This window comes from Euprymna scolopes, chromosome 20 (genome assembly GCF_053919585.1).
Source record: "Euprymna scolopes isolate OS-2025 chromosome 20, ASM5391958v1, whole genome shotgun sequence".
Lineage (NCBI taxonomy): Eukaryota > Metazoa > Mollusca > Cephalopoda > Sepiida > Sepiolidae > Euprymna > Euprymna scolopes.
In genome coordinates, this window is record NC_136501.1 from 9403272 (window position 1) to 9475360 (window position 72089).

The window sequence follows — 72089 nt, forward strand, 5'->3', positions numbered from 1 at the left end:
TGTTTATAGCCAGCAATAGAAAGGGAGATTAATTCTGGCGCCTAAGGCCACCGAAGTTCTACACTTGAATAAAAGGAGACATTTGTCTCCCTTTATTCTAGTTCTGAAACACCTGATTATTGCGGTATTTTTGAATCCTTACTTAAAGAAGTATTTTATTTAAAAAGGACATCTATATATATAAAAGCGAAAATGTGTGTATGTATGTATGTTCGCTTTTTGGGTATGTCTGTAAACGGCTTTTTTCACTGGACTTTTCGGTCGGCTCATTCCTTCTTAAAACTTTTTATATCACGTCTAAATGATAATAACTGAGTTATGAACGGGGATCGCCTGTCTATTTAATTTAATTTCCAGATTTTTAGAGCGTCCAGTTTATCTTTCGCTTTTCAGTATAAAACAAGCGAAAACTGGCTTGCAGCCGCGTCATGTTTCAAGGTCAAACATCACGCAACTTAAGGTTCTCGCACCTGTTAATTTCATTTTATAAATATTAAATTAAGAGGTTTTATTACTCTTCTCTCGTGGCCGAGATGGCTAGGTCACAGGGTTTTTGTCCATTGCGTTTCCATCTCCTGGCCAACGTTTTTTTTTTCAAAACAGGGTTTTTTTTGGGGGGGGAGGGGTTACACGGTGTTCACCACTTATCAAGGCCCAGAAGCCACTCAGGGATAAGGGTTATTGCAAGTACAGTACGTTAGTGTGGAGATTTGATGAAGTGTTTACTTAAGGGGGCGGTTCATTAGGAATTTGTTAACGTTGGGTTATTTTGATTACCCCCCCTCCCCAACACACACACTACAAACACCCGGGTCACCCCGCTAGTGGAATATAATATATAAATATATATAGCATATTTTGCTCTTAAACCTGTTATTATTTTAAAATTTGGTTTTTGCTCCTTTTATTGAAAAAAAAATTAGGGTTTGAATTATATTTTTCAAGAATTCCGCTTTCGTAAATAAGCGTTGTTGCCTGAAGAGGTCCCTAGTTACTAAATGCTAGAAGACCGAAACATGCTCATGACTGTGTGTTACAGAGAGAGAGAGAGAGAGAGGTGAGTAAACGCGGAGTGTAGACACGTTTACCAGAACCGAAGGTCAGCTGACCAGATTACGTATGTGTGACGTGGTCAGGTTGGCTGGATCTGTGAGATTTGATTTGGGCTTTGAAGAAGACGGACAGTTTTTCCGTTGTCTCCCCCTCTTAACTGGGGAGGGGGGAGACGAACGCTGACGTGTGTAGAAGAAGAACCCACACAAGCCGATTTCACTTCCACCTTATGCAGGACCTCTGGGGAAAGTGAAATAAAAACTATAAAACCCATTCATCGTCTTGGAGTGATAAATCTTCGTCAAACAGGTATCAAGTCTCCCTCCAGGATGAGAAATTCCCAGATGGTCCAGCATCAAAGAAGCAGAGGTAGGTTCTGAAAATACATGTAACACACACAATTCCCTTTATGATAATCAAACACACAACCATTTATATTAGAGACAATCATACGCACACGGAATCCTTTTTTATGTTATACACCAAACGTAAATGGCGTTCCTCAATGATAACCCTAGTGAGAACTCGATGATTAACCCTATATAACATGTGTAGCAACAAATTACTGCTTATGTAAAGACAAATTGAATATATATATATATATATATATATATATATATATATATATATATATATTATTGCAGATTAATATAATTCAGAGATAAAACATCCAATGACTTTAATGAGGTTTTTATACGAGAATGCTCAATATCAATGCAGAGCAAATATAATTTTAATGATTTTTATTTATGCAAGAATAAATAAAAAGTTCATATACATATTATAAGTATTTATTACATATAATATCTATACTAGCTATATATATCTATATATATCTATCTGTATATGTATATATATATATCATGTTATAAACGTATTAAATATAGTATATATATGTATGTATATATATATATATATATATATATATATATATATATATATATATGAGTTTGTTTTAGACTAACACATATGCAAAAAAAAAAAAAAAAAAAATCCAAGCGTCTGTAATTTCATATCAATTGGACTGTTGTTTTCTTGTCGAGTCGTACATTCAGTTATTTGGAAAATTATGTGTGAATTTGTCATCATCATCATAATAATCAACATGTATTGCATATGTGTTAGTCTAAAACAAACTCATTTAAAAAAAAAAAACCCAAGCGTCTGTAATTTCATATCAATTGGACTGTTGTTTTCTCGTCTAGTCGTACATTCAGTTATTTGGAAAATTATGTGTGAATTTGTCATCATCATCATCAAAATAATCAACATGTATTGCATATGTGTTAGTCTAAAACAACACTTATTTAAAAAAAAAAAAAAAAAAATCGAAGCGTCTGTAATTTCATATCAATTGGACTGTTGTTTTACGTATGACTTTTGGAATGTTCCTTCATGTGTATTTTACATGTGTTTGTGTGTGTACGTATGTATAGGCATATGTATGTGTGTGCGTATATATGTGCCTCTACATGATTATGGTTGCATATGTGTGCACATGCATACATATATTGGCATACATCTGTATGTATGCATGTGTTTATTGTCATGTGTATGTGGGGTGGAGAGGGCTCCCGTAGGCTGTGGTGAAGGCGACCCCTCTAGGAGAAGCAAATCTTAGATTTAAAAAAAAAAAAAAAAAAAAAAAAAGTAACATAAAGCGGGAGATCAGTACCCGCATTAAGCTGGTCTGCAGTTTGACTTGTTGCTGGCTATCTTGCTCTTGCTTGTTGCTAGATGTCAACATTTTGAACCGAGAGAGAGATTTAGCTGTCGTACAAAGCTAAAACTCTATAACATCATCTGTGTATAGATACTCCCTCAGCCATGGAAAAGTTGTGACGCGTGTAAGCCTGAAATGCTGGAAGCATGTAATAATTGATCTGCCATCATTACATGTATATATGTATGTATAGGTATATGTATGTTCATGTACAGGTGTATGTATATGTGTGTATATCTATGTGTATATCTATGTATATGTGTATATGTATGTATATATGTATGTGTGTGTATGTATTTATGGATATATATTTTTTGTATGTATCTGTATATATGCATGTGTGTGTATGTATATGTATGCATGTATATGTGTATGTATGTATGTGCATGTTTGTGTATGTGTGCATATTTATGCATGTGTATGCATATATATATGTGCATATGTGTACATGTGTATATATGTATATATATGTGTGTATTTATATGTATGTACATGTGTGTGTATGTATATGTATGTATGCGTGTTATGCATTGTGTATGTATATGTGTGTGTATGTTTACAGATAGGTATGTGTGTATGTGTATATATGTATATTTTCATTTATATATGTATATGTATGTATGCCATTGACTTGTCTTGTGTATGTTGATGTATGTGTACTATGTATTGTGTATATATGTATGCATATATGTGTGTTATATGTATGTGTATGGTATGTTTGTATGTATACTAGTGACCGTCTTCAGTGCCATGTCTGAGCGTGTGAATTTTGCCGCAGGACTAAAGTCATTTTCGACTCATGGACTTTCAGTGCCTGAGGGAGTGGCACTCGTCTGATAAGATAAGACGTTGCAATCATCATCAACATATATATATATATATATATATATTAAATGTAGTATGCCTTATATATATAAATTATATACATTATACGTATAGTATATTATATATCATATTATATACAGAGAGAGAGAGAGAGAGAGAGAGAGAGAGAGAGAAAGAAAGAAAGAAAGAAAGAAATCCGAAAATTACGAAACTTCGGCGAATAAAACGACTTCAATCACTGCGAAACGAAGTCTTCCTTTTTCATCTTGTTTAAAATTGTCAAGTGTTTTCTTCCTCGCATGGTCAGGCGACTTGCACTTCGATTTTTCTACTTTGAATTTTAGTTTATCAAACAATTCGCTTAACAGAACATGTCGCGATCAGCTGCAGACGTGAGTTAAAATTAATTAGACGTTTTCATTTTTTTTATTTTTTTTTTTACTTTAAACCTTTTGTTCGGTTGAAACATTTATTCTTTCTTGTGAAACACTGAAACGAAACAGTGATTGATTTTTATCGGATTTCCAGAAAAACCCAGATGTTTCTAGAAAGAAAAGCATGACTGAAATTCACGATTGAATATTAAAATAATTTTCAATCGTTTTTATTCTGTTATTTTTTTTAAATACTTTTTTTCTCTCGCACAAAAATAATTTCGTATAATTTAAAACATTAATTCAGAAGAGTTCAATTTTCGTTCATCGTTTTCAAGTATTTTTATTTACTCATTTAGTTTCATTGTCTATTAAATTCGTGGGTTTGTATTACTGTACACATAGATTCGAAAAAGTTGTCAAAAAACAAATATATAACAAATAAATGTTATCAAAGGCAAGATAAGTTACTTTTCTACCAAACTGGATATATTTTTCGTGTTTTTAATGTAACATGTTTATTCAGCTCGAAAAGCAGGTATTATTATACAAACACCGTGACAGCGTTAGGGTTAGGGGTTAGGGTTAGGGTTAATTCGCTGTCACGGTGTTTGTATAAATTTACCGAAAAGCATACAGTGTTTGTGTTTACCGATGTATTAGAAAATTCAAAATGGCGCCCGACTCTCTCTTTAACACGGTAAGTTTGGGAAAAGGTGTTATAAATATTAAACTAGACAAAATACTGTTAGAAATTCGCTCAATATATGTTACCGTGACATAAGTTGACATATGTTCGGTGTTTTTTTAATAGTATTTTGTCTAGTTTATTATTTATTTTCCAATACATCGGGAAACACTGCATGTTTTTCGAGCTGAATAAATATGTTACATTGAATAAAAACACAAAAAATATATCCAGTTTGGTAGAAAAGTAACTTATCTTGCCTTTGATAACATCTGTTATATTGTTTTTTGACAACTTTTTTGAATCTGTGTGTACAGTAATACAAACCCCAAATTGGTTTGACATTGAATTTAAATGTTTTTATTTATTTATTTTTGATTTGATGCATCGGAAAATGCATCAAATCAAAATCTGTATTTTGTAATTTTTCACTTTCACTGAAAAACATTAAATTCTCGGAAATCTAAATTCTCTCTGTAACAAAAACTAAGTAAAGTTTACTTAATCTTTGTTTGAAAAACTAAATTTTACTAATCATAATTTTTATTTCTTATTTCATTATTGGTTAATTTTCTAGTGTGTGTGTGTGTGTATATATATATATATATATATATATATATATATATATTATGAAGATTATTAGTAAAATTTAGTTTTTCAAACAAAGATTAAGTAAACTTAGTTTTTGTTAGAGAGAGAATTTAGATTTCCGAGAATTTCAGTGAAAGTGAAAAATTACAAAATACAGATTTTTTTGATTTGATGTGTGTGTATAGATGTTTTTATTTGTTTTTGTTAGCGACTCTTTGAACGAATTCAATTATTTATACGAAAGTGCATTTTTACAGTGTTATGCATATTTTTAATTTTTAACTCCTTTTCTCAAACTTACCGTGTCAAAAAGAGTCGGGCGCCATTTAAAAGTTTCCAATACATCGATAAACACTGTATCGAGCTCAATAAACATGTTACATTAAATAAAAACACTAAAAACATCCAGTTAGGTAGAAAAATAACTTGCCTTGCCTTTGATAACATTTATTTGTTTTTTTTTTTCTTTTTTGTTTTTTTTTGTTTTTTTTTGATAACTTTTTCGAATCTGTGGACAGTAATACAAATCCAGACCTTCTTAACATAAGGAGAGTGTTTTGTAACTATTTTGGGTGATCGTGCGCGGATCAAGCACTACTGCAAGTGCTAGGTGTATCAGAATTTTTGTAGGAATTTTTGACACCCCTAACATGAAACTGCGAATAAAATATAAAAAAAACTCGTAATTTCTCTTAAAAGTGGGTTGTTTATTTTCTTTATGGATTATACTTCCAAAATAAACTATTAAAGTTGCTTTAAAAGTAATAGAAATATTTTTTTTATTTTTTAAAAAACAGTAATGAATTTTACGAACTCAATATTTTTCAATTTTTTAAACTTTAAAAATCAAAGTTTTTCTATTGATTCTATTTTTACGATATTTTCAGGGTCAATGTGAAATTTTATGCTCTTTCCAATAAACCGAATATAATATTCTAGACAAACGTTTTTTTTTAATTCACGTCCCCCCCCCATTTTCAAGTGTCTATTAAAAAGTAAATAATTAATTTACTCACCAAAGTTTTATATATCACAAATTGAAGAGAAAAGGTCAATAAATAATATATTCAAATTCAAAACAAAAAAAGTAGTGTTTTTTAGAAATTTACCTGTAAAGTCCGAAGTTTAAAACCTTTAAAAAAAAAAACAACTTTTTTTTTTTTTAATGAAACTTTGGTCCTTGCTCCTTTTAATCGAAAAAAAAAATTAGGGTTTGAATTACATTTTTCGAGTAGTTATAAGCTTGGAAAGATGGGGTGGAATTATTCACTATTTTTCCCGAAATTTCTGACACACCTGCACTCACTGCACTGCCACTGCCAGTGCACTTGTAGGTGTATCAGAATTTTTGTAGGAATTTTTGACACCTCTAACACGAAACTGCGAATAAAATATAAAAATCTCGTAATTTCTCTGTTAATACCCACTATTATTGTTTATTTTCTTTCTCGGCGCCACTTTAATATTTTTGAAAAAAAAAGTATTAATCTATCTCTCAAACTACAGGTTAAATAGTACGCCTGGTCTTTTAGGTAGGAACAAAGTGTAGTAGGTGTTCTGATAGTATGATTCATCTTTCATGTCTTAGATCAGTAAAAGTAATCCTCCTCGACCGAGACAATTTAAATTTGTTCCAATCAAAAATAACCCTTTTTGGGGAACTAGAACTGGACTCCCCTCCCACATTAAAAGTGACCTTGCACCTGTTTATCCTCGAGGGGATAAAGTCATTAGGGACTATACTTTCAGACTGTGTCTAGAAAAGGATATCTCACAAAATAACATCAGTCTTTATGCTTATTTCGACATTGTGTCCAGTTATCAATGGACTTGAGCAATGTCAACCATAATTGTGCATTGCATTGCACTTGATCCGCGCTATTTTTTAAATCGTATTTCCAAGTTTAATTAAGTTTTGTTTTTATTTAATTGTAATGTTAAAGTATAGAATAGGTAAAAAACACCCTCCCCATGTTATGAATGGCTTTTAAAATAATAACGTTATTTCAGCACGGATCAATAAGTGCACTAGTACCCTATTCTGTACTTTCACCTAAAAATTTAATTAATATATCGTAAAACGTGAATGTAATTTGAAAATACTAATTAAAAAAAAAATAGCACTGTAACATAAATGCATAAACACCGAGATTTTTTTTTTTCTCTATTCTATTAACTGCTGATATAAATTAACACGAAAGAAAACCTTTTCTTGGAAACAAAATCATGTTCTTTTTATAAACTTCTTTCATTTTTGTTTGGTTTGTTTGACGATATTGTTCGCGCTCTGCCCCCCCCCCTTTCTATGTGCTCATTGTTGCATTAGCAGTGTCGGAAATCGCCATTAAAAATTCGTGGTAAACACTGGAATATTTAGAATTACTGTCTTTCGAAGCTTATAACTACTTGAAAAATTGAAATTCAAACCCTAATTTTTTTTTTTTTTTTTTTATTAAAGGAGCAAAGACCGAATTTAAAAAAATAACAGGTTTAATATCAAATTATGCAATATTATATATTTAAATTTTTTTTTTTAAATCAGTTTTCTTTAAAAAAGATTTAAAGAAAATCAGCGAAATTTTACTTCAATTATAAAAAAATATATATAAATTTCAAAAAATCACTTATCTATAAAAAAAATACTATTCAATGGGTACTTCCATTGTTCATTTGGTAAGAATTTATCCATATTTATACTTTTATTCCATGTCCTTTTTAAATAAAATATTTTTTTTAAACAAGGGTTACAAAAAACACGAACTCAGATGTTTTTCACTGTTCAAATAATGGGAGACAAATTTCTGATTTTCTTCGCGTTTATCTTCCGGTGGCTTCAAAGGGCCACAATTAATGTCTCTTTCTATTGAATATTGTAAACCAAAATTAGTATTTGGGAGCCTCCTTAGCTAAAAAATGAACACATTCACTAGGTGTATCAGAAGAGTACTTCCATTCTTCATTGTTAAGAATTTATCCATGTTTATATTTTATATTCCATGTCCTTTTTAAATAAAATACTTTTTTAAGTAAGTATTAAAAAAAAACGCGCAATTATATAAAGGGAGACAAATATCTGCTTGCTTTTTTTTTTTTTTTTTGCGTTGAATCTTCGGTGGCGCTAAGCGTCACAACTAATGTCCCTTTCTATTACGTGCTGTAAACCAAAACTAGTATTTTGGGGCCACCGTAGTTGGAAACTGAACACCTTCACCCTTGACTAGAGAAACAAACCTAGAAACAGATGATCAAGCCTTTATGTGCTTTAGACTAAACGTGCAACACAGTATTAGCTACTATTATTTTCTCTACCGCTCTCCCTCGACTCAGGACTGCTCCATAATAAACAAAGTATCTGACAGCATAGACACGGCATTGTCCCTCGACACTAGCGCACAAATACATGTGTTTGGTGACTTTAATGTCCACCACAAAAACTGGCTTGGATTCTCTACTCACACAGATGCAGCGGGCAGCATAACCCATAGCTTCGCTATATCTCACTCCCTATCACAAATTGTTACGTTTCCAACCCGTTTCCCTGACCAGGAAGAACAACACGCATCACTTCTAGATCTGTTTTTGACCACAGTTCCCGATGACTGCATAACGAAGGCCCACAGCCCACTCGGGAACGCTGACCATGCAGTGATAATGGTTGAAATCGCCCTAAACTCTAGACCCAAAACTGAAGAGCCAGTGCTCAAAATAATGAGATATTATAATAAGGCTGACTGGGAAGCCATCAGGGAACTAATTAGAGATGCTCCATGGAAAAATATTTTCTCTCTCCCTGCTGAACAATGTGCAAACGAGACCACTGACTTGTTCAAAACTGCAATCGAAGCGCATGTTCCCATGCGGAAATTTTATAGTAAGCCCCACTCTCCCCAATGGTTTACGTCGACTTGTGCAACTGCCATTACACAAAAGCAGCATGCATACCGTAGGTTTAACCGACATAAGTCCAGTTCAAACAGACTGAAGTATATAGAAGCTAGAAATAACGTTAAGAAAGAAATAGCGACAGCTAAGAGAGAATTTACGGAAACCACTAAAAAGCGCATCGAAGCACAAAAACTAGGAACTCGAGACTTCTGGAAAATCTACAACAGTGTAGTAAATAATGGGCAATCAACAATTCCCCCACTAACCAACAATCACGAGGTTGTCTCCTCAGCAACCGACAAGGCTAACATGCTTGCCAGTCGGTTTGCCTCAAACTCCACACTGGACCCTTCCAACCACCCCCTACCTGACTTTCCTATGCGGACAGACGCCACACTAGACGATCTGAAAACCACCCCTGCTCAGGTGCATGCTATCATAAAAAACCTTGACACCTCAAAAGCATGTGGACCCGATCTTATCCCAGCTGTGCTATTAAAAAAGTGCTCAGCCGAAGTAGCTCCAGTTCTCTCCAAACTCTACAACAAATGTCTTAATGAAGCTTGCTTTCCAGGCTGTTGGAAAACTGCTTCTGTTGTACCAGTATTCAAGAATTCTGGCAAAAGGACAGACCCATCAAATTATCGCCCCATTAGCCTCCTCCCACTTTTTGCCAAAATATTTGAGACCATAATTAACCATGCTCTAGTCCATCATCTTACAGATGCTAAACTACTGACTGACAAACAATATGGATTTAGACGAGCCCGTTCCACAGCAGACATCCTCACTGTGATCTCTGAACGTATATACCATTCACTGGACAAAGCGGGGGAAGGCAGAGCGGTAGCTCTAGATATATCTAAGGCTTTTGACAGGGTATGGCATGAGGGTCTCCTCAGTAAAATCAGATCATACGGTATCACTGGTAGAATACTTAACATAATTAAATCCTTCTTAGATAAGAGAAAAATCCAGGTAGTCCTCGACGGTCGCACATCTAAACAATATGATATAAATGCGGGGGTGCCCCAGGGTTCTATCCTTGGACCTCTATTGTTCCTGATATTCATAAATGACCTCCCCGACAACATTGCCTCTGAGATGGGTATATATGCTGATGACACTACACTCTATGGCAGACACGACAGGAAGACGAATGAACACATTTCTAAAGAAATGGCAGAAACACTAGAGGAAGACCTCCAATCTGTAGTGGAATGGGGACAAAAGTGGTTGGTCGCATTCAATGCTGCCAAGACTAAACTAGTTTCATTCAATAATTACAAGAAACCCTCTCTACCACCAATAGCAATGGCCAACGACTCTTTATCTGAGAGTCCATCTTTCAAACTCCTTGGCCTAACGTTCACAGGAAACATGAGTTGGAACAATTACATTGAAGGCATTGCCAGGGCCGCTGCAAGAAAGGTAGGCTCTCTCTACCGTGCTAGAAAACTACTAACACCCGAAAGTATCCTGTACCTCTATAAGGCCACCATTCGCCCATGTATGGAGTATTGCTGCCACATCTGGGCTGGTGCATCTGCTACTAGTCTCTCGCTCCTTGACAAGGTTCAAAAGAGAGTCGCAAATCTGATAGGCCCTGAACTGGCATCTAAGCTTCAGCCTCTGTCCCATCGACGAAATGTTGCATCCCTCTGCCTGTTCTACAAGTATTTTAGTGGTGAATGCTCTGATGAACTGCAATCACTTGTGCCCCCACGACGCGAGCACCCTCGACAAACCCGACAGGCTACTAGATCCCACCTCCACACTGTAGAGGTCCCTAGATGTAAAAGATCTTTTTACTCCAATAGTTTCTTCCCCAGAACCGCAAGACTCTGGAATTCCATTCCAGGTCCCTGCTTCCCCAACAGTACTGACGTGCAGAAGTTCAAGTGTAACGTGAACCGACACCTTGCTGCCCAAATCCCTATATAGTACCCCAGTAGTTGTTGCCCCTGATAGTAGCCCCCTACACCAAAGTGGCAATTTGCCTTGTTTGGGGTGAAAATGTAATAAAAAAAAAAAAAAAAAAAAAAAAAAACTCTATGGCAGACACGACAGGAAGACGAATGAACACATTTCTAAAGAAATGGCAGAAACACTAGAGGAAGACCTCCAATCTGTAGTGGAATGGGGACAAAAGTGGTTGGTCGCATTCAATGCTGCCAAGACTAAACTAGTTTCATTCAATAATTACAAGAAACCCTCTCTACCACCCATAGCAATGGCCAACGACTCTTTATCTGAGAGTCCATCTTTCAAACTCCTTGGCCTAACGTTCACAGGAAACATGAGTTGGAACAATTACATTGAAGGCATTGCCAGGGCCGCTGCAAGAAAGGTAGGCTCTCTCTACCGTGCTAGAAAACTACTAACACCCGAAAGTATCCTGTACCTCTATAAGGCCACCATTCGCCCATGTATGGAGTATTGCTGCCACATCTGGGCTGGTGCATCTGCTACTAGTCTCTCGCTCCTTGACAAGGTTCAAAAGAGAGTCGCAAACCTGATAGGCCCTGAACTGGCATCTAAGCTTCAGCCTCTGTCCCATCGACGAAATGTTGCATCCCTCTGCCTTTTCTACAAGTATTTTAGTGGTGAATGCTCTGACGAACTGCAATCACTTGTGCCCCCACAACGCGAGCACCCTCGACAAACCCGACAGGCTACTAGATCCCACCCCCACACTGTAGAGGTCCCTAGATGTAAAAGATCTTTTTACTCCAATAGTTTCTTCCCCAGAACCGCAAGACTCTGGAATTCCATTCCAGGTCCCTGCTTCCCCAACAGTACTGACGTGCAGAAGTTCAAGTGTAACGTGAACCGACACCTTGCTGCCCAAATCCCTACATAGTACCCCAGTAGTTGTTGCCCCTGATAGTAGCCCCCTACACCAAAGTGGCAATTTGCCTTGTTTGGGGTGAAAATGTAATAAAAAAAAAAATAAATAAAATAAAAAAAATAGTTTTTGCCATTTAAAAACAAACCCACTCTACCGATTTTTTTATTTTTTATTTTTTTCTCTTAATAAAATACATGAGTTTTTAAATATATTTTATTTATACTTATCGAGTGAATTTTGTTTTTAATATCTAAAAAAAAACATTGAATGAAATAGAAAAAATTGTCGTCAGCATCCGATATTTATTTGACTATGTAAGCATCACATGAGCTTTCACTTAAAAAATCAACATGGTTTTTAAAAAGGGTTTTACACTTTGGACTTTACAGGTAAATTTAAAAAAAACACTTTTTTGTGTTTTAAGTTAGAATATTTTATTTATTGATCTTTTCTCTTCAATTTGTGGTATATAAAACTAATTATCTTTTTGATAGACATTTCAAAATGGGGGGGGTGAATTAAAAAAAAAAACTTTTGTCTAAAATATTATATTCGGTTTATTGGAAAGAGCATAAAATTTCACATTGATTCTAAAAATATCAAAATTGAACCAATAGAAAAATTCTGATAGATTTTTAAAGTTCAAAAATTGAAAAAGAATTAACTTGTAAAATTCGATTGATTTCATTACATAAAAAAACATGGCTGCATGAACGCGCACAAGCACTTTGTAAACAGTTTTTAAAAAAATAATATTTCTATTATTTTTTAAACAACTTTAATAGTTTATTTTGGAAGTATATTCCATAAAGAAAATAAACAACCCACTTTTAAAAGAGAAATTACGAGTTTTGTATATTTTATTTGCAGTTTTGTGTTAGGGGTGTCAAAAATTCTGATGCACCTGTTGTTGCATTATTATTGACAACTTTGAAAATCCAGAACTTAACCTAATTAAAAGACAAAATTACAAGAAAAATCTTTAATGTACGTATTTGTCACGGAACAAAAATGTCATATTCCAAAATATCACAAATTGATAAAGTAATTAATTTCAATAAATCATTTTACAAAGCAAATAATGTTTGGATTATTTCGTGATGGAAAAGTTTAATAATCAATAAAAACATAAGTTGAGTGTTCACAATTTAATCTGACAGGCCTGTAGCAACCATCGGGGGAACTGTGCTTGAAGAAAGCCAGAACATCAAATTTGGTAAATTTTTACATTAGGTCCACCTCTACAATTTTCTTTTAAAATGACTTATACAGGTTTCTGACTATGCCGAATAAGAAAATTTCATTTAAATTTTGCAGGGACAAGTAGTTTTTGAGATATAAAGACCTGTATTATGCACTGTAATTCACTGGCGGCCATGTATGTATGCGCACGCTAAACGAATCTACTTCTCTGCAACCAAGAACTGACATCTAGCGGTTCTTCCGTATAGTGCTGATTTTGTGATCATCTTCGGTAGGCCCAACCACTTCGGGATGCAAATTGCTTCTTTGTTCTATTAGTACCTCCAACACGCTTTAGTTTTACCCCTCCCCCATATGTAACAAGATGTAACTGTAATTTAATTTAATATTATAACTTTTTTAACATTTAAAAGAAACTTAAAATAAACTAATATTTAAAAAAAATTTTACAGCATACAAAAATAATGAAAATGCGAGACTAAAATTGTGTTTACATTATTGACGCTTTAAAACGACGTTCCTATGTAATGGCGTTTTTGAAGCCCTAAACATACGCATGTTTTAAAAATCTAGCAAGAATCAAATAAGTCATTTTCCTGAAATTTTTGATATTACTAGCAAGACCCGTTAACCGGCGTTGCCTAGTGGAAACATGCCCCCCCCCTTGTAAAAGTTTAAGTATGGCTGTTGTTGGCATTGCTCAACCCCCAACCTCATGTTAAGAACGGCTTTTGGAATAGATACCCTCCAACATCCTCATAGTAAGAATGGCTTTGGGAATGAACACCCTAACACGCCCCTATTATGAACGGTTTTTGAAATGCTCAAATACTATGAAGCAACCTAAAAATTTTGAGTGTGCAGTGTCGGTCAGAAAGGAGTGTTTTGTAAGCAATCTGTGCTCCCACCTTAAAATTTAATAATCACATGATTACATGTTCAATAATGTGATTAAATTTTACCTCTATAAAGTTTTTCTAATATAGACATATTGTTCACGTCGAAATGTAGCAAAAACTTGTTTACATCAAGCGAGCTACCCGTGTTGACCTTAAAGATCCCCTTTTAGTTAGGTGTGCGTCAGCCTAGAAAAAAAAACATTAAAAAAAAAAAGGGAACGTCCCATCATAAAGTAAAATAAAAGCCAAAAAAGTAGCATCATCGGTAACTATCTTGCCTGAAAATTTTATTAAATATTAGTCTTTTTAAGATGCAAATTGGTCACAAATATACAAGTAAACCAAAATTATTTTTTTTAAATAATTTCACAACTGTAGTTTCTATAAAAGAATTTTGTGCTTATGCAACTTGATTTACCCAACGGTATTTTTTACAAAAATAGTAATAAAAAATTTTATTGCTTGATATTCGAAAAACTACTTATTTGTGGACAATTAAAATGTATTTTTTTTTTTTTTTTTTTTTTTTTTTAACGAAAATAGGTCGCAAATGTAGTTAAATAATAATTTTTTTTTTTTTTTTTTTTTTTAATTTTTCAACTGTATTTTCTATAAAATAATTGTGGGCTTATACACATAGATTACCCCCACGGTATTTTTTTTTTTTTTTTTTTTTAACAATAGTCATAAAAAAAAAATTATATTGCTTGATAATCGAAAAACTACAAACAATGTGTATTTAAAAGTAAAGAAAATGGTTTAAAATCTTTTTCAAAAAGTTGTTTCTCTCTTTCTCTATCTAGGTATCCGTCTATCTGCCTCTCTCCCTATCTTACTGTCTGTGTATCTGTTTACAAGCTCTGTCTTTCGCTTACTGTTATGGTAAACCTCGAATATTGTGCTTACGTTTTTGCAGAAAAAAAATAATTTTAATTAATAACAGAATTGTAGTAATATAGTTGGGAAAAGGAAAACAAAAAAACAATTGGTTTGTTTTAGTTAAAACTATTGTAACGCATGTACAGAGCGGCCATGTTTTTAAATATCTAGCATGTTCGTTTATTCAATAAGGTGTCTATTCTTGAATAGGCAAGTTGAGAGCTGGCAACCAATGAAAAGTGCTGGAACTGTAAGGGGGGAGGGGGGAACTATTTTGTGTAACGGGAAATGGAAAGTTAATGGTTTGTATAGGAGTTTATGATCCAGTTAAGAAGGGTGCCTGGAAAACGGTTATATATATATATATCTTCCGGGTGTTAACTGAAGAGTACTGTAGATAGAGGGGAAAAATAAGAACTACTTTGTAGATGATGGCGATCATGATGATGCCTCTCCTAGGATCTAATGAATAAATGTGTCTGTAAAAGCATTCTCAAGTTATATAAGATGGTGGAGTTTAGACATAATAAATTTGTATGTGGCATCTGTTCTTGCAAGCCTACGGGAATTTGGTCAAGAGGGGAACTTCTGCAATTAATGATAGAATTAAATAAACTTGCATAATAAAAGTAGGTTTTGTTAAATGTTATGTAATGGGTGGTATTAAGATGACGTTAGTCTTAGTGTGTTCATGTGTTATTGCTAGATATGATATATATTCATTGTGAGTGTTCATATAGAGACAGGTCTTATATATAACGAGACAGACAGGTAGGGTACAGATTACTACAGGAGCACCAAACCTGTAATTCAATGAGAGGAAATTTATGAATATCTTGATAGACTGAGAGTGCGTTTGGCATTTTTTTAATAACAGGTTTCCAATATTAAAAAAACAATATTTAGAATATATGACTCTTAAGAGAATAAAAATTGCAAATCCAAAATCGGCCTAACAAAATTTGTTTTGATTTGATTATTTAAATTGATAGTGAACTTTATTTTTTATTTTATTTTATTTTTTTTTATTTATTTATTTTTTTTTTTTTGCACCTTTTCCAAAAAAAGTATGGAGGTCTTTACACAACATTATCTTTAGATACATAAGTGTCAACAGAAGACATTAAAATAAATTTTATTTTATCTCATCTGTAGTTTGTTAATAAAAATCTGTTTTACAAAAGGTAAGTTTTTATCCATTTTTTTTTTTTTTTTTTTTTTTTTGTAAATTTTATTTATCCATAAATTTCTGCATAAAATATGTAGGACAAGTTTATCATTTAACGTATATTGCAGTCTTTTTTCTTGTATCTTGAAATCATTAACATGGACTAGTTGTTTTCGTAATATGAGAAATTACTTTCTTTTATTTTTATTTTTTTTTTTAGCATGAACTTAGGCTGAAATAATAACATTAGTATTTAGAAAGCAATTCTTAACATGAGGAGTGGTGGGAGTTTTGTAACTATTTTGTACTTTCACCTAACAATTTGATTAAAAAAAAATATGAAACTTTAATTTAACTTGAAAATTTGGTAATATAGATACATAAGCACTAGTTTTATCATCTGCGATCTGTTTGTAAAGTGAAAACAATACTTTTCAAATTAGGGATTTACCGATTATCAAATTGGCCGATTACCGATTAATCGGCTGATAGATTTTCTAATGCTGATTTATCAGCAAATTTTGTTGTCATAAATGAGACTAATATTAATTTTATTGGAATGGAAGACAAATTAACTTACCCATTTGCTTGCCAGCAAAAATTTATCGAAGGCATGCATTGCTAAACCATATCAAATGATGCTCTGTTAACATGTAGACTTTTGCAACTGCACTGAATTTGAGGCAAATAAATGTAAACATATGAAAAGTTCCCTTTCTTGTCCTGTCGAATTATCATTTTTTACTTTAAATCATTGTCAAAGAAAATTATTACTTTACTTTTCAGTTTTCATGTTGAGGAATTTTACAGTAAATTGCAACGATGTGTGAATTGAAAATAAAGCATTCTTCATCAGTCACACTTTTGTTCCTCATTTTCGGACTCTTGTTACCATTACATATTTTTATTTTTCTTGTTAAGATAATATTTTGAGATAAACATACTAATTTGATATCAGACATAAGTAATTTAAATATGTGAAAAATTAACTAAATATTAAAAACAACAACCTTCAACCATTATGGCAATCCCAAGAATAAGAATACAGCTGCTTGCAAATTATGTCAATCTATTACATCAAAAGGTGGCAAATCAGCAAAAACTTTTACAATGACTAATATGTTAAACCATCTTAGAAAGGTTCGTTCAAAAGTTGCAAATAAAAGGAAGCACAATGAATATTCAGGGGCAGACATTCTGGGAACAAGTGGCAGCAACTACGAGCTTTCAGTGAAACACCAAACTACTATAGAATCAATATTGGCCCAAAAGAAAATTTGGGATATTAATGATCACAGGTAACAAGAGATTCATAATCTGATAAGAGAAATGATTGCTGTTGATATTCAATCATGTTCTGTAACATCTGACATTGGATTTAATAGGCTTGTTGGAAAACTTTGTTCAAATTACAGCATTTTATCAAAAACGTACTCCACTACAAAATAATTTGATATATTTACAAAAGTAAAACAAAAATTCAACTGTTTCTTGCTAAAATTAGCAACATTTCATGAACTACAGACATTTGAACAGCCACAACAGATAATGCTCCTTTTCCGAGTTTGACAGGTCATTGGCTTTCAAATGACTTTAGACAGTGCAGAGCTAGCAGTGTCAGAAATTTCGTGAAAATAGTGAATAATTCCACCCCATCTTTCCAAGCTTATAACTCCTCGAAAAATGTAATTCAAGCCCTAATTTTTTTTTTCAATTAAAGGAGTAAGGACCAAGGTTTTATTTAAAAAAAAAAAAAAAAAAAAAAACAACAATGTGTTTTTTTTTTTTTAAAAAGGTTTTAAACTTCGGACTTTACAGGTAAATTTCTAAAAAACTGATTTTTTTTTTTTTGTTTTAAATTTGAATATATTATTTATTGACCTTTTCTCTTCAATTTGTGATATATAAAACTATTAAACATAAATTAATTATTTACTTTTTAATAGACATTTCAAAATGAGAGGCGTAAATTATTCGACCCCCTATCTTTCTAAGCTTATAACTCCTCGAAAAATGTAATTCAAGCCCTAATTTTTTTTTCAATTAAAGGAGCAAGGACCAAGGTTTCATTAAAAAAAAAAAAAAGACAAAAAGAAAAAATGTGTTCTTATAAAATAAGGTTTTAAACTTCGGACTTTACAGGTAAATTTCTAAAAAACTGATTTTTTTTTTTTGTTTTAAATTTGAATATATTATTTATTGACCTTTTCTCTTCAATTTGTGATATATAAAACTATTAAACATAAATTAATTATTTACTTTTTAAGAGAAAGTTGAAAATGGGGGGGGCGTGAAAATGGGGGGGCGTGAAAATGGGGGGCGTGAATTAAAAAAAAACGTTTGTCTAAAATATTATATTCGGTTTATTGGAAAGAACATAAAATTTCACATTGACCCTGAAAATATCGTAAAAATAGAATCAATAGAAAAATTTTGATAGATTTTTAAAATTTAAAAATATTGAGTTTAAAAATTGAAAAATATTGAGTTCGGAAAATTCATTACTGTTTTAAAAAAAAATAAAAATATTTTTATTACTTTTAAAACAACTGTAATAGTTTATTTTGGAAGTATAATCCATAAAGAAAATAAATAACCCACTTTTAACAGAGAAATTACGAGATTTTTATATTGTATTCGCAGTTTCGTGTTAGGGGTGTCAAAAATTCCTACAAAAATTCTGATACTGCTAGTGCAGAGCTGTGCTTAGATTTGTTCCATTCCCTGGTGCACACACAGGTGCAAGAATAAGTGAAGAATTGCACAATGTTCTGGATGAGTTTAAAATCTTCAATAAAGTTTTCTTAGTCTTGCGGAATTCAGGAACAAATATGGTTGCTGGTATCAGGAAATGTGATTTAGAATAACTATAATACATTGTAACTCAGGCTGTGAAGGCAATCATTGCATCTAACAGAAATACAGTCTCTCACTTTAATTGCTTTCTATTAGCAATTAGCAAATTAACTGAAATACAGGATCAGCTTAATTTATTAAAACAAACTCCTTCAAGATGTGATGACATGGTGGAATTCAACATATATGTTGAAAATAATTTAAGAACAACGAAAAGCTCTTGTAATGTGTGTTAAGAGTCTCAATAAGTCCTCATATCGATGGGAACTTGTTTGAAAAAAAATATCCAGTTACCGAGTCCATTTGAAGAAAGTTACAAAACATCAACCATATCAATGATAATACCTACAAATTAAGCTCTGATGTTATTTTTGTCAGAAGCTGTCCAATCTAATTCTAGTATTTCTGACTTTAGTGGAATCCTTACCATTGTTGAACAATTCAGTCGAAACAAGACTTTCATCCTATCTAAAAGATAAAAACTTGTGTATGTCTACTTTTCTAGACCCATGATTCAAATATTAATTTTAAGATTGGCAAAGAAAATATATTTAGAATTGGATTCTACATCCACTTTCCACTGATGATCAGCAGTATACACTACCCTGTTGAGGATGAAGAAGCACAGACATATGTAAATTACAAGATGACAACTTTGAAAGCAACTGACAAAAAAGTAACTAGTAAATTCTACACTGTCAATTTCAGAATCGAATGTCATAAAGATATACTAATTTCAAAATCAAATCACAAAAACTATTAAAAGATCTGGAATTTTGCATGCCTACTCAATACATATTGTAGAATGCTATATCCAAATGTCAGCTGTTTACACCATGTACTTCTAAAATAGTATCCTCAAGAAAATGTAATTTTATTTTTTTTATTTTTTTTTTAAATTCAAATATTGAACCAGTGTTATTTAAACCATTTTTCATGTAACGTTTTTTTTTTTTTTTTTTTTTTTTTAACTTCGCTTATCCACCCCTGACCACACACCCAAAAACACCCGGGTACCCACCGATTTTTTTTTTTTTTTTTTTTTTTTTTTTTTAAATATCGAAACAGGCTCATTTAAGCCATTTTCACATGCTTTTTTTTTTTTTTTTTAACGTTCGTTTTTCTGTTTTTTTTGTTTTTACGATTTTTACATTTAATATCGTTCGTTTGCCTTACGTTAGTTTTTTTTTTTTTCCGATGTTTTGATTACCCCCCTCCCCACTTAAGTTTTAACGTTCGTTTTTATGTTTTCTTTTTTTACTTTGCTTATAACAAACAAACCTGGTCATTGACCTCATTAAAAACAACTGCTGAATAGCTATTGCTTACGTCGTCGTAACGCGCGCACAAAATCTTAACTCTACGACTTCCATGCGGGCACCTGTCAATTTTGTTCTTACTTAAATAAATTCAAACATCTTTCAGTAACTCATTCTGGCTGGTCGAACGGTTCATATTTTTTTTTCACATTTTATTTTCAAACTTCGCCTCAGGGCTTCAGGTTCGATCCTACCAACTTACCAAAACTTTTTACCCCCCCCCCCCCGGTTTCTTTTTCATTTAAGAGCACACACACCTCAAAACACCCGGGCAATGCCGGGTACCCCCGCTAATCTATAAACATAAAAGCGAAAATGTATGTATGTACGCTTTTCCTCGATGTCCACAAAAGGCTTCTTTCAGAGAAGCGCTCGCTCGCTTCACAACTTAAAACTTTTTATATCATCTATAAATTGTAATATCTCACAGTTAACCATGGAGCTCGCCTGTCTATTTAATTTTATTGACTTTCAAACATTAATTATTCCACATTTCCCGCATCGGCACGCGTTACATTCGGTTTTCGGTATAAACAAAAAGCGAAACTCGACTCTAATCACAGGCCCAGAGCCAGTGGTTTCTAGAGAGCTAAGTAACGTTTGGTCAATGTCTTCGTCATATCGGACGGTAGCTTTCATTTCGAGACGAGGGAGCGGGTTTTTAAAAAACAAACCGATTTATTGACCTCATTAAAAACTGTCCCGCACAAAATGCTAACTGCTGAATAGCTATCGCCGTCACGTCAATCAAAAACGCGCACCTGTTGTGTTTTTTTTTTTCACACTTTACTATTTTCCAACTGTGCGTCGTCAAGGCTTCGTTTTTTTTTTTTTTTCACAGACACCTTTTTTTTTTCTTTTTTTTTTTTTTTCACATTTCAGGTTTTTTTCACACACACCTACAAACACCCGGGCAACGCCGGGTACCCCTCGCATAAAAGGCAAAATGTGTACTAGTTTGTTTGTGTGTGTGCATTTTTTTTTGTATGTCCGGCAAAGGCTTTTTTCGAGGTGGTTCTTGGGTTGGTCGCTCATTCTTATAACTTTTTATATGCTACCGAGATGGTAATATCTGATTTACAAAACGACGTTGTAAATATCTTTTATTTCAGCGACTTTTATCTTACAAAATTCACGCTGTGAATTTGTTTTCACTGCTACTGCTACGGCGTGATATTTGACCTAAAAAACCACCTGAGCTTTTGAACGCTTATTTTCGACTCTTCTAAAGTCCCTGCCTTCATCAGACTATTAATCTCAAGGCTTTGGGTTTAAGCCTACCTCCCTCCCAAAACTTTTAATTTTTTTTTTTTTTTTTTTTTTTTTTCTTCTCTCTCTTCGGTTTTTTAATATTTAAACAAGGTTTTGTTTTGATCTAAACCCCCCCCCCACACACACACACACACGCGCGCGCCTACAAACACCCGGCCAATGCTGGGTACCCCCGCTAGTCTATAATATAAATCTCTCCTGCCTGTTTAAATGTATATATGTCTGCCTAAAACTTTCAATAGAGGCGACGGATTTTCACGAGATCGGTATCGTTTTGTAGCTGAACCCTTCGGATGATATTGAAAAATTGGCTGAAAACATTAATTACTCCATTCTCAATTGGGCAGTTTTCTACAGGGAGGGGTCGCTTTTTTCACCGATATTTTTAAAAGTCATCCCCTATTTTCGATTGACTAGCCTTAATTTAAACATTAGTTAAATTTGTAGTTACTGTGTTGATGTGTCAAAGCTATATCATGAGTCACTTTGCAGTGATGAAATGGTTTCAGGATGAAATGGTTATAGGATGAAATGGTTATAGGAAAGAGAAAAGTAAATAATCGGCCGGTAAAGTGACCGATTACCTTCCGATTAATCGGTGCAACCCTACTTCAGATATTATTTAATATACAAATATTTCTATTATTATAAAACTCTATAATAACACAATGTAAACTAGGATAGTATGCAGCCAAATATTTATATTAACTTTATTTTTGTTTTAGATGAATATCGAAACCATTCTGTCAAGATCTGCATCAGTAAAACCTAAATGTAAATATGAAAATCCGATAACAAAAAAAACGTTATTAACATTATCGTGCCAATGCCCATCCATATAAATTGACACAGAATGTAAAAGCACGAAATGATGACGTTGCTGTTGTGTACAATGCTGACGTTTTATACACCGCTGTGGAGATAGATACCTATTGTTCTATCCTTTCAATTTTTGATATCACTAAATCATTGGCCATAGTTGTCTGGGGCACAGGACAAATTGAAGACCCCAGCATTTGAACTTACCAAGAAATGAGGTGTTATCAATTGTTTTTGTTCCATTCTCTGCTGTTTGTTGTACGTCTTTCACTACAGGATGATTTCTGGTACACTCTGCCAAGACTTTTTATCGGTTTCTCTTTTTAATGTTGGTATAGGATCGCCGCCAATGGAGAATCTAATCTTTTTTTTTTTTTTTTTAAGAAATCACCGATTATCAAGGCCCAAAGGACGCTCGAGGATATGGGTTAAAGAATGTACAGTAGTCAAAAGGACAATATCATAGTAATTGTTAGCAGTGTAAATTTGGTAAATTGGACTACTTATGGGGAACAACTCATCAATAACTTGTTTACATTGGACTTGAAGATGGCTATGTTGTAGTCAGCTGGAAAGCAGGTAAATGGAAGAGTTCCACAGGTGTGCAGTTCTTAGAAGCTTTGTTCATGGAATCTACATTTAGCTTTAGGCACAGATAAAGTGGGAAATTATTGATAGTGTTTACAGCCAAACTAATGTTTCTCATGAATGTTTGACGAGATTGAAGCTCAGACGAGCACTTGCCATGAAAATAACAATAAAACAGACAAGCTCGCAACATCTCTTCTGTGAGAAAGAGGTTGCAGAGAAGAGAAAAGGGCATCCCTCACTGGGCTGTGAAGTCTATTCTGAACTCTGTCAAGGCAGGATAAGATCTTCCTAGCAGCTCCTGCTCAGATGTGACATCAATACTCCATCCTTGGACGTACCTGGCTCTTATGTAGGTAGAGAATTGCATCAGCAGGTAGGTATCTACTGGATCGATAGAAGGATCCCATCATTTTTCCAGCGACCTTGGCAACCGATTTGATGTACATATTTCATTTTAAATCGGGAGTAAAGGTCGAGCCCAGAAGTTTGTCAAAACATGGAGCCTCCCCAAGATGAGAGCCATTCAATTGTTGCCAGATGAGGGACCTGTTTCCTGATCGTTAAGATTCCTCAACTTTGTTACTTTGAATTTCATCCTAGACCACTCAATTAATTCGTCCAGCCACTTAAGTAACTCCCGGGTGGCTTTCTTTCTTCCTTCCCGTCTTATCAATGTTGTGACATCGTGTATAAACGACCGGAGTATTGTGTTCCATAGACATGCAGTTTGGGGGAAAGAAATTTTGCTCATGGAATCTTCGTTTAGTTGTAGGCACAGATAGAGAATAAGGGAAAATGTCGACAGTTGTTGTAGCTGGAGGAGTGTTTGAGAATGTTTTATAAGGGGATGGGACCATAGACACTCAGTCAAGTACCTGCCATGAAAATAATGGTATAGCAGAGAGACTCACTACATCTCTTCTGTGAGGAAGTAAGGGGGGAGAAAAGTGCCTTGCCCACTAGATTTTGAAGCCAGATTTTGTATCTTGTTAAAGCAGGAGAGAGTACTTTTTTTTTTTTTTTTTACACAGTGATCACCACTTATCAAGGCCCGGAAGCCACTCAGGGATAAGGGTTATTGCAAGTACATTATGTTAGTGAGGAAATTTGCTGAAATGTTTACTTAAGGGGGCGGTTCATTAGGAATTTGTTAACGTTGGACTTGAAGACATCCAAGTTGTAGTCCGGAGGGAAGCAGGCAGACGGAACAGAGTTCCACAGGCGTGCAGTTCTAACAAAGAAGCTTTGTTCATGGAATCTGCGTTTTGATTTAGGCACAGATATAGAGTGGGGGAAATTTTTCACAGTGGATTCAGCTAGACGGGTGTTTTTCGTGAAAGATTGGCGAGGGGGGACCAGAGATTGGAGTTCAGACGAGCATCTGCCATGGAAATAACGATAAAACAAGGACAGGCTCGCAACGTCTCTTCTGTGGGAGAGAGGTTGCAGGGTAGAGAAAAGGGCATCCCCCACTAAGCCACGAAGTCTATTTTGTACTCTGTCAAGGCAGGATAGGCTGTTTTTAGCAGCTCCTGCCCAGATATGGTAACAGTATTCCATCCTTGGACGTACTTGGCTTTTATATAGATAGAGAATTGCATCCGTAGTGAGATATCTTCTGGAGCGGTAGAAGGATCTCACCATCTTTCCAGCGACCTTGGCAACAGACTTGATGTACTATTTGTAACTCCTACCTGCATGTTACAACCGTACTCCATCTTCGAACATATTTGTGTCTTATACAGGTAAAGCATTGCGCCAGTGTTAAGATACCTACTTTGAACAAAAAGTGCGTGATTATTGTGAAATTTTCTATGAGTTCGTTTTCTTTTTATAGATTTACAGTTCAAAAAAGTAACGAATGGGATGATTGCTAGTTAACTATTATGTGCAATTATGTTCATGCAGATATTCTACATGATTTATACTTGCGTAATATTTGCATAAAGATTATAGTAAACACAACCCTCTTCCTATATATTATGTATGCGTATATATATTTAAAGAATTTTGCCTACCAAACCTGTCAGATTTTGGTCTACAGGCATGAAACTTAATATATAGGGTATTCAAACCCATGCGAAACTTTATATTGGTTTTAGCTGGGGGAAAAATCTGAAAATTCAAAAAAAAAAAAAAAAAAATGCAATTTACCAGGTGAGGGTTGAACATCGGCATTAAGAATATGAATGCATAATGTAATAGCTATTAGTTCATGTTTTAATTTTTAGCCTTGCAGTAAACATATCTTCATAGCCCTGGCATTAACGTCAAAGGAAAAAGTAAACCATAAGCTAAACGTTTTGGTTTTGATTCTCGGTGGTGGCACACAAGTCTAACTTTTTAAATCACTAGCATTTCAGCCCGGCGTTGCCCAGGTGTTTGGATGTTTATGTTGAGCAAAAAAAAGAAAAAGTGGTAGTAGGAAGACAGGCTCGAACCCGTACCACAAAGGAGGAAAAGAACGGGGTAAAACCTAACGTTTATGCTGTTAACAACCACCGCCAAACCCGAAGTGACATTTTTAAAATTAAGGCTAGACAATCTAAAGGAGAGGATAACTTTAAAACATATCGGCGAAAAAAGTGCCCCCCGCCTCCATAGAAAAGTGCCTAGTTGAAGGGGAAGATATTAATGTTTTTAGCCCAATTTTTCGATATTTGTCGTATGAAAGGTCGAACTTTAAAATGATACTGATCTTGGTAAAATCCGTTGCCTCTATTGAAAGTTTAAGGTAGACATGCAAACAGACATACATGCATACATTTATATATTGGTAACTAAAAATTTTCGACCCAAACCGATGAAAAAGCTTGCCCTATCTCTGAATACCCTTTATGTAAAATTTCAAATATTTAGACCAGAAATTGTCTGAGTAATTTGGAAGAAACTGCAGTGGTCAATTTCTTTTTTTAACTTGGAGCCCTATTATGACCTTAAAATTTATTGTTTTGGGCTCAAATCAAGTTATTAAGTTAGATCCATGTCCAAGGAACCTATATCTAAAATTTCAAGTGCATAGACCCAAAATTGTCGGAGTTTCGTAGAGTTCTCAAAGGTCAAATCGTTGAACTTTAACCCTTTAATCACCAAATTTCTGGCCAAAAACCAATCACATCGATTTTCCCAAATCTCGGTACCCTGTTTATCAAATTTCAAGTCTGTAGACTAAAAATTGATAGTTATTGCGTAGGGAAATGTACACACACACACACACATAGGCACTTTCACTTTTATATATAGATTACTATATATTGGATCCAGTATAATCTATATATCTATAAAAGTGAAATTGTCTGTGTCATTGTGTATTTCCCTACCTAACTACTGTCAATTTTCAGTCTACAGACTCGCGATTTGACAGGAGTATTGAGATTTGGGAAAATCTTTATAATCAGTTTTCAGACAGAAATTTGGCGTTCAAGGGGTCAAAGTTCAACGATTTGACCTTTGAAAACTTTATCAAACTTTTCCGCCAATTTTGGGTCTAAACACTTGAAATTTTAAATGTAGGTTGCTTGGACATGGATTCAAACTTTTTGATTTGAACCAAAAAAAATAAATGGGGGTCAAAATTGGTGTCAAAGTTAAAAAAATTTGACCTCTGTGATCTCTATCAAATTACTCAGCAAATTTTTTGGTCAAAACATTTGAAATTTTACATAGTGTATTCAGACATGTAGCAAGCTTTTTAATCGGTTTTTGGCCGAAAATTTGGCTGCCAAGGGGTCAAAGTTTAAAAGATTTGACCTTTGCAGTCTCTAGCAAACTATTCAGACAATTTTGGGTCTAAACATTTGAGATTTTACCTAAGGTATTCAGACATGCAACAAGCTTTTTAATCCGTTTTTGGGCGAAAATTTGGCTGTCAAGAGGTCAAAATTGAGTGTACCTTTGCAGACTCTACCAAACTCCTCTGCCAATTTTGAGTCTCTACATCTGTAAATTTTAGATGTAGGTTACCTGGACATGAGTCAAACTTTTTAATAAATATATATATATATATATATATATATATATATGCACATAAAGTTATGAACAGTACATAGGGCCCGAGCAAAGCCGGGCTAAACTGCTAGTATAATAAATACAACATCTGCATTAATCAAAATATCATATTTAAGCGTATTTTACAACTGGGCAATGCCGGGCGGCCTGCTAGTTATGAATAGAAAGAAGAATGTTAGATAACATGTCATGTGTAACATCATGAATTATTTTGCAGAAACAATTGTTAGAATAATCTAAGTAAGCTAAGAAAAAAGCTGAGACTAAAGCTACTTTCAGGAACGCCAGCAACCACTGTAAAAGAGTAATAAAAAATGCAAGAGAGCTATATGCCCAGTCTGTTAAATCCAAAGTAGCTGATCAGCGGCTTGGTTCCCACCAGTTTTGGCAAATAACAAATAGGATCCTGAACAGAAGTGTGCGTTCTATCCCAACCATTATCAATAGACCAGAGGTCATCTCATCAGCATCAGACAAGGCCAAACTATTTGCCAAGAATTTGCAGCTAATTCTACCCTATGCGACGAAGACCATCAACTCCCCATATTTCCTCCTATAACACAGAACACGCTAGGTAACATACAAATATCTGTGCATGAGGTCGCCAAGCTAATCAAGAACCTTGATTCCAGAAAAGCAACTGGTCCTGATGGCATCCCAATTATAGTGTTAAAAAAGCTTCAACCAGAACTTTCTCCCATACTTACAAAACTCTTTAAGCGTTGGCTTAAGGAGAAGTGCTTTCCAACACCCTGGAAAACCTCATCAGTATGTCCTGTATTTAAGAATTCAGGTGATAAGTCATCTCCCTCTCAGTACAGACCAATAAGTCTCCTGTGTGTCATGAGTAAGTTGCTGGAATCCATATTAAATAGAGAAATAGTCAACCAACTCAGCAGAAATAACCTTCTTAGTGACATGCAATATGGTTTCCGTTCTGCAAGATCTACCGCACATGTGCTAACGGTTATATCTCATAGGATTAGTGAATCTCTTGACAAAGGCTTTCTTTCTAGGGCAATTGCTCTTGACATATCAAAGACCTTTGACAAGGTATGGCATAAAGGCCTACTTCACAAGATTTCCAGCTACGGTATAACTGAAAATTTTTTCTCAATCATTAAATCATTTCTCTCTGATAGGTTCATAAGAGTAGTGAGAGATTGATGGACAAAAATCGGAGGCCTGCAGTATTAATGCTGGAGTCCCTCAGGGGTCCATCCTGGGCCCAACTCTCTTCCTGATCTACATCCCTAAACACATACTTAAATCATTCGTTGACATCTATGCTAATGACACGACCATCTATGACAACACATCAAAGGCTGTAAATGACAAAGTTCTCTCTGATTCTCTCTCCTCTGATCTCAAGCGCGTGGTACAGTGGGGGAAGACGTGGCTGGTTACCTTTTAATGCATCTAAAACCAAACTCCTATCTTTACATCATCAACACTCTGATCCCCATCTGGCATCAATTGAAATGGATGGCTCTCGTCTAGGAGAAGCCCCATGTTTTGACAAGCATCTGGGCTTGACCTTTACTCCTGATCTGAAATGGAACATGTACATCAAGTCTGTTGCCAAGGTCGCTGGAAAGATGGTAGGATCCTTCTACCACTCCAGAAGATATCTCACTACTGATGCAATTCTCTATCTATATAAAAGCCAAGTACGTCCAAGGATGGAATACTGCTGTCATATCTGGGCAGGAGCTGCTAAAAACAGCCCATCCTGCCTTGACAGAGTACAAAATAGACTTCGTGGCTTAGTGGGGGATGCCCTTTTCTCTTTCCTGCAACCTCTCTCCCATAGAAGAGACGTTGCGAGCATATCTTTGTTTTATCGTTATTTCCATGGCAGGTGCTCGTCTGAACTCCAATCTCTGGTTCCCCCCTCGCCAATCTTTTATGAAAAACACCCGTCTAGCTGAATCCACTGTCAAATATTTTCCCCACTCTTTATCTATGCCTTAATCAAAACGTAGATTCCATGAACAAAGCTTCTTTGTTAGAACTGCACGCCTGTGGAACTCTGTTCTGTCTGCCTGCTTCCCACCTGACTACAACTTGGATATCTTCAAGTCTAACGTAAACAAATTCCTGATGAACCGCCTCCTTAAGTAGACACTTTATTAAATCTCCACACTAACGTACTGTACTTGCAATAACCCTTATCCCTGAGTGGCTTCCGGGCCTTGATAAGTGGTGACCACCGTGTAAAAAAAAAAAAAAAAAAAAAAAAAAAAAAAGCTAAGACAAAAGGAACATCTGACGTTTGTATTTTAAAAGCATTAATCCTGGTGTAATGTTAAGACCTGCAATGTGTTTTAACTTTAAGAATTGCATAATCGAACGTATTCATTGAATACGATATTTTTTGTCTATTTGATCTCTTGATCAGCTTTCTTAAAAAAAAACAAAAAAACTTCAAAATAAAATCTGACAACATAGACTGCCAAACTAAACAAAAATTCCATGAGCAAAGTCCCCCCCCCACCCAAGACTGCTCGTCAGTGAGACACAACTGTAGAACCACTTTCTAACTAACTATAACATGGTCGCTTTTCAAGTTCATTGTAAACAAGTTCTTGTAAAGCCGTCCACTTAATTTCTATCAATTTCCATAATAATCGATCATCGGTGTTGTCTCATCTGATACTTAACCCTTATCCTTGAATGGCCTCTGGGCCTTAATAAGTAATGATTCTATAATAAAAGTTAAAAAAAAAAAAAAATGTCTATTGTATTTAATGAATTGAATGAACAAAGTTTGCATATCTAACAGTTATTTTTGTGATTTTCAAAGACTGATCCAAATAGCAATCAGTTTGACATATCAATACTTTATTCAGACTAAATCTGGAAGCATATTTTTGAACATTAAATGGAAGTTTCCACAAAACGCTTTTTTTCCCCCCGACACGTATCAAAAACTTTTAAAATTCCCATTTCACAATAATTTGATTTAGAAGTTGAAGTGATCAAAATTTATTTCTACAAATTTAAATTTGAGAGAAAGAATTGATTGTTCGTATTGCATAATGACTTTAAAACCTGTTTTATTCTTATGCATATCAGCAACATTATATGCAAAATACATTAAAAAATTTGGTGCAAATCCAGGGTTCAACCTATTTAAGAAAATTACAAAACATCTTGTACAGGTCATGAAACAAATGTCATATTTCAAAAATCATGTAAATTGATCAAGTAGGTTTTTTATATAGAAAATAATTTTCTTTTTGTTTTAGTGATTCATAGTATATTATAGACATTACAAGTTTAATTTTAAAATCTCTGTAGTTCGAATTGAGTTGTCTCCTTTATTAAACACTAGCCCGGGTGTTTGGAGGTGTGTGTTGAGCAAAAAAGAAAGTGGCAGGCTTGAAGCTGTACTGCAAAGGAGGAAAACCATGTAAAAAAAAAAAAAAAAAAAAAAAAAAAACACCTGACGTCTTTGCCATTGTGTCCATTGCCAAACCAGAAGTGGCGAAAGCTTAAATTAAGACTAGTCAAAAAAAAGCGACCACTTCCTGTAGAAAAGTTCCCAGTTGAAGGTGAAGGAGTTAATGTTTTGGGCCAATTTTTCGATATTTGTCGTCTGAAGCGTCGAGATTCAAAATGATACCGATCTTGTGAAAATCTGTCGCCTCTGTCGAAAGTTTTATGCAGACATACATACATACATACATACATACATTTAAACAGACAAGTGAGATTTATATTATAAACTAGCGGGGGTACCTGGAGTTGCCCGGGTGTTACGAGATGTGTGTGGTCTTAAATCAAAACCTGGCCGGATGCTTGGAGGTGTAAAAGAAACAGTTCTAGTAGGAAGGTAGGCTTGAACCCGCGAAGGTGAAAACGAAAGGGAAAAAAGCCAGACACCTCACCATCTCGGCCATGAAGGGAGAGGAATTGATAAGCGTGTTAAGTTAACGTCTATAAAGTAAAATGAAATTGACAGGTGCGAGGAAGTTGTCGCATGATGTTTGACCTTGAAACATGACGTAAGCAATGGCTGTTCAGCAGTTAAGATTTTGTGCGGGACAGTTTTTACCGAACTTTGGGGAAGGAAAAGCAGCTTCCCCGTTTATTAGGGATGTTTCGAAATGAAAGCAACTGTCTGATATGACGGTGAAAAGCCAACATGGACCAAACGTTTACATCACTTCCTGGAGACCACGGGCTGGGGAGGGGGTCTATTCGAATCAAGTTTTTTTATACCGAAAAACGAAAGCAACATACGGCAATCTAAAAATGTGGAATATTTAGCTTTTCAAAGTCGGGCATATTAAATAGACAGGCGACCCCCGTTAACTCGTAGATATGATTTAGATGTGATATAAAAGGTTTTAAGAACGAGGGAGCCAAGCTATCAGCCCCCGGAAAAAAGCCTATTGCGGGCATACACAAAAAGTGTGTATACACACACACACACACACACACACACACACACACACACACACACACACATTTTCGCTTTTATATGTATAGATAGCAGATCATAACACAATGTTTCGCTTCCACATAAAATTTGATTGTAAAATAGTTTTTTTTAATTAAGAATTCAAAAAAAAAAAAAAAAGAAGTACTTGATCAATTTACATGATCTTTGAAATATGACATTTTCATTCTGTGAGGAGTACGTACGTACATTGTAAAGATTTTTTTTTTTTTTTCATTTAATTAGGTTGAATTCTAGACAAGAACCAAATTTTTGTACCCTTTCATAAGATATTAAATATATTTACAGCTGGAATTTGTATATTTACCAGTTTAATTAACTGAATAAATCCAGCTACACTTTTTCTTTTTTAGATAAAAAAAGATGTTGAGGAGGTGGAGATGCTGATGTCAAAGTCTGAGCGGAATCACGTAAAGAATATTCTTCAGATTGAATTACAGAAATTACAGACGGAATTATCTGAAATAATGACAGATGAAAACCAAGCAAAGTCGAGTGTCAAATCTCCACAAAGTCAGTGTCCGACAAGCGTTATTACCAATTATGGTCAGTGAGTTGGTTTCTTTTTTTTTTTCTTTTTCTTTTTTTTTTATATTTTGTGTGTGTGTGTGTGTGTATATATATATATATATATGTATGTATGTGTGTATATGTTAATCATTTACTTGAAACCTACTCAGTTTGTATATACCAATCGTAATGGACTTAAAAAATATTTCTGTTTTTTATAATGAAAACTTTTTTAAATTTTGACAAGTCCAAGCTCAATGAATGCCTTTTATTGGGTTCCAAAGGATATAGCGTAGTATAATAGTTCTGAAAGTTCCAGTTGGTTATTTATTACTTTTCAAAAGGTATCCATTACAATATTGTTTCGTATCGCGGCTAATCTATTATATATTAGATGGTTGGATTCCAGTAAACATGTCCTAATTCATTCTTGAAAAGATCATTTAATATTTTGTTATTTAAACAGCTAGCATATATTGTTATATATCCTATTTTGTATTTTTTATAAGTGTAAATTCTCAGAAAAAAGGTTGAAAAAAAAAAAAAAGAAAATTGTATTATCTGGATTCTTCGGATTACTGTTATCTTGAGTATTATTTTTACAATGTTTCAGTTGATGTAATCTCCAACCTTCTTCAGCTTTATCTTGTTGAACTCTGGAATCTGCATGTAATTTTGAGCAGAAACCTTTATTTAATCCACCGGGGTAGCATACTCTCATTCTGTCAACCAATACTGGGTAAAAGTCTTAAATTTGCAATTGTATTTTGAGAGTCACTCTCACTGGTATAGTGGATAAATTACTTAGTAAAATTCAGTTGTAAAGTTACTCTTCAAGAGGTCCTCCTAGAACTGCACAGGATCAGCATTATATTGTAATCAACAGGAAAAAGTTCGTCTTTGAAATGATATGGACCATGTTGATTTTTGGGTGTTGATGGCAAAAATGCCATGGCTAAATGTGTGGGTGAAGTGCCAGGCTACAGACCAGACATTCTGATTTTGAATCGGCATGAAAATACTAGCCGTATCAGAGCCATAATGCAATGAAACAGCTGTTCATGGATGCTGTGTGTCTGTGTTTATTGTAATGTTTTTTGCAACTTGATATTTTAGTTTAGATCGTTGATTATAGAAATAATTTTTTTTTTTTAACTTAAAGATTTAAGTTTAAGCTTATGATTCGGTCATGTTTTTTTCCCCTAAAACAGAAGCACTGCACAGACATGTACACTAAGAGACTGCTTTTCTGCAGATTACAACATGGCCACCTTCAAATCCAGTGTCAACAGAAACCTGTTATTAATAGTATATTGTAGCTATTACAAGATCGATTTTAAAATTTGGGTAGTTTAGTTGTCTCCCTTTATTGACTATGGCAGATCAAGACCTGCTCTTTCTTTATAAAATTTGATTTTCTTAAGAAAAAAAACTACTTGATCAATTTGTGACTTTTGGAATATGACATTTTCGCTTTGTGTCAAAGATTTTTGTTTTTTTAATTAGGTTGGATTCTGGACTTGCAGCAAAATTTCAATGCATTATATGTTCCTCACTAAAATTTTAGTGCCTATTTTAGAAAAAAAAAGGCTTCAGTTTATTTAAATGTGTAAGTGAAATTACTGAGACTGGTCTTGCTTATGAATTTGCTTTATATAGTTTAGAATTAGCTCTAAGCAACCTTTTTACAACTTTCTCAACAGTTGTGCAAAGAAGTCTTATCACGTATCTGGATAGGACACACATACATAGCTCACTCCTACATACTAAAAAGTGAAGAATGTCCCAAATGTATACCATGTCATGAACCTTATACAGTGAAACACTTTTTACTTGACTTCTGTGATCTCGCACAAATTTGTCAACACTACTACAAGGCCACAAACTTAAAAGAACTTTTGAAAAAGAAAACCTGAAAACCATTCTAAATTTCCTAAAATGAGCAAATCTTTAACATAAAATATAATTACCATCAAGTAACAAACTATACAAAAACATTGCCCGAAGATAGCCAGCGATAATCAACTCCGAAAATATGAAAAAAAATCTTTAAACCTTATATACAACATTAAATGACCCAAAGAAGGTTGATACACTGATTAAACAAACAAAAATTCCTTTGCATATATTAGATGGAATCAATTCTAGCTCTTCTGTTGGTAGAAATATGTTAAATGCTTAAATCTTAGCCCCCCCCCCTCCAAAAATAATTGGAGATGAAGTGTCTCAAAAAATATACTCATACTTTGACTGTTATCAACATTGTGTGAACAATAATGATCATCAATTTGAACATTTGCAAACAATTCTTCAATCACATTTGCCATCTGGATTCAAAACTTCCATTTCATTCTATATTCATAATGGTTTTTTATCATTGTTCAAAATGTGAGTTTTTTTTTTTTTCTTTTTTTTTCTTTTTCTTTTTCTTTTTTTCTTTTTATTTTTCTTTTTTTTTCTTTTTCTTTTTTTTTTTCTTTTTCTTTTTTTTCTTTTTCTTTTTTTTCTTTTTCTTTTTTTTTCTTTTTCTTTTTTTTTTCTTTTTCTTTTCTTTTTTTCTTCCTTTTTTTCTTTTTCCTTTTTTCTTTTTCCTTTTTTCTTCCTTTTTTCTTTTTCCTTTTTTTCTTTTTCCTTTTTTTCTTTTTCCTTTTTTTCTTTTTCCTTTTTTTCTTTTTCCTTTTTTTCTTTTTCCTTTTCTTTTTCTTTTTCCTTTTTTTCTTTTTCTTTCCTTTTTTTCTTTTTCTTTCTTTTTTTTCTTTTTTCTTTTTTTTTCTTTTTCTTTTTTTTCTTTTTCTTTTTTTTCTTTTTCTTTTTTTTCTTTTTCTTTTTCTTTTTCTTTTTCTTTTTCTGTTTTTCTTTTTCTGTTTTTCTTTTTCTTTTTCTTCTTTTTCTTTTTTTCTTTTTTTCTTTTTCTTTTTTTCTTAAGGCACTCTGTAGATCTATACATATTATCAACGATGAAGTAAATTGGCTTGTTGGGGTTAAATAAGTAAACATTTCCATTCTTTCTGTTTGAACAGCTTGGGACCAGTCTAATAAATATGTGAAAATTTACATTGATCTAAAAAATGTCCAACATCTTCCTAAAGAGAGTATTACGTCTCATTTTGAAGAAAGGTAAGTTGTTTTTTCATTTTCATGTGTTTCGATTTTATCAACTGGTCAACTAAATTCTTACATTTTTAAGTTAACACCAATAACTATGGCATTACTTGAAAGTACTTCTTTCAAACTCCTCGGTTTAACGTTCACAAGGAACATGAGTTAGAACAAATATGGAGTAATGTTATCACATTTTGGCTGGTGCATCTGCTACTAGTCTCTCATTCCTGGGTAGGGTTCAAGTTGCAAACCTGATAGGTCTTCAACTGTCATCTAAGCTTCAGCCTCTGTCCCATTGACAAAATGTTGCATTCCTGTCTGTTCTACAAGTATTTTAATGGTGAATGCTCCAAACTACAAGCCCTTGTACTCTCCTCAACGTAAATACTCCTCTCAAACCTGACAAGCAGCAAAGTTCTATCCCTACACAGTAGAGATCGCTAGATGTAAGAAAGCCTTCTACTCCAATAGTTTCTTCCCAAGAACTGTTAAACTTTAGAATCCCCTTCTGTTCCTGCTTATCAAACTGTACTGACATGCAGAAGTTCAAGTGTAATGTGAATGGACATCTTTCTGCTCAACTCCCTACATAGTATCCCTTCAACTTATGCCCCTTGACAGTAGCATTTTTTGTTTTGGCATTAGTCACATAATGTGACGCCTGGGCGACAATTTTGTGATGTCATTTCTTATATACTATATACCAACATTTTTATGTTTTCAGATTCCACATAGTTTTGAGTATCCCATCATGAAAAGTAATAAAATTTTGTATTTTGATCATTTTAGGTCACTTTTATTATTTTTGGAATTTCTGAAAAATTTGATAGGGATTACTCTCAAGGACACCCTGGGGAAAATTATTTTGTAAATTTGAGTTTTTGACATTGATAGGTTAGAAATATTCAGAAAGCTATATAGAAAATTAGAGCGAAAAAAAAATCACGATTTCAGGAAAATATAAACACAAGTTTAAAAGCTTGCATCCAAATGACCCCTGTAGTCTTTTGAGAATTAAAAAGTTTCTCGAGAAGTTTCTTAATCAAAATTGTTGTTGGTTTGAGATAGTACTAGAAGTTTCTTAAGCTTTTTACTATCCTATTACTGATTTCTTATAAAAAAAATAGAAGAAGCATATTTTTATCTGGCTTGGTGTTTCCAACCCTCATCAACTAATCTTGAAGACTGCTAGATCTTTGAAATTGTTACCAGAACTGTTTTAGTATCTGACTTATTCCAAAACTTATTCCAAAATTAAGGTATGACGTAAGTTTAACACGTCTAAATTATCACATCCAATAAACCTTTGTGAAAAAATCCAAAAAACCTTTATCTCTATAAGGCTTCATTTTTGAGAAAATCTGATGCCATTTTTGGATTCCTTGGGTCAAAAAAAACTTACCTGGATAAATTTTCAGGGCCAAACGATCTTTCAATCAGAAAATATTCAAAGAAATGACATCACAAAATTGTCGCCCGGACGTCACATTATGTGACTAACACCAAAACAAAAAATGCTCTAAATTCGGAACTGCTTGGAGTTATGTGCTCAAATTTTCAGGATTTCTTAGTTCCTATATTGTCTATCTGCAGTGCAAACTACTGCCAGATCTATGGCTATGAGTGTCAAGCCTGTGATGATTTGAGACAGAATAACCCTAAGTTTCAGTGGCAAGCTCCCTACCAAATGGTCCTGGATATGACCTTAAACTATATCCAGTGGTGAGGCCCCAGCTTGTGGGCTTTGGGGAGTGTGGAGCCACCCTTTAATTACCATTGCTCCCAGGTCCACTCTGACCCGGAGTGATAGTACCTGTTAGGGTCCCAACTATGGGTTAAATAGAAACTGACGTGAAAACAAATATATTCTATTAAAAAAAAATTTCATCAAAATCTTTGGATTCGGCATTAAATAACCTGAAAAGGGTTGATATGCTGTAAAACAAAAACCACCCCTACCAAATAGAATTCCTCTGTAAGCTACATATAAACATCTAAAAACAAAACAAAATGGACTTTTCTTTAAAGAAAATGCACATGATTTCTCTCCCATGAAAAAAAAATTAGTCAACTGTCCTAAAAAGCTAAAATGGTCTTAAAATGGTGAATTATTTTACATTAAATTTATGTGAAATTAATCCCCCACTCTAAATTCTGAAATTGTTTTTGTTTCTTATCCCTACCATTTAACTCGGTCAGTGGCAATCCTTCCACAAAGACTTAAAATCACATAATTGTCTTTAGAAAAATAAAAATTCACAGGATTTATCTCTCAGACAAAAATGATTAAATTGCTCAAATGCGGAATAATTCTACATTAAATTCTGAAGTAATTTTTATCTTTCACTAAAGTTTTTCAAGTTCACACGTAATTGTCTAAAAAGGTAGAATCACATTTTGGAGAAGTGTTCAAATTGGTGGGGGATAGCAGAAGGTATTAATCTACAAAAATATCAAAGAAATATTGCAATGTATTCATTTTTAAACAGTCCTGAATTTTGATTTAATTTTCTTATACATAAAATGCATTACAATTCAACTTTGAGTTCTCTATTTTCTTTTAATAGATACATGGCATTTTTTAAGGAATTGCATTTACTGCAGATTATTTGGAAACCATTAATTTCTGGAAGTTTTCAGTAGCATGTTCTGATTCTTAGCACAAAAATACACTTATATGGCAAATTTCATTGCTTCATCTTCTGTTTTAACAAAGATAACATTTTTGCTGAAAAAGTAGTGTAAAAAATGTGACAAAATGCATATGGGAAAAATATCCAAATGTGTGAGGCACAAAAATAGTCGTAACTTCCTTAATTTTAATTGGATTTTTAAGAATTAAAGATTCTTTCTTAGCTCATCAAGCTCTTATATATATATATATATATATATATATATACATATGCCAGTGTTAAAATATTTGAAGCCATTTAAATTTTTTTTTCATGTGTATTTCTAATCTAACACATTAGTGATGGAAAGAAAATATTGTATTCCAAAAATCATGTAAATTGATAAAGTAGTTTTATATTTAAAGTCAAATTTTGTGGCCAAATGAATGGCGATAATAATGTTAGAGAATTGATTGAGAGAGGGGGAGGTGTGTAAATTATATCGTAGACACGTTGAACGGAAGTCAAGATCAGCTGATCGGATTGCGTGTGAGTCACGTGATCAGGTTAGCTGAATCATGGAGATTTGGTTTGGGCGTAGAAGAGGATGGATGGCTTTAGACGTCTCCTCCCCTTTACTGGGGGGGGGGACGCTGACGTGTGTAGAAACGAGACTAAGAGAAACTACACAACCCAGATTCATTTTCCATCATTCTATGAGACATCTGGAAAGTGAAATAAAAACTATAAAACCAATTCATCGTGTTGGAGTGAATGAATATTCGTCTAAAACAAGTACCAGTCTCCCCTCCAAGACTAGACGTTTCCAGATGGGCCAACATCGACGACGCAGAAAGTATGTCTGAAAATACGTGTACCACACACACAACAGCATATGAACATATCATTTAATAGGCTGGACCACTAGACGATCGCATGACGTTAAGGCTGATTAGATATATTACACACAATCCCCTTTATGATACAACAACGCAACAACAACGCAACAATAACGCAACAACAACGCAACCCTATCTTGAAAACAATTTAAAGAAAAAAAAAAAAACTCTAACATTTTTAGAAAGTCATTTTAACATAGGGAGAGGAGCATTGGAAACAAAACTCAAATTTACTCCAAAATATAAAAAAATAAAACTAATTCATCAATTTACATAATTTTTGGAATACAATATTTTCTTTCAATCACGGGTACATACATTATACACATCTTTTCATTTTTGTCTTTTGATTTAGAAGGAATTCTGGACAAACACTGCAACATGTGCTTATAAGAAAAGCTTGCAACATCCTAATATATATCAAATGTGGTGCTTATTAAGCTGAAATTTATCATCTTTATTTTATTTTATTTCCAGATCCATGGATTTGACGGTTTCCAATTTGGACAACAAAAATTATCGGTTTGGTGTAAAGCGATTAGCAGGGACGATTATACCTGCAGAAAGTTTTATTAAGGTGATATTTTTTAAAGATTATTATTCGTGTTCTCCCCTCCCCTTATTTTGATATTTTTAATCAAGTCTTGTTAAAATCTGCAATATTTGCATGTTTTTAAGGACCAAATTAAATTACTTAAAGTCTATTATGAAAAGAAACTAAAATGTTGAAGATGGTGGAAAATTATACTTCAAACTAGTATGTGTAGGAATTTAGATGACATGTACATTATGTCTTAATGAGAAACTTGCTATTTTAAAGAACACCAAAATTTATTAAACCACAAAAGCGGAATAGCAATCGTCTGCATGCATAAAATAAATTTTACTTAAGGATAACACATAAAAAAATTAAGTATCTATATATATGATCATAATAAATTAAAAAAAGACTGAACATATATAAGCGCAAATGTATCTAAACACATCTAGGTTAGAACTGGCTCTGCTTTTAATACACAAAGAAAGATTGCCAATTTCCTTAAAAAATAAACCAAAAAAGAGGTGAATTACAAGTCAAGTGAATCTTTGTCTGATAAATGCACAATCATTGGCTGTTGAAAATGGGTGCAGGAATGACAAAGAATCTGATTGGCTAACTAGCCAACTTAACACCAAGTGATTATATAAAACATTAGGTAACATCAATTCCATGCAATAGTCTGACAAATCCTCAGAAGGGTGAAATGTGGGAAATTTTGTGTAACTTAATTGCCATAGCTATTTTCATAACTTTTTTTTTTTTTTTTTTTTTTTTTTTTACAAAGAGGTTGTCATATATCAAGGCCCAAAGGCCACTCGAGGATAACGATTAATGCATGTATTGTAATCATTGGGGCAGTTGTGTAATGATCATTTGTAGAACTAATTTGGTATAGTTAGATCATTTACAAGGCCAGCTGAACAAGAACTTGTTTGGATTGGACTTGAAATTAATGATATTGTAGTCTGCCGGAAAGCAGACCAGTGTAATAGTTCCACCGGTGAGCAGTTCTTGGGAAGAAGCTTCATTCATGGAGTATGTGTTTAGGTTTAGGCAACGATAGAGAGTGAGGGAATTTATTGATAGTGATTTTTTTTTTTTTTTTTTAGGATTGGTCATGGTAGGAGGGCATAGAGTGGAGCTCAGTCGAACACTTGCCATGAAACTAATGATCAGAAACAGGCTCGCTGCCTTGGCAGAGTTCAAAACAGACTTTGTAGCCTAGTAGGGAATGTCCTTTTCTCTTCCCTGCAACTTCTTTCCCATAAAAGAAACTTTGCGAGCTTGTCTCTGCTCTATCGTTATTTTCATGGTAAGTGCTCATCTGAGCTTCAATCTATGGTTGCCAAACTTTCACGAAAAACACTCGTCTAGCTAAAACCACTATCAATAATTTACCCCACTCTTTATCTATGCCTAAACCTAAACGTAGATTCCATGAACAAAGCTTCTTTCTTAGAACTGCACGCCTATGTAACTCTCTTCCGTTTACTTGCTTTCAAGCTGACTACAATATGGTAGTCTTCAAGTCCAATGTAAACAAGTTAGATCAGAAACAGGCTCGCAACGTCTTTTCTGTTGGAAAGAGGTTGCAGAGAAGAGAAAAGGGCATTGCTTACTTGATTACAAAGTCCGTTTTGAACTCTGTCAAGACAGGATAGGGTGCCTCAAGCAGCTGTTGCCCAGATGTGGCAAGTGCGTGTGTGTGCACACACACACACACACACACATATGTGTATGTATATGCACATACACACACACTTACATCTCCAGCTACGGTATAACTGGAAATATTCTCTCTATCATTAAATCATTTCTCTCTGATAGGCTCATAAGAGTAGTAGTTGATGGACAAAAATCAGAGGCCTGCAGTATTAACGCTGGAGTCCATCCTGGGCCCAACTCTCTTTCTGATCTACATCAATGATCTCCCTAAACACATACTTAAATCATTCGTTGACATCTATGCTGATGACACAACTATCTACGGCAACACATCAAAGGCTGTAAATGACAAAGCTCTCTGATTCGCTCTCCTCTGATCTCGAACGAGTGGTTCAGTGGGGGAAGACGTGGGTGGTTACCTTTTAATGCATCTAAAACCAAACTCCTATCTTTACATCATCAACGCTCTGATCCCCATCTGGCATCAATTGAAATGGATGGCTCTCATCTAGGAGAAGCCCCATGTTTGACGAGCTTCTGGGCTTGACCTTCACTCCTGATCTGAAATGGAACACGTACATCAAGTCTGTTGCCAAGGTCGCTGGAAAGATGATGGGATCCTTCTACCGCTCCAGAAGATATCTCACTACTGATGCAATTCTCTATCTATATAAAAGCCAAGGATGGAATACTGCTGCCATATCTGGGCAGGAGCTGCTAAAAACTGCCTATCCTGCCTTGACAGAGTACAAAATAGACTTCGTGGCTTAGTGGGGATGCCCTTTCTCTTCCCTGCAACCTCTCTCCCATAGAAGAGACGTTGCAAGCCTGTCTTTGTTTTACCATTATTTCCATGGCAGGTGCTCGTCTGAACTCCAATCTCTAGTCCCCCCCTCGCCAATCTTTTACGAAAAACACTTGTCTAGCTGAATCCACTGTCAAAAACTTTTCTATGCTTAAATCAAAATGTAGATTCCATGAACAAAGCTTCTTTTTTAGAACTGCATGCCTGTGGAACTCTGTTCTGTCTGCCTGCTTCCCTCCTGACTACAACGTAAACAAATACCTGATGAACCGCCCCCTTAAGTAGACACTTTTTTTTTTTTTTTTTACAGTGATCATCACTTATCAAGGCCCGGAAGCCACTTAGGGATAAGGGTTATTGCAAGTACATTACGTTAGTGTGGAGATTTGATGAAGTGTTTACTTAAGGGGGCGGTTCATTAGGAATTTGTTAACATTGGACTTGAAGACATCCAAGTTGTAGTCCGGTGGGAAGCAGGCAGACGGAACAGAGTTCCACAGGTGTGCAGTTCTAAGAAATAAGCCCTGTTCATGGAATCCGCGTTTTGATTTAGGCACAGATAAAGAGTGGGGGAAATTTTTCACAGTGGATTCAGCTAGACGGGTGTTTCTCGTGAAAGATTGGCGAGGGGGGACCAGAGATTGGAGTTCAGACGAGCACCTGCCATGGAAATAACGATAAAACAAGGATAGGCTCGCAGCGTCTCTTCTGTGGGAGAGAGGTTGCAGGGTAGAGAAAAGGGCATCCCCCACTAAGCCACGAAGTCTATTTTGTACTCTGTCAAGGCAGGATAGGCTGTTTTTAGCAGCTCCTGCCCAGATATGGCAACAATATTCCATTTTTTTTTTTTTTTTTTTTTTTTTTTTTTTTTTTAATACACTTTATTAAATATCCACACTAACGTACTGTACTTACAATAACCCTTATCCCTGAGTGGCTTCCGGGCCTTGATAAGTGGTGACCACCTTGTAAAAAAAAAAAAAAAAAATCTGGGCAGGAGCTGCATGAGGCTTCCTATCCTGCCTGACAGTTCATAACAGATTTCGTAATATATAATCAAATTTTCCCAAAATTCCAAATAATGACAGAATATGAAATGATAGCAGTCAATCATTTATATTGATGAGAAACAATGTTTAGAATAGATTAACATTTCATATTGCTATAAGTTTTTTTCTTGTGATTCATGGAGAAAGATTGTAAAAAGTAAAATCACCAAATACGTCAATCAGAAGGAAATTAAACGGTTTTGATGTCTACAGATATTTAAGTTGCATAAATCAAAGAAATTTAGTTGAATATATTTGTTGTGCAATACATATGACAAAAGGAATCTAAAAATCAAATTGCGTGTTCAGATAGGTGGAGTTTGCATTTTTTTTTTTTTTTATTATTCATGTTATCTATTATATAAATCTCACCTGTCTGTGTAGATGTATGTTTGTATATCTGCCTAAAACTTTTGACAGAAGTGACCGATTTTCATGAGATCGGTATCGTTTTGAAGTTCGACAAATATAAAAAAAATTGACTAAAAAAACAGTAATTCCTTTACTCTTAACTGGGAACTTTTCTACAAAGAAGTTGTTTTTTTGCCGATATTTTCAAAAGTCATTCCCTCTTTTCGATTGACTAGCCTTAATTTAAACCTTCGACACTTTCGGTTTGGTGATGGACACAACGGCAGACATTTTTTTTTTTTTTTTCTCCAATGTTCTTTTCCTCCTTTTTTTTTTTTTTTTTTTTTTCAGCACACACCTCCAAACACCCGGTCATCGCCAGGTACCCAGGCTAATCTATAATGCTAATAGGCTTGTAAGAGTAGTGGTTGATGGGCAGAAATCAGAGGCCCACTGTATTAATTCTGGAGTCCCTCAAGGGTCCATCCTGGGCCCAACTCTCTACCTGATCTACATCAATGATCTCCCTAAACACATACTTAAATCATTCGTTGACATCTATGCTGATGACACAACCATCTATGACAACACATCAAAGGCTGTAAATGACAAAGCTCTCTCTGATTCCCTCTCCTCTGATCTCGAATGAGTGGTTCAGTGGGGGAAGACGTGGGTGGTTACCTTTTAATGCATCTAAAACCAAACTCCTATCTTTACATCATCAATGCTCTGATCCCCATCTGGCATCAATTGAAATGGATGGCTCTTGTCTAGGAGAAACCCCATGTTTGACAAGCTTCTGGGCTTGACCTTTACTCCTGACCTGAAATCGAATACGTACATTGTCAGCTGCCAAGGTCGCTGGAAAAATGGTAGGATTCTTCTATCGCGCCAAAAGATATCTTACTGCTGATGCAATTCTCTATCTATATAAAAGCCAAGTACGTCTAAGGATGGAGTACTGCTGCCACATTTGGGCAGGAGCTGCTAAAAACAGCCTATCCTGCCTTGACAGAGTACAAAATAGACTTCGTGGCTTAGTGGGGGATGCCCGTTTCTCTTCCCTGCAATCTCTCTCCAACAGAAGAGACGTTGCAAGCCTGTCTTTGTTTTATCATTACTTCCATGGCAAGTGCTCATCTGAACTCCAATTTCTGGTCCCCCCTCGCCTATCTTTCACAATAAACACTTGTCTAGCTGAAACCACTGTCAAACATTTTCCCCATTCTTTATCTGTGCCAAAACCAAAGCGTAGATTCCATGAACAAAGCTTCTTTCTTAGAAGTGCACGCGTATGGAACTCTGTTCCGTCCTCCTGTTTCCCACCTGACTACAACTTGGATGTCTTCAAGTCCAGCATAAACAAATTCCTGATGAACCGCCCTTTAAGTAAGACATTTTATCAAATCTCCAATTCTAATGATTACTACGATACTATCCCACTGATTACTGTACACGTAATAACCCTTATCCCCGAGTGGCTTCCGAGCCTTGATAAGTGGTGACTACCCTGTAAAAAAAAAAAAAAAGTTTAACATTATCTCAATCTATTGTCTTTGCCGTCCTTTTGCAGTTATGTTTTGATGCACCTTTTCTTCCTGATGTTGAAATTATTTTCAACATTAATTCTCTCCGCCTGGGTGGCGCAGGCATATCATTACCCAGCTGAGCTCTTGGACAACCATTATTGAGGAGGACCTGGTTAAGCTCTCAGATTCGTGGGCAATTAGCCATCTCTGGTGACTTTGCTCAGGATCGCCATGGCAACTGATTCGGGGATGTAGTGTAGGCCAAGGAAGAAATCTGAGAGTTAACGCCATTGCGACACTGGCATTTGGTGAAAACTTGGTGATCACCCTGGCAAAACAGGTTAACAATCAAATTGCTAGTCTGTAGTAGCTTTTAAATTCATTTTTATCTGTTAGGTTTATTTCTAAGAAATCTCTAGTTAGACACATTTCAAACCTACATTTTTAAATTATGAAATTTTGGTTCCATTTTGAAGACTGATAGGATTACCCAGTGTTCCCAGAGGGAAAAGTGTGATGTATTTTGGTGCATGTTTGGAATAACAAAAATAGAAAGATTTGAACTTCAAATAAAAGCAATGTTATCTATTTTCATGTCGAAATTACTAATATTAACGATTTGCCTTCATAATTCAGAAATCTGCCATTATTTTGAAATATAACTTTAACAAGGGAAGTAACTCATAGTTTGAAGTTAATTTTGTAAGTAGAACATATTTTTTTCAAAAACTATTTTCATTAATATTTAATTTTTTACATTATCGTTTTTCATAATTTCTAGATTTGTTACTAATTTTGACATGATAATTAAGTAGATAACATTGTTTTTAGTTGAAATTTAATATTTTGATTTTTCAAATACCTATTAAAACTTCTCTTTCCCCAATCATCTGTTTTTTTTTCCTCTACCCAGCACATTTCTCATTTTTGACATCCACACATTTTTTTTTTTATAGATTCTTTGCTTTGCCATTGAGTTTGGCAAATTTTTTTCTTGAATGTTAAAAAAAAAAAAAAAAAAATCCTGATTATAATTTTTTTTTTTTTTTTTTTTTTTTTGTATCAGGTTAAAACTGACAGTTTTGTCGTGATGATGATGAAAACTAGCAGCGCAAACTGGGCTCACGTCACGGAGACAGCAGCAGAGAAATCCAAAGAAAAAACTAAAAAGTAACTTTTTTTTTATTTTTCTTATAACAACCCCTCAAACGCTAAATGTTTTAAGTAGAAAATAATTTTGGAGATATTTTTTTAATCACCCAGAAAAATTTCCCTAATGTTTATGAGTTAATCTTTTATGCTTACCCTTTTCTTTATGGACTTTTGTTCATGATACGACGGTTGAAGAAACATGTAAAATTTGCAATGTTTTTTACAAAATCTTTTCTTTTAGTTCTAATGGAAATCTCCGTATCTTTTTGACTCTCAGCAATGATTATTGTCACAACACATTGATCAACTTTGTTTCTAAATTTTCAGATGAGAGTGATAATGCGTATTTTAATTATTTAAACTTCTGTTCTCATTTTGAGTTTTATTTTAATGTTTTGATCATTTTAACCTCTGACTTTCATTAAGTGCATTGTGTCAAACTTGGGAATCTTTCTGTCGAACTTTGAAATCTCCATGGAATTTTGAGTGAACCCTTTTTATTTAATCCAAGGGGTAGTATGCTCTTGTCCCATCAGCCATGATCAGGTAGAAGTCTTAAGTAATTGCCTGCATTGAGGATTTACAAAATATTTTATCTGTTTCGCAAGAACCCGTGACATAATGGATAAATAATTTGGTATAATTCAGTTGTAAGTTACTTTTCTGGAAATTGAAGGTTCAATCCTCGGTGAGGGCAAGGTTCAAAGTACAATTGCTAATTACTTAAAACTTCTACTCTGTCATGGCTGATAAGATGAATATTTTTAGTGGAATTTTTCAAACTTATCTATTTTATTTGCATCAAATAACTTCAAATTTTTATTTAACTTTAAGGAAACCTGCACTTGATGAAGGCAAAGATCCCAGTGAAGGAATCATGGATATCCTGAAAAATATGTATGAGGAAGGAGATGATGATATGAAGAGGACAATTAACCAGGCTTGGTTTGAGTCTCGTAATAAATCTTCATTCGATTAAATCAGTCGATCGAGGGAGAAGGCATTTGATTTATAAATCGGTTGAAAATGAAAAAAAAAATGTACAGAACTTTTTGAAACGAAACGTTATTCACATTTCAATGATTTGCATTTTTGCTGACAAAAAAATGACAAAAATTAATTTCACATTTTCTTGTTTCTTCATCAAATCAATAAACTAATTCTAAAAATTATTTTCGTTTTTTATAAAAACTTTAGTTATTGGTAGTTTGTTTTTTGTTTTTTTTTTGTAGAAAAAAAAATAAGAGTACTTGACCAAAATTTTTCCTATACTGAGAAAATGAAATAAAGAAAAATCTAAATTATGACAAAACAGAAATATATATTCCAAAAAACACATAAATTGATTAAATAGTTTTATTCTTATAAAAATAATTAACGTGGTTAATTGGAATTCGTAGGATTACATAATAAATCTAGTAAGTTTCTTATCAAAAATAAACTATTTGATCAGTTTACGTGGTTTCTTAAGTATATATTTTTGTTTCGGTTTTTACATTTGTTTTCTTTTGATATAGAAGAAATTCTGAACAAAGCCAAAATTGTTTTTTAAAAACAAACCATACATTTTTTCTTTTCAGAATTTTTCAGTTTTTCGAATATCTGAATAGCAGAAAGTCTGAGTCGATTGTCTGACTTCAACTAAATAAAACATTTTGTAACGGCATGAAATGCTAACCTATTAAAAAATGTTTCTTATAAATATAAATGACCTGACATAGCCCAGGGTTGAATCATCACCGAATGTTTCACACTCCCACATTTTTATTGTCATCAAAATTGGTGAGATCACCCCACCCCCATCAAATAGATTTATTGCCTCTTCTAGTTGGGGACCTATCATCGCAGTGCACCGGGAGGAAGCTTCACATGCTTCCCCGTAGTGGCTAAGTCCACAATACATTGTAGTCTACATTGCACTGTAGAGAACCTACTGATTTTACAAAATGGCTTGAATTAAAATTTAAAATGCAAAAGTCAAGTATCATGCTTCAATTGTGCTTTAAACAGAAACGTTTGTTTCAACCACGCCCCTGTTACCTACTGTTGCTTTTTTTTTTTTTTTTTTTTTTTTTTTTTTTTTTGTCAGCCCTTTCAGCTTATGTAGTAATAAAACTTCTCCAATGCACTTGTGACGTTAAGCTGTGTAAGATGTTAACTTTGGTCAAAATCGCCTGTTCCTTCTTTCATCAGATCATTTTGATTATCGATACTTATCAAAGACTTTCTGATATTAAAGCATATCTAAGAACACTGCCAGGCACTTAAAGTACCTTTATGTAAAATTTCATTTTCGAGTCCATAAGGAACAAACTTGCATAAAATTTGTTTTATATAATAGAGATAAATATTTTTCGAAAGGCGCTTCTTTAAAGTAGTTGAATTTCTGAATTTTTCACATAAGGATTGATTATTTGGATTCTTCAAACTACTGTTCTCATCTTGAATGTTATTTTCTCAATGTTTTGGTTGATGTAACCTCCGACCTTCAAGAGTATATTGTTGAACTCTAATCTTTCTGTGGCACTTTAACAGTTAGTTTTCTGGAAGTTGAAGGTTCAATTCTCAGTGCAAGCAACACCAAATACTATTGCAAATTACTTAGGACTTGATGGAAGGAAAGGATGCTACTCCTATGAATTAATTAAAAGGTTTTGTTTGAATGCGGATTCTTGAATTTGATAGAAAGATTCAAAAGTTCCAGAAGAGACACCTGAAGTTCTGAGCTTATAATCGACAGAAATGTGAAAATAACGCTTGAAATGAGAATAGTAGTCTGAAAGGGTCAAATAATCTATAAAAGTGTGTGTGAGGACACTTCTCAACCTATATACTCAATGAAGTTTAATCTACATTTGAAATTTGGTATATAGGTTATTCAGACATGTGGAAAAATTTTTAATAGGTTTCATTCAGAAAAAAAGTTTCTAAAGGGGTCAAAGTTTAAAAATTGTTACGTGGTATTTTTGTTTGCTGTTTCACGAATGCTCATGCATGACTGGATCACATTAGATTCCTTATGTTAAGTATAAGTAGGTATGAAAACCTGTTTTTAAAAAGCATGTCACACAGGCTAAATGGTTATCCTACTTGACTCTGCCTTTAGGTTTTTGTTTCGATCTCAGCTCAAGTATTTTTTTTTTCTCCAGAATCTGACTGTTTAGAAAAAAAAACTAATCGCTTGTACATGTATGAATTAAAATATATTTATGCATATAATTGAAAGAATTCTTCTTAGTCTTTCTGATTTTGACAACTACATATGGATTCCTTATCAACCTGTTCTCAAATAAGACTTACAATGTACAACTGAGATCAAACTGGTGTTCAGTTGTTCTTTGAGAACCGGTGGAAAGCCTTCATTAAATGACTGCATATTCAGGTTTAGAAAGCTTTTTTAATAATTCGATTGGAACAATGAATAAAAAAAAAAATCTTAAGGACGATGAGTAGATATGGTTTGTGTCAAGTCCTTTCATACAGAGTTACATAATTTGGTATCATGTGAAAAAATATCATCTTAGTCCTTGCAGGGAGATGCTCATTGGCAACTTATGTGGACAATTTGATAAAAACACAAATCTGCCAACATTCTGTTGTATTTGGATGCTGTTTCTGTCACGAGGGAGGATGGATTTTTGTTGAAAAATTGCCGTAGCAACAATGATACGCTTGCTGAGCAAATGTTGCAAGATGACAAACTTTCTTATTGTTCAGACATGGAGAAAATGCTGATCTATTTATATAAGCTTTTTATGGACAATTTCTTGCATTAAGGGAAGATCTGTATTTTCTAAAATGGGATATTTTGTCTGAATTCCTGTGTTTGATCTCTTGGATTGACACTCCCTGTTACTATTAAAGGTGGAATCCTTGCAAAACTTAAAAGGTATCATGGGATCAACCGGTTCCCCTGATATTTTGGTTGACTGAAATAAGTTTAAGAATCTAATCAATATTGGATGATCTTGAGTTTGACCGATTCTCCATGGATTCTGATTCTTCAGCCACTTTGATAGTTTTTTTTGTTTTTTTTTTTTGTGATGCTTCGAACCTGACCTATGGAATAGTGGTATATTTATGTCAGCATGGTGAAGCCAGGTTGATATTTGCTAAAGCAAGAGTGGTACCTTCCGTTAGAACTTTGTCCACCTTAGAGTTGTTAGCTGTGTATTTAAGCATGAAGCTTATTTCTGTATTGGTGAAAAAGTGCTACGTTCCATGATCATCGCGGTAGATGCACAAGTGGTTTTGTTTGACTCTATCAACACAAAATGTCAGTTCACTCGTAATTGTTTAAAGGACATAAAAACGATGGTCAAGTCTTTGTGATAAAGCTTTAACTGTGAAGTTTAAATATACAAAGACGAGAGATAATCTTGGTGACCTTATCACAAGAAGTATATCCTTGAACAAATTTAAAACTGCTTTCGAGCAATAGTTGTTAGGGCCGAAATGGCTGAGGGGAGATAACCTGGTTTGGCCTCGTTATCATTTTAATTGTCTTAGTTCTGCTTATCACATCTTGATTAACATGCTCAACTCTGAAATTCTGTCAGATATGCAGGGCACTGTTAACAATCGGTCTTTGACTTATCGTGATTCTAGTTTGGAGGTGATTACCTCAAAAGCATTTGTGCATCCTTTCTATAAGAACTGTTTTTAAATTTGGAAAATGATTGTTTTCATAGTCAATTCCTGAATTGTTTAAAAGGCTATAGCATTTTGAGTTTAAGAGAATTGTCTCAGGATTTTTTTATCAGTCTAATTTTGAAAATACTATAAGGTTGGGAAATGTTGTTTTAATAAATCCCATAAAAACATGTCCTTATTTATCGCTGGGAAGGGTGGTTAACTTAACTTCTGGATCGGATGCCATGGTTCGGTCTGCCTTCATCCAAAAGAGTGATGGCAGCACTCAACAAAATTCTCTGAAGAATTTGTGTCTTATGGAACTCTCGATAACCCACTTGCATCTTCTGATGATGAGGCAGATAATTCTCACTGCTCGAAAGTTAATCTGGATAGGGAAAATGTTTGGTCTGTTAAATCATTAAATGAAAGAAATCCGGAATTTGTTTCGAGGAATTTTTTTTTTTTTTTTTTTTTTTTTTTTTTCTCTTTTTTGGGAGAATGTTGAAAATTATTTCCACTATTTTATTTTGTCCCTTTCTTTCTCTTTCCTTGCTTCCCCCTCTCTCTGTTTCATTCTTCCTCCTCTTCTACATCACGTGATCTCATTTTGCTTGCTGATTGGGTAAACCTCTCTACGCGCCAAAATCTTTGTAAGTCATTTTTGAAAAGAAAAATATCAGTTGCTGTTCAGACTCTGAGGAAAGGAAGTTAAATATGTCTAAATTATCTGACATTTGTTGGTCTCCAACAAGGAAAGAAGGCCAAAAAGTTAGCTGAAACCTTGTTTCGGACTTTGACTTTGAATGTGAACTCTATATTGCCTTTTCTCTATGAGAAGATTACAAAAGGATTATTAGTCTTGTCAGTGTTACTTCGCCGGGAAAATTTGGAAGTGTTGTACGAAAATGCCACCAACAAAAAACTTTGACTAAGGAAGCAAACACAGTCTAAAAACAAGGATAAGGTGATGATTTTATGCAAACTTTAAATTGCCTTCAGTAAGTGGACCCCCACCCCCACCCCTTGGATGCCAAGTGTTGTCCATTTGGCTTATCAGAACTTTCACTTTAATAAAAATCATTTCTTTCAGGTCGTTTGTTTGTTTTTTTTTCTCCCATGAAGGTGTCTTTCTCTAAGTTGTAGCTATCAAACTAAGAAGACATAACGGGGACATAGCAGATAAAATTTTCTTCAGTAATCACCACTTATTAAGACCTGAAGGCCACTCGATAAGGGTTAATGTGTGTAAGGTAGTCAGTTATTTGATGAACGTGTTATATAACCAATGAGCAAATGACTTTTGTGTCTGATCAGAAGGGTTACAAGATGATGACCTGCTTATTTTGGTGCTTTGATAGGACAGGGGTGCTGTATATTTTTAGTTTTAATACAACTGAACCATAATACTTTTTTTTTGAAATTTTAATTCAAGGTAGAAATTACTTTTCTAATCGACAGTTGAAAGTCGAAATCACTTTTACAAGCACTGATGACGTAAACAGATATTGGCCCTTTTTTTTATTTATTTGATTAATAATTGATTAAAATGGTCAACTTGTTTACTTTTATCGTGAATTGTTCAAAATTAAAAGTGATTTTGTAGCTTTAGAATAGAAAGTAATTTCTGGTTTCGATTAAAGTTTAAATGCAAGGATCAACTATTATGGTTCATTTGTGCTATTGAGTGAAACGAAGTAGTTTATTTTTGGAATGTGGCCCTATTTTATCAAAGAAACGCCTTTGTTTTATTTAATTTTTTTTTTTTTTTTAATTGATGAAGATTTAAATTGACTGGGTCGTCAACTTAACATCGTCTATTTCCTATAACGTGTCATGACGTAGACAACAGAATCGAGTGTGATCGCTAAATTGTTTTCTTTTATGTTAAATATGGATATTTGGTATCTTATCTCATTTATTTGGCCGTAATCTTTTAAACGGTGGACGACTATTTCTATGATGAAAAGCTAATTGTGACATGTTTTCTTTGTTCGAATGAACTCGTTCTGTTTTATCAATTAGTTATCGGCCTTTTATCGTTTGAGGCTAAAAAGCAGCTAAGGAACATCACAAATCTTTTCGTGGTGTCAAATGCTGTCGCATGTGTTCAGGCGAAAAATCATCACTGATTTAAGTGATTATTATTACTCTCTCTTTAATCTCTAAAACCTCAGCAAGTCTCCATTGTGTTTTACATACACAAGTAATTTTGTTTGTCTTGAGTTAAACAGAGGTCAACGGACATGAGAGGATCATGGTCAGTTGTAAAAGAAGTAGCTATGACGGAAAAACGAACACGTGAACAAGATTTTGTTTTGTTATTTGCTTGATTGCTCACTGGTATAAACGTGTACGTGCAAAAGTATATGCTTATGCAAATGACGATATGCGAACTGTTTAACATTATAAAATGCTGCACGTCTCCACCGTCTCAAAAGAATTGATATTATCTAATCAATAATATCAATTCTTCAGAAGAGAAACATGACTGCAGGTGACAAAGTTTAACACCAGCTTGAGGTGCATTATACGTACCAAGAGAAGAAAACATTGCATACAAAAAATAAAATTAAAAAAATAGGTTTTTTAATCAGTAGTTAGTATATTTCTTTCTGTAGAAGATTTGTAGTGACCAGTGACCAGCTACATCATGTCGTTCGTCACGTAAACAGAAGAATTTATTCGTTTCAGGAACAATTTGATTTTGTCACCAGTCGACCATGCAATTCTGTCAGCGTGTAAGAGATGCAGCTATAATGCATTACTTTTGCACACAAATCCATGTCTCATCAACGAAATGTTGCATCCCTCTGCCTGTTCTACAAGTATTTTAATGGTGGATGCTCCGACGAACTACAAGTCCTTGTACCCCCGACAAACCCGACAAGTAGCAAACTCTCACCCCTACACAGTAGAGATCCCTAGATGTAAGGCCTTCTGCTCTAATAGTTCCTTCCCCAGAACTGCTAGACTTCGGAACTCCCTTCCGGGTTCCTCTATTCCCAACTGTACTGACATGCAGAAGTTCAAGTGTAATGTGAACAGATATCTCGCTGCTCAACTCCCTACATAGTATCCCTGCAACTTATGACCCCGATAGTAGCCCCCCCCCCACATCAAAGTGGCACTGTGCCTTGTTTGGGGTGAAAATGGAATAAAACAAACATATTTTTATCTATTCACCTATATAGGCAGTGAATGGGTTGGAACATTCAAGAAAGCCCGCATATAAGTACTAGCGCGCCAAAACCAAAACCAGTCCAGACAACATTTCTGTAAGTCACCATCGCTGCTACCCATGGTTATCGCATATGCCGGATTCCGGCTAATGGATGTTAAAACCACATTGCGAAGAAATCCAAAGTCTCTGCAACGATTCCATGATCTACAGACAGCTTTTCGTAGACTGATTAGCTGCCGCTCAAAATGATCCCCATGTGAATCCCAACCCTACGTAAAAATCTGCAAGAGTTGAAGTGTCAGAAAAAGCCTGTAAACGAACAAACCGCAATGAACACTGGATGAATATTTTATGCTTGTAAACTTTTTCCCTCCTAGTATTTTGCATTTGCAGGGTTTTCTTCATAAAATTACGCTGACATTAATAACTTCCTCAGTCTCAGAGGATTTCTTAGTCAATAAAATCTTCCAGCAATAGCTTTACAGGTATGCTATATTGTTTTTTTTTTCTTTTTTTTTCATAGAAGTCACCACTTATCAAGGCCCAAAGGCCACTCGAGGATAATGGTTAATGGGTATACATTAGTCATTGCGATTATAGCGTAGTAAAAATAAGTAGTGGGAATTTTGTAAATTGGATTACTTAGGAGGACGGTTCATCAAGAACTTGTTTACATTGGACTTGAAGACAACCATATTGTAGTCAGCTGGAAAGCAGGCAAACGGAAGAGAATTCCACAGGCGTACAGTTCTAAGAAAGAAGCTTTGTTCATGGAATCTACGTTTAGGTTTAGGCACAGATAAAGAGTGGGGGAAATTGTTGATAGTGGTTTTGGCTAGACGAGTGTTTTTCGTGAAAGTTTGGCGGGGGGGGGGGGGCCATAGATCGAAGTTCAGATGAACACTTGCCATGAAAATAACGATAAAGCAGAGACAGGCTCGCAACGTCTCTTCTGTGGGAAAGAGGTTGCAGGGAAGAGAAAAGGGCATCCCCACTAAGCTACGAAGTCTATTTTGAACTCTATCAAAGCAGGATAAGCTGCTTCTAGCAGCTCCTGCCCAGATGTGGCAACAGTACTCCATCATTAGCCGAACCTATATATAGGTAGAGAATTGCATCAGGAGCGAGATATCTACTGGAGCAGTAGAAGGATCCCACCATTTTTCCAGTAACCTTGGCAATGGATTTGATGTACGTGTTCTATTTCAGATCAGGAGTAAAGGTCAAGCCCAGAAGCTTGTCAAAACATGAAGCCTCCCCAAGACAGGAGCCATTCATTTCAATTGATGACAGCTGAGCATCAGAGCATTGATGATGTAAAGATAGAAGCTTGGTTTTAGATGCATTAAAAGTAACCAGATACTTTTTTCCCCATTGTACCACGTGCTCAAGATCAGAGGAAAGAGAATAAGAGAGAACTTGGTCATTTATGGTCTTTGAAGTGCTACCATAGATGGTAGTGTCGTCAGCATAAATGTCTGAACGATGTAAGGATGTGATTTCGAAGATCATTAATGTAGATCAGGAAGAGAGTTTGGCCCAGGATGGACCCCTGAGGGACTCCAGCATTAATACTGAGAGCTTCTGACTTCTGCCCATCAACCACTACTCTTATGAACTATCAGAGAGAAATGATTTAATAGTCGAGAAGACATTTCCAGCTATACCATAACTGGAGATCTTGTGAAGTAAACCTTTATGCCACACCTTATCAAAGGCCTTTGATATGTCAAGAGCAATTGCTCTAGAGACGAAGCCTCTGTCGAGAGATTTGCTAATCCTATGAGATATAACTGTGAGCACATCTATTGTAGATCTAGCAGAACAGAAACCATATTGCATGTCACTAAGAAGGTTGTTTTTGCTGAGATGGTTGACTACTTCTCTATTTAGCACAGATTCCAGCAGCTTACTCATGACGCACAGGAGACATTGGTCTGTACTGAGAGAGGAGCGATCACCCGAATTCTTAAATACAGGGCATACTGATGAGACTTTCCAAGCTGTTGGGAAGCATTTCTTCTTAAGACAATGCTTAAATAACTTTGTAAGTATGGGCACTAGTTGAGCACTATAATTGGAATGCCGTGCATTTACTGGAACCAAGGTTTTTGATTAGCTTGGCAACATTGCATACAGATATTTGTATGTCACATAGTTTTCTGAAATACGAGGAAATACTGGGGGTTGTCGGCCTTGGTCATAAAGGGCTGTTGGGTTTTTGCTGGAACTTTTTTAAGGGTATGAAACTGTCTATGCCTACAATTAATCATTCCGTCAGGTCTAATGCTATATAGGACACATCCTTTTTAAACATGGCATGCAGAGATAGATCTGATATAAATGTACGGAAGCTATCCCAGTCAGCCATAGAGTATTGATATACTGTACGATGGAGAGGTACGTCTGAGGACTTATTACATTTCATTTTTATCTTAACTGATACAATAGAGTGGTTGGAAGATCTCAGTGGAGACTGAATGGAAGGTGAACATAGCTTAGGGCAAGTTGTGAGAAAGAGGTCTAGGAGACTTGCATACTGACCGTCAGTGTCAGGAACACGGTTGGGTTCTTGAACAGTCTGAGTGAGGTCATAAGCAATGGAGAAATCGTGGCAGAACCTCCCCTCATCATCGGTCTTATTTGAGCGGGTTAACCATTCTTCATTGTGAACATTGAAGTCCCCACAAACATGAATGTTAGATGAGGGGTACGCAGACAGGACATGGTCGATTTTCTCAGATATGCTATGAAAAGATAGTAACTCCACTGTTGTGGGGACGATAGAGTGCAAATATAAATGCAGTAGTGTGAGCAAGTGCAACCCGGACGCACATGTAGGGTAAGTTAGGATCTTCTCTAGAGATGTCCCTACCACATGGAAAGTCGTCTTTAATGTAGGCACATACTCCATGACCATGGCGATCTTGGGGGTTGGATTTAGAGATTAAGTTAGAATATCCTTTAATTACAAACTCATCTAGAGAAGTAATCAGTCCAATGCCAGTTTCGCTTAGGAATAATAGGTCTGGTTTAGTCTCCTGTAATAGAAATTGAACCTCTGGAAGGTTGGAACATAGACCCCTGATGTTGGAGATGGATACATGGTAGTGGGGGTCTACGTTGGAAGTTGGAGATCTGGGTTTAATCGAGTATTTTTTCTGGAAACCTTTCATGATTGAGATTTGAGATTTATGAAATAGGTCGACAGACTTGCATAGAGCAGGGCAGAGAGAGAAAGTAAGTGAAAAAGAAACAAAACTTTTTTCTTGTTTTTTTGTAGCACATAAGGTAAAGCTGTAACAATTATCCACTAATATGACATCGAAAGGCCCCAGCAGAAGCTACTGCATGGTCTAGAATCCATTCACCAAATGGCAATACAGCATCCCTGGTACTTTGGACCTGCTGATAGGACAACCTCCTTAGTGGTTAATCCAAGGTTTGGGTCCCTGACTATCAGGCGGATAAAGTCAGTCCAGTTGAAACGTTTACCTCCAGCACCCTTACTAGTGACATGGCCACAAGGATAGACAAAGAAACAGAATTTCCAACATCTCTGGTGGCTGTTCACACAAAATACTGCCAACCTAGAACACAGCTTTTCTTCTCCCTTTGTCAGAAAAAATCACTCATTGAAAAAATGAGGACTGAAGGCCAAATAAGGAAAAGTGAGAGTAACGAGAGCTGCCGATAACGCATCCACAATGCATTGTCTACTCTCCATGTAAAAAAGAGGCTAAAGGACTTATTAATATTTACTTCCACTTAAATAATGTTCTCGAACTTTATTAATGGACCCCAATCTTTTTAATTTCATGCATGTGAGGAGATAGTGCACATATCTCACACACAAAAATGAACCCTTTTCTGGTTAAATAAAAATTATTATTTTAAATGTTTATAATTGTTCCCGAGTTGTTGCTATTTGCTGTCTTTTTTTTTTTTCGACCAATGTTTTCGTCATCGTCATGAATTCAGAGACCAGTTGATCCCCCTTCACCTTACGGTAGCATGAATTGAATGACTACATGTAAGAAACGAATGTACACTTTTAGTGGAATTGTAGAAAATGATCAGAACTTTTTTTTCTGTTAAAACATTGGAGTAAAATATTTAACTGCATCCTACGAAAGAAAACTATCTTTTTTATAAAAACCATTTTCTTTTTATAAAAGTCGTATCAGTGATAAAACCAGAAATTAAGTACGTTCACAAATTGCATTTGTTGTAGATTGTGTAGCTTTCCAGTGTATATATTATTTATTAATCGAAATAAGAACCATTAGAATCGACACATTTTTGCCAACGAGAAACAAGTTTATTTATCCCATTAGCATAGAAATCCAGAGTTCTGCAAGCGATGAAGTTATTGAAGGCAGATTCGGCCTCATCTCGACTTTTGAAGCATTTTTTGCACAGGAAGTTGTCCAGATGCTGAAAAAAGTGATAATCAGTGGACAAGAGGTCCTGTGAATATGGTGGATGAGACAGAATCTTGCAGCCCAATTTGTTCAGCTTCTGCAGGGTCAGCTCAGTAACATGCAGGCGAGCATTGTCATGGAGGAGAATTGGTTGCTTCAAATTGACCAATCTCGAGCACATATGTTTGAGCTTCTGGTACATTTTGCCAATTTATTGGCAGTACTTTTCCAATGTAATCGTTTTGCCTGGATTCAAGAAGCTGTGATGGATGAGACCGGCCGCAAACCACCATAACCTTTTTGTGCAATTTCGGCTTCGGGAAGTGTTGTGGAGCTCCTCGGCATCCAACCACTGTGCCAAACGTCACCATTTCTCATCACACGTCACAATCCATTCAAGAAATGGGTCGTTTTTATTGCGCAGAAGGAGCGTAGAAGACACCTCAGAAGGACAATTTTTTGATTATCGTTCAATTCATGCGGCACCCATTTATCCAACTTTTTTGACTTCCCTATTTGCTTAAAATGGCGGATGACTTAAGTGATCGACCTCGAGTTCAACAGCAATTTCTCATGTGGTTTTGCGAGAATCGGCTTCAGTTAATTCTTTTCAAATGTTCATTATCAACTGTAGTCGGCTGGCCATGACTGTCTTCATCTTCAAGGCTCTTGTCACCATTGCGAAATTTCTTGAACCACCATTATGCCGCATGTTTGTTAGTGTTCGTGGGCCAAATGCATCATTGATATCAGCTGTCTTGGCAGCTTTTCAACCTAGTTTGAACTGAAACAAGAAAATCGTGTGGATTTGAATTTTGTTCATGCTGTTGAAAAGCCTACAAAAAAATGAATGAAGAAATTGAGAACAGTAATGAATAACACGATTCGATAGAGCAAAAAATGCGCTTCAAAATGATATTTAACATGTCTATATATATATATTTATATATATATATATATATATCAATGAATTAATTCAGAAATCTATAATATAAATCTCACCTGTCTGTTTAAATGTATGTATGTATGTATGTATGTATGTATATTTGTATGTGTCACAAAAACTTTTGACAGAAGCGATGGATTTTCGCAAGATTGGTATTGTTTTGAAGCTCATCCTTTCGGACGACAAATATTGAATAATTGGCCCAAAACATTAATTCCTTCACCCTCAACTGGGCACTTTTCTACAAGAAGGGGTCGCTTTTTACAATGATATTTTCGAAAGTCATCACCTCTTTTCGAATGACTAGCCTTAATTTAAATGTCGTCACTTCTGGTTTGACGATGGATGCAACAGCAAAGACGTCACTTTCTTATTTCACATTCTTTTCCTCTTTCACAGTACAGGTTCGAGTCTGCCGGCTTACAACCACTTTTTGTTTTTCTCAACGCACACCTCCAAAACTCCCAGGCTACTAATATATAAAAGTAACATATGTGACAAAACGATATTGTTTTTGCACCAACTTAATATATCGCCGTTGCTCGGTGAAAGTATGACACTAAACCAGGACAAATTCGGTAAAGGATGTCTCCACCCCTGAAAACAAATTAAATTCTATGATTGTCAACTCTGGTAAATAGTTGACACTGGCGGCTGTAGTCAAACTGAGATCATTTGATTTCCACTGTTACACATTGTCTGACAGTGGCAGCTTTGCGAGTACTGGTGGGCACTGGCTGCCTTTGCAACTGGCAGTCACTGGCGGTCATGATCAGCGTCGTTCTCCAGTAGACTGCTTTAAACTGAAATAGTCGGTCTCTAACTTTCAGGCATTGTTGGACTATTTACTCACTATCTCTGACTATCACTGGCTACCTGTAGCAGGCCACAATGATAACTGGCACTTAGTTGTGTTTTGAGGCAGTTACTTGCATTTACTAGCGTTTACAGGTGAACAGTGCTTGCCTTTCCAATTGTCATTGATGGTTTCCGGTGTTCAGTGTCAGCCATGACCAGTATCAGCCTCCATTGAACTGCTTTGAAATGAAATTGCCTATCTTCAATAGCAAACACTAGTGATAATTGGCGTTTTTAGGTGGTTACTTGTGTTTGGTTATGTTGGGCAGTATCGACTATGACCAGTGTTGAGCTCCATTGGACTGTTTAGAAATGAAATGGCCTGTTTTCCATATTTGTGAAGTGTCATCCCTTGTATGGTATTGTCATCCAGTGGAGGGCACTTATTCATCAACGTTCATGACGATGATTGACAGTGATTTGCAGTTGATAACTGTTGCTATGGGACATTGGCAGGTAGTGGTGGCCAGTGGCGAGTAATGCTGTTTTCAGTTGATTACTGCTGTTTTAGGCAGTAACCACTGTTTTAATGTGGTTACTTGTGGGTATTACCGCTTAACCACGAACACTGGTCAGCAGGGTTTTGTTCCAAGCCTGAGCAATCTGAATTTGCTACATTGGTGGCGATACATGTTTGTACATATATGGGTCGTGCATAATAATTATAGTAAACTGCTACGTTTAATTTTTCATTTTTTACGAAAAAGACATAATTTGAACAGAAATAGTTTGTATGACTGCAACTGTAAACAAATTGATATCATGATTTTATGATAACAGTTGAAAGCAACTGATAATATGACCAAAACCTATATCATATATTGATTAGTAGTCTGACCATATCGAATTTATATGTGGCGTCTACATTTATAAAGCTATAATTTTTATTAAGTATATATATCATAATTTAGTAATTTAAATTTTATGACGTGAAATGGTTAAATTTAAAATCTACATTTCAATAAGTATATCTCCTTAACCTATAAGTTTTCGATGTTTACCCATCTCCTCAGAGGAAAAAATATTAGCAAATTATAAAAAGTTTATACCTAATTTGCTAAATGCAATAAACATAGAAAATCATAATTATTAAAAGTTCTTAAAGTTTTGAAATCATAGACTAAGGGAAATTAGATATTGGTTCAGAATGAAAAAGATATTGAACTTCATATCCAAATTGAATGGCAAATCCTGAATGAGAGTTTTTGGTAACATGGATGTAAAAGGATCCAATGCGTATCTTGATTCTTCCAAGCCACAAGGTAACAATCCGAAGTAGGCATGATTCCTTGGTTTCTCCTTTGGTTACATGAGAAATCCGGTAAATATTTTATTATATAAGTCCGGTGAAGATATTTTTTTAATAAACATATAATTTTTTTTTTTTAATATATGAGTTTCATAATTCACTCAAAATTTAATTTCAATTTGTGAATAAAAGCACACTTTCTGGAGACAAATAAAACAAAAAGACAGATAATCACTGGATTTGCATACCAATAGATTTATTGCATTACATTATTGTGAAGTGTGTGTGTGTGTATATATATATATATATATATATATATATATATATAAGCGTAATTGTTAAAGTTCAATTCTGTATATTAAGATATACATAAAGATATACTCAAGTTAAGAATTTATTGTTTGAAACAATGAATATATGGAAAAGAATTATATTTATTTCCTTAATCCATGTATTTTCAATAATGGCTTTTATCATCAGAGGAAATAAAATGCAGTTAGCAGAATTATCAACTATGAATAAACATACATTTTTCTCATCAGCACACAAAATAAATATAATTCTTTTCCATATATTCCTTGTTTCAAACAATAAACTCTTAATTTGAATATATATATTTTATGTATATTTTAATCTACAGAATTTAAATTTAATAATTATCCTTGCATTTTACTCTATTTTTATATATTGAGCTTTGACTTTTTGGCTAAGATCGTCTTGCAAATATCTCACTGTAATATTTATTAAGACAACAATTCATTTGATTACCTAATCTGTGAATTAACTCATTTATACATATTTATATATATATATATATATATATATATATATATATATATATATATATATATAAATGAGACTTTGTCTCTGTGTGTGCGTGTGAGTTCATTCCTTATAGACTCTGAAACAGATTTTCTTTCAAATTTGCAGAACTTTAGTGTATAAATCTGGGAGTGATCTTAGTTAAGTTTTGTCAGAATCCCCCCCCCCCGATAATCGAAACTGTTATTTTAATTTATCTATCACTGGTAAAGCCATTTTTTCCATGTCATCGATTAGTAACAATGATAGAACAACGGGCTGTGAAAATTCTAATGTGGGTAAGTTGATAGCATTTTTTTTTTTTTTTTGCATGACACGGTCTGTAGGTTCAAACTCTGCACATAAATTTCTTAATGTTTTTTTCATTAACTGCAAAGAATTTTATAAGACTTGAAAATTTATGTTTTTTTGTGTTTTTTTTTTGCATGACATAGTCTGTAGGTTTAAACCCTGTACGTAAATTTCTTAATGTTTTTTTTCGTTAACTGGAAAGAAGTTTACATAAAATGATTTTATAAAAGAAACAGTAGGTTCTCTAGAGTGCAATTTAGAATAACATATTTTGGACTAAGTTACTGCATGGAGGCATGTGAAGCTTCCTCTCGGGCGATTTCACGGATTTTGATGACAATAAAAATATAGGAGTGTGAAATATTCGTTGATCATCATTCAATCTCAGGCAACGTTGGGTCTCCCTGCTAGTATATATATATATATATATATATATATATATATTGTGCATTTAGGCAGTATGTTTTCATTTAGACAGACATTGTTGAACAGCATGGCATGTTTTTGCTTGATAGTCTTTTTTTGTAATTTCTCCAGTTTTCATATAGTCAAATTTGTTTTCCATAGTCGTTTTCATCCATCTGATATTTTTTTTGCAAGTACTTTCAACTGATTTTTTTCAGTCGTCTCCAGACAGTTTTTGATTATTGTTTTGTTTAAAATCTGGATGCGACCACACAAAATTAAAAAAGTGAAAAGAAACTCTATAAATCAACTAAAAACTCAAGTCAATAAACTCATAACTGTGAACAATGCTATAATAGACAATCAAAAACTCCTTAAAATAATTGGTGATTATAAACCTGGATACCTATATGGCAATGTAAAAACCCACAAACCCAACTCTCCCCTTCGCTCCATTATTTTACAAGTAACAACCCCTATCTATAAATTCACCAAAACAATCAATGATCTCATAACCCTTTTACCTACAAAGCAAATACAGTGTAAAATCTACCAAAGAACTTATACAAATTCTCCAAACAACAAAAGTTAATAACAAAATCACCACCTCACTAGACATAGAAAGCCTCTTCACCAACGTCCCAGTTCACGAAACTATTGATATCATCATGGACAATATATACAATAATCCATCTCTCCCTCCACTGAAAATTAACCCTATAATCCTAAAAAAATTATTACTAATATGTACAATCAATGTCCCTTTTACAATCATAAAGACAACATTTACACACAAATCGATGGGGTATCAATGAGGTCTCTATTGGGACCCACTTTTAGAAACTTTTTTTATTGCATTTTCATCCCAAACAAGGCACAGTGCCACTTTGATGTACGAAGCTACTATCTGGGATCAGTATAGTTGAGGAAGCAGGAACCCGGAAGGGAATTCCAAAGTCTAGCAGTTCTGGGGAAAAAACTATTAGAGTAGAAGGCTTTCTGGCATCTGGGGATTTCTAGTGTGTAGGGGTGGGATTTTGTTGCTTGTCAGGTTTGTCAGGGAGGTACAAGGACTTGTAGTTCATCAGACCATCCACCATTAAAATACTTGTAAAGCAGACAGAGGGATGCAATATTTCGTTGATGGGACAGAGATTGAAGTCTAGCTGACAATTCAGGACCTATTAAGTTGGCGATTCTCTTTTGAACCCTATCCAGGAGTGAGAGACTAATACCAGCCCAAATGTGACAATACTCCATACATGGGCGAATGGTGGCCTTGTAGAGGTACAGGATACTTTCAGGTGTAAGTAGCTTTCTAGCACGATAGAGAGAGCCCCCCTTCCTCACAGCAGTCCTGGCAATACTCTTGATGTATCTGTTCCAACTCGTGTTCTCTGTGAGGAGTTTGAATGAAGTACTTTCAGCTAACATATCATTAGCCATAGCTATTGGTGATTGAGAAGGTTTCTTGTAATTTTTAAAGGAAACGAGCTTAGTCTTGGCAGCATTTAATGTTACAATTCAGTTTTGTCTTCATTTCACTATAGACTGGAGGTCTTCTATCATTGCCTTGGATACATGTTCATTTGTTTTCCCCTTGTGCCTGTTATATATATGTATATAGAGCATGGTGTCGTCAGCAAATATACCTGTCTCAGAGACAATTTTATCAAGGAGGTCATTTATGAATACTAGGAATAATAACGGTCCAAAAGTTCACCCGCATTTATATCATATTGTTTTGATATATGACTATTGAGGATAACCTGGATTCTTCTCTTGTTTAAGAAATATTTGATTATGTTAAGTATTCATCCAGTAATATCATGTGATTAGATTTTCATGAGAAGACCATCGTGCCATACCTTGTCAAAAGCCTTAGATATATCTAGGGTTACTGCCCTCCCCTCTCCTACCTTATCAAATTAAAAAAAAACTTTTTTTATTACATTTTCATCTCAAATAAGGCATGTTGCCACTTTGATGTAGGGAACTACTATCAAGGACATAAGTTTCAGGAATATTATGTAGGGAGTTGAGTAGCAAGATGTCTGTTCACATTACAGTTGAACTTCTGCATGTCAGTACAGTTGAGGAAGCAGGAACCCAGAATGGAATTCCAAAGCCTTATAATATTATATGTAAATACATGAAATAATAATAAAAAAAAAAATAATAATAATAATAACAACACACACACACACACGTACACACTTTCGAACTTTGAAATCAAATATAGCGCTGTAAAACATTTTTTCCATGCGTGCTTTGATTTCAATTATTTTCTGAAGTTCGTTCCTATAAACAATAAATGCTTTTAATTTATGTTTTTGCAGACTTTACATATCTTTTGCAGACTTTACATATCTCCATTACCTTTTATCTTTTTTTTCTTCTCCAAATCCTTTTTCATTCCATATAAAAAAAAGTTCCAATTTTTTGGGGAACACATATTTGTCTCTGAAGAGTTGTTTAATAGTCTTCCACTAATCAATGAAACACGCATAAAACATGCCAAACAAAAAACAAAGAACTTATTAGTGTGAATTAAATAATCTTTTGTTTTTGGAATGATAACTAATGATCTATCTATCCATCTATCTCTCTCTCTATATATATATATTTAAGGACTATCCACTTATCTTGTGCTTCCTTTTTAAAATTAAATATGTTTTTAACTCTTTTTCAAGATGTCTTTTAACATGTTTTATTAATCATTTGTTCATATATATATATATATATATATATATATATATATATATATATATATATATAATTACTTATCTTACTAGATATATTATAGCAATATAAAAATTTAATAATTTATTGAAACATTTCATTAATTAATCTTTAAAAAAGATTTAATTAATTAGACCCTAAAAAATTTCATTAATTAAACCTTAAAAAACGTTTCATTAATTAAACCCTAAAAAATTCAATAACTCTAGACCCTAAAAATCATTTCATTAATTAAACCCTAAAAACATTTCATTAATTAAACCCTAAAAACATTTCATTAATTAGACCCTAAAAAACATTTTATTAATTTGCAATTTCTTTTTGTTTAAATTATTTCTGAATCTAAAAAATTTTCTTCACATGTTCTATTGCTAATTTGTTTCTAAAAATAGATTACTCTGTGGCAGATTTCGTTTTTGAAATTTTTCTTGTAAAATCTTTTATTGTTGAATTGAAAATCAAGATGACAATCATTGAAGATATGAGGATTACATCTGATCAGGATTAAGCCAAAGTAAATGATTGCCAAATATCTAAAGATGGACTGATGATATAGTTCAATAAATCAATAGAGATTCCATTAACATTTAAAATAAACATTGCAAGTGTTTCGAAAGACATCTTAAGTATTTAAAATGCTTTACTTGTGTCATTTTTTTTGTTTCTTAGTTAAAACTTTCTTTCAAAATCATTACAAAAATAACAGCAAAAACCTGCTCTAAACTTCATAAAAAATAAAAAAAACATAACACTATGGATAAAATCTAGTCTCTACTTACTTGCTTCATTATAAAGAAAAAGTTTGAGCCTAGGTCGTTTTGTATTGGGGGATACTCTGGATGGGATAAAATTTAAAATTGCCCCAGTCAAGAAGGATTTCTCCTCCTCTGGCTGAGAATATAGAAAATAATACATTTTGATTCTAATAAAATACCATGAAAGTAAATAAATACTTGATTCAATCTATTGAATAAAGACAATTTCAGCAAGTTTGATTCATTAAATATCATTTAAAATTGTTATTAACTTGCGATAATTTCAAATTGTTATTAATTTGTGATATTTTCAAATTGCTAATTTGTAATACTTTCAAATTATTGTAATATTTTCAAATTGTTATTAACTTGCAATATTTTCAAATTTTAATTAATTTGTAATATTTTCAAATTGTTATAAATTAGTAATACTTTCAAATTTATATATTAATACGATAGCGTGTGTGTTATTCTCTGTGTCACACTTACATCCGGGTCATTTAATTGTTATGTACTTCCATTTCTTATCATAAATAATTTTATCAAGAATTCTTCATAAGTTTTGGTTTTGATTATGACTGAAGGAACTCAAGTTATATATGTATATATATATTTTTTCCATAAGTTTTATTTCAGTTTCGATTCAAGCTAATGCACCCAAGTCATATGGATATATTTTTTTTATTTTTGAAATCGCAACTTTATAACATATAAAAATCGATAGAACATTAACTCTATAATAATATATACGACATCTGCAAGAATTAAAATATCATATTTAAGCGTACCCTTATGACCAGGCTTTGCCGGGCGTCTGTGCTAAGTTAGATAAATACTTTTGCAGTTTTAACAAAAAAGCTACAATAATATCATAGCGTCTCCATTTATACTGGACAACTACCGAATGCCAACATCAATATATTACATATGAATGAGTCCCCTGTGGAAAAACAGGTTGTGCTAATTGTTATTAATTTGCAATACTTTCAAATTGTTATTAACTTGTGATATTTTAAAATTGTTATTGATTTGTGATATTTTAAAATTGTTATTAATTTGCAATAATTAAAATTGTTAATTTTCGATACTTTCAAATTTAATAACTTGTGATACTTTCAAATTATTAATTTTTGATACATGAAACTCTAACAAAATGAAATTATCGTGCGTTCAGAACACATGACAAAAAATAGTGTAAATTTTTATCTGAATAGTCAAGATGTTTGTAGGGCATTGAAAGTGTTGAAGAAAAATTATTGAAAGAGTTCCCTAAATTACTTCAAGAATTTGAAGACTTTTTAATGAATACAAATGTTTGTTCCTTCCTGGTAAAAATATTTACATTTTTTTTTTGTATAATTTCTAAATGAGACATTGTCTGCTGATTTGCCCATTAATGGAATATTTTTCGCAGAAAGAAAATGTCAAAAGAAGACTTAAAAAAACAAAAAAAACAAATGATCATATAATTCAACTCCATATCTATATAATTCTAAAAAAAACAAACTCTTATTTTCACATTAGTTTTAAAAACATGTTGCTACTTATTTATTTGTATTTTGAGATGATGATATTAAAGACTGACTCAATTACCCCCTCTATCATAATTCTTTATATTACCTTGAACATAGATTGGTTTTAGCTAGGCACTATATTGTATCTGCATTGCAAAAAAATCCGAATAAAGGAGACACAGCTACACACGTTCATTTTCCTCGTCACCATTCACTAAAATTTATTCTGCTATTTCTCTAGTAGAATTACAATATTGTGCTTAGCAGATTATGTAGAGTTCAAGGTAGATTAAAGAGTTATAGTAAAGGAGAGATAATTATTGTAATAATTAACACTACAAACATATTTAATGATTAAAAAAAAAAAATGGTTGTAATTTATAAAAAATTTAATTTAAAGTAATTTAGCATATTTTGAAACTTAATTTTCTATTTTTAAAAAATTCTCTTAAAACATATTAAATATAATCAAAATTAATATCCAAGACATTGTTCATATAATGTCCTGAAATTAAATAATTGTAAGGGCAGTACATGTTGAACCAGAACATTAGCAAAAAAAAAACTTCATTTTTGATAAAGTTCAAAAAAGTGACTTTTTCTTTTTATTGTAAATAAATAATAATCAAGTGAGGTGAAGAGTGAAGGAATAAGAAGATCTTAGAAAAGAAGAAGACAAAGAAGAAAGGGGAGGGAGGAATAAATTGAGTTGTAGATCTCACCTATCATCTGCCTGTGTAGAGCAAGTAAGAGAGAGAGAGAGAGAGAGAGAGAGAGAGAGAGAGAGAGAGAGAGAGAGAGAGAGAGAGAGAGAAACAAAATTAATTGAGTTAATAATTTAATTGAAAGGAGTAAAAAAGCAATAAAAACGTTTTTTTTTTCAAGTATTTTTCTTGTATTTTTTATATTATTCCAAATTTCATTTTTGCATTTCTTCCTTTTTTTTTGTTTTCTTTTTTTACTGAACAATTAACATTGCACCCAGCAGCAGAATTAAGAAAAGGAAAAAATCTCAGGCTACAAAATTAGTAAAAGAACAAAAAACAAATATTTCAGTGCAAACAATCTTTGAATTAAATTTATAATGTATACAAATAATGACAACTTTTTAATAATAATTATAATAATAATTAATTAATAATTATTAATAATAATAATAATAATTATGAATACTTTCATAAAATAAGGTCAATAAATAAATAGATAAAAATGATTTCTTTTCTGCATGCAAGAATATCAAGAACACAGGCATTTATTTTGCATGAGAGTTATGACAGGAAAGGGTTCGACTAGGAAATAACAAATGGAAAAAAGTAGAAAGAAAAAGGTTGAAAAATTGAATGAAGGAGATAAGAAGAAATGGTGTGGGTTTGAAATTGTGGCAGGAAGAAAAAGGTTTTGTGTTGGGAAGAGAAATACAATGGATCGTCATCATCATTATTATCATCATCATCATCAGGCTAGTGAAAAGGTGAGACCTGTTTTGGCTGCCAGAGGAGGAAGAGGAGGAGAACACATGGGAGGAGGAAGAAGAGGAAGAAGAAGAGGAGGAGCTAAAAAAGAAGGCAAATGAAACTGAATGAATTGCAGAAGGAAAAATATGTGAGTGAAAAGGTAAATACAAAATTGTAGTGTGTGTATGTGTGTGAGAGATAGAGAGAGATAGATAGAGAGAGAGAGCGAGAGCGAGAGAGAGAGAGAGAGAGAGAGAGAGAGCGAGAGAGAGAGCGAGCGAGAGCGATTTTAAAGGCCAGTAATATTAAGAAGAATAACTGGAAATGTGGCCAGATTTTTTGTCACGTTAAAGTTATCTCCCTTGGTTTACTAACTGAAACTGCAGAAAGAAAAAGTCCGAAAGATCAGGTTCTTTGACAGGATAAAGATGCAGTAGAAAAATTGACATTTTCCTTTGGTCTAAGGAGTACAAATGTACTATAAATACTTGACGTTTTCTGCCTTTAATGCAAGCCAGAAATTAATTTGCGATTGTTAATTGTTTAAATATCCTCTAAATCACTTTCAAATGCTGAATGCTCACAATATAGCAAATATGTCCGCCATCTTGATTAATAAATATTAAAAAAAGAAGGATTGGCATCAATTGTTTTGTAATTGATATGAAAGTGAAAATTGATTTTAAAGCTTTTAAACTAATATAGATTATTCTTTCTTCTTTTTAGTTGCTTCATAAAAATATGGTAATCAAGCAATTCCATTGATGTTCACGACAATTGTTTTTTTTTAAGGCAATGTAATCGGAGTGGTAAGTGCCCCTAAGAACTACCAAAACTTTTGTTATTTTATAATTTTCCATCTCCTAAACTGATTAGCAAAGCTTTTGAGTCGTGGTAAACTCTTTCTATTTACTTGTGTCCCCACAAGACCAGAGTTAGACACAAGGTCAGTTTCTAATGTGCGGATAATCTAGCTTCCTCAAATGGGGCAGTGCGGACTAGGAAAAAAAATTGCTTTAATCTAGAAAGATTTCTTCCTCACTGACCAAGAACTGAAAAGATGAAGTGTAGTATCAGAACAGATACTACACTTTGTTCCTAGCTAAAAGACCAAGGGAAGAAACTGTTGATTAGAAAGTAATTTTGTCTTGAATTAAAAGTTTAAAAGCAAAAAAAAAAAAAAAAAAAATCAAGCATTATAGTTCCTTTGTGCTTCCAAGGGAATACATAAATTATCGACTGCACTGTATCAAAGAAACACAAATTAAACAGTTAAACAGGAATGTCAGTACAAACAATCCAAAATAATTCAACTTTCCCAACAGTAAAATAATAATAGACTTAATTTAGTTAATTTTTATTGAAGTAGTTAACAAGAAAAATAGAACAAAGTTAATAAATAATAAACAAATAACTTCCCTGTTGTTATTTTCTTCTTCCTTTTTGTATAGACAGAAGGAAAAGAATAATTATTAGCGTTAATAGTAAAGTTAGTAATAACAGTCCTCTGGCAAAACCAACCTATCTGTACAAAGGTGTTGACTTGGTGGCCGTGGGTCACATCACGTACCCCAGGTACTCAGACATCCACACAACATACATTCTTCAGGCAGATAGACAAATCAAGCAGACCAGTGGAGCACACCCATACTCACGGTAAGACACGGCTGGAAGAGGAACAACATCCACTCACAGTCACACACACACACACACATACATACACACACACATTTAAGAGATAATGTGTATGCAAAGAAATGTGCAAGTTTTTGTGTGTGTGTGCATCTAGCAATGTGTCATGTGTGTGTATATACACATATATAGAAACGAACATATATATATATATATGCATAAATATATACATAGGTGTATTCAAAATGTATGTGTGTGCGCTTGTGTATATGTGTATGTGTGCGCGCGCATATACGTTTATTCAGAAATGAATCTACTCCTGCATCCAAATTATCTCTGAGGTTAATAAACCAATTTTTTGTGGTATTTCTTTTGGAAAATTAAAGAACAGAAGACAGTTTTAAAATAGAGTGTACCGTTTGTTGTCATTCAATTCATAAAGAATGGTAAAAATATACTGCTTTTCCTTTGCAACACAACAAACCAAATGAAAAATAACAAAAACAAAAACATATAACTTAACTTTTTTCTTTAAATTTTAATTCAAGCCAAAAATAACATTCTAATCGACATTCCAAGGCTTCAAAATCACTTTTGAACCACAAATTAATCACAGTTACTTCAATTCATTATTTGCATAACAAAATGTTGGTATCCATGAATGATTTGTGACCGTGCAAAATTCGAAAGCAATTTTGAAGCTTTTAAAATGTTGACTAAGAAGTCATTTCTTGCTTTCATAATAGTTTAAATGTAAAAGTCAAGCATTACGGTTGTTTTTTTTTTCCTTAATTCTTAAAAGAAAAACAGTATTTTTCTCCTGTGCCACTGCTGCAAAATGGAACTGTTTTTTTTTTTTGTCAAATTGAAAAACTAACCTTTGTTTCTATTGACTGGTGAAGTTGGAGATTGGTCTGATTGAAAATTTGTTTGTGTGAGCACCAAAACATGTTTTGGGATCTCAATCAGTTGCTTTCATGAAAGAGACACAATAGCAATGAATAATAGCTGTTAATTGGTATATTAACACACACACACTGCAATTGTGTTGTGCTACACACAAAATAAACAGTTATCTATCTCACACACATATGTGTGAGTGGATGTGTGCATGTGTAGGAGTTTTGTCAAATATATATATACATGTATCTGTGTGTGTGTATATATATATATATATATATATATATGCACACATATATTCACTCATTAAACCACACAAAACATATACAAGTATCTATTAATCTCATATATATGATGTATGAGATATATATATATGTGTGTGTGTGAAATTGTATTATATATATTAACATATAAATTGATATGTATTTATCTATGTATGCATGTATATACATACATACTTCATCAAAGCATCCATGCTATCTATTTCATATATGTATGCGTATCAGTTTTTTGTTGAATATATGTCTATATATATATAATATATATTGTATATGTCTCAATTCATCCAACCATACATTTTATCTATCTCATGTA

General features: G+C 33.9%; 1 protein-coding gene across 1 annotated transcript; it reads left to right on the forward strand.

Moving 5' to 3' along the window:
* Positions 1-3824: 3824 nt before the first annotated feature.
* LOC145241305 (calcyclin-binding protein-like) lies at positions 3825-46859 on the forward strand. The gene is made up of 6 exons (XM_080104092.1): positions 3825-3993; positions 31826-32018; positions 35003-35099; positions 39073-39172; positions 45602-45705; positions 46522-46859. The coding sequence occupies exons 1-6, from the start codon at positions 3973-3975 to the stop codon at positions 46664-46666; spliced, it is 660 nt and encodes a 219-aa protein (XP_079960218.1). The 5' UTR covers positions 3825-3972; the 3' UTR covers positions 46667-46859.
* Positions 46860-72089: the final 25230 nt, after the last annotated feature.

What these genes read in the sequence shown, in the direction of transcription:
- LOC145241305 (XM_080104092.1), top strand. Translation starts at nt 3,973, where the DNA reads ATGTCGCGATCAGCTGCAGAC. An exon ending in AAGCGTTATTACCAATTATG is followed by an intron (nt 32,019 to 35,002) that starts GTCAGTGAGTTG and finishes CTGTTTGAACAG; the next exon opens with CTTGGGACCAGTCTAATAAA. An exon ending in CTGCAGAAAGTTTTATTAAG is followed by an intron (nt 39,173 to 45,601) that starts GTGATATTTTTT and finishes TTTTTGTATCAG; the next exon opens with GTTAAAACTGACAGTTTTGT.